The 62,231-nt window shown below is 33.9% G+C and overlaps 5 protein-coding genes and 1 long non-coding RNA gene across 7 annotated transcripts; all 6 read right to left on the bottom strand.

Annotated features, from left to right (window-relative positions):
• Positions 1-3,333: 3,333 nt before the first annotated feature.
• On the bottom strand, positions 3,334-5,230 carry LOC135848317 (proteoglycan 4-like). The gene is made up of 2 exons (XM_065368212.1): positions 4,987-5,230; positions 3,334-4,894 (listed from the first exon to the last, which is right to left on the bottom strand). The coding sequence occupies exons 1-2, from the start codon at positions 5,029-5,031 to the stop codon at positions 3,479-3,481; spliced, it is 1,461 nt and encodes a 486-aa protein (XP_065224284.1). The 5' UTR covers positions 5,032-5,230; the 3' UTR covers positions 3,334-3,478.
• A 1,602-nt stretch (positions 5,231-6,832) lies between these two features.
• On the bottom strand, positions 6,833-8,692 carry LOC135847653 (protein IWS1 homolog). Its single transcript, XM_065367286.1, has 2 exons — positions 8,540-8,692; positions 6,833-8,295 (listed from the first exon to the last, which is right to left on the bottom strand). The coding sequence occupies exons 1-2, from the start codon at positions 8,582-8,584 to the stop codon at positions 6,955-6,957; spliced, it is 1,386 nt and encodes a 461-aa protein (XP_065223358.1). The 5' UTR covers positions 8,585-8,692; the 3' UTR covers positions 6,833-6,954.
• Positions 8,693-10,381: 1,689 nt separating this feature from the next.
• On the bottom strand, positions 10,382-11,605 carry LOC135848156 (uncharacterized). The gene is made up of 2 exons (XR_010559319.1): positions 11,294-11,605; positions 10,382-10,713 (listed from the first exon to the last, which is right to left on the bottom strand). It is a non-coding gene; the product is annotated as an uncharacterized LOC135848156 (long non-coding RNA).
• Positions 11,606-11,977: 372 nt separating this feature from the next.
• On the bottom strand, positions 11,978-13,652 carry LOC135848090 (neurofilament medium polypeptide-like). The gene is made up of 2 exons (XM_065367865.1): positions 13,419-13,652; positions 11,978-12,999 (listed from the first exon to the last, which is right to left on the bottom strand). The coding sequence occupies exons 1-2, from the start codon at positions 13,464-13,466 to the stop codon at positions 12,115-12,117; spliced, it is 933 nt and encodes a 310-aa protein (XP_065223937.1). The 5' UTR covers positions 13,467-13,652; the 3' UTR covers positions 11,978-12,114.
• A 3,614-nt stretch (positions 13,653-17,266) lies between these two features.
• Positions 17,267-18,754, bottom strand: LOC135848248 (uncharacterized). Its single transcript, XM_065368085.1, has 2 exons — positions 18,407-18,754; positions 17,267-18,323 (listed from the first exon to the last, which is right to left on the bottom strand). The coding sequence occupies exons 1-2, from the start codon at positions 18,443-18,445 to the stop codon at positions 17,487-17,489; spliced, it is 876 nt and encodes a 291-aa protein (XP_065224157.1). The 5' UTR covers positions 18,446-18,754; the 3' UTR covers positions 17,267-17,486.
• A 29,640-nt stretch (positions 18,755-48,394) lies between these two features.
• LOC135847802 (formin-1-like) lies at positions 48,395-59,144 on the bottom strand. Of its 2 annotated transcripts, XM_065367520.1 has the most exons (4): positions 58,248-59,144; positions 51,587-51,760; positions 50,484-51,481; positions 48,395-48,529 (listed from the first exon to the last, which is right to left on the bottom strand). In XM_065367520.1, the coding sequence occupies exons 2-4, from the start codon at positions 51,629-51,631 to the stop codon at positions 48,499-48,501; spliced, it is 1,074 nt and encodes a 357-aa protein (XP_065223592.1). In that variant the 5' UTR covers positions 51,632-51,760; positions 58,248-59,144; the 3' UTR covers positions 48,395-48,498. The 2 variants fall into 2 exon arrangements, with proteins under 2 accessions (XP_065223592.1, XP_065223594.1); XM_065367522.1 differs by lacking the exons at positions 50,484-51,481; positions 51,587-51,760; positions 58,248-59,144 and adding exons at positions 48,873-49,872; positions 49,951-50,165.
• Between the last annotated feature and the right edge of the window lie 3,087 nt (positions 59,145-62,231).

The following is a 62,231-nucleotide window of genomic DNA, read 5'->3' as shown; positions in this document are numbered from 1 at the left end:
TTTTAAGCACAACACGTGTTGCCATTACAACTTGCGTTGTATGCAGTTGAAATGCACAATTTGCTAAGCAGCCCAAGTGGGTGCTTGGTTTAAGATGCAGCTTGCCACACGGAAGGCACTGGTTTGAACCCCATCCAAACCTACATTTTTAAAATAATTTTCAAGTCAATTTTTTCAAAGCAATTTTCATTTTAAATGTTTAATTTCTAACAATAAATTGCGAAATCAAAAAAATACAACTCATCACAAAACAACGTTGTTTTTCACTTCTTAAAATATAAATTTTCTTTTGCCCCAGCTTGGCTTGGGGCTCTTGTGTTTTCTTTTCAAAGTGTACTTTGAAAAAATTTCATTAACTTTTTTCAAAACTCGTATTTAAAACAAATAAGATACACTTTTCACCAGAAAAATGTTGTTTTTTTACTTCTCAAAATGACGTTTTGCCCTCACTTTGCTCAGGTTTGTTTCACCTCTTGTATTTTTGAACGTTTTTTCACTCGCTTCACTCAGCTGTTTTTTTATCCATTTCCTAAACTAAAAAATTCCATTTTGAAACTTAAAAAAATTCAAAAAGGAAAATAAAAATTTCTCAATAGGTATTGTCTTGTGGGGGGAGAAAGTAATTATGCGCATTTTCTCTGGTTGTCTATGGCTGTATTCGTAAAATGCACATGTCCGCGTCCAAAATGTGGGGGGCACATCTCAAAATTGAACACATTACTTTTGGTGATTCTCGATATAATTGCATTTCTTCGCATAAATGCAATTATCCACCAACATTATGTCCTCTGACTCTTTCCTAAGGAGCCTCGTGAACCGGATTAAATACACAATTTTAACGGGGAACTTGATATCGTGAAGCGCGAAGTCATAAATAAGTAGAAAACGTCATAAGTTGATAGGTAGTTCAGGTAGGAAGCCCTGATGGTAGATTTTTTCAGGGTTAAAGCGTACGAAGGAAATTATGACATCTCAATTAGCCAAATAATAATTCATGTATTGGTATCGTAACACGTAATATCACAGGTTGCTCAAATCGTATACATGAATGAGTCTTCTATAATTAAATAATAATTATAAACTTCTAATAGAAAACGTAATAAATCGAATGCGTAATTTGGTGGCAGGCTTTCAACGTTTTTAGTTGCATATTGAGCCCAAAACCGAAAAGCTCATATGCAACCTCCGAATCCCTCGGAGACGTGGTTAAGGACATTGTGTTCTATGGAGTGCAGTGTCTTCTGACGAGCTTTATAACCCCAATGCCCGAGTGCTAGTTACATTCCACGGTTCTTCATTTATGATCCTTTATGACTTATATCCCACGGTACTGTGGAGATATAAGAACGCGTAAGGCGTGACTCGGTATGTTGGTCCATAACGGATGGGATAAGTTCCATGGGTCCATAGAAAGCGTATCCGTGGCATAAATTGGTATTTTGAAGTCTTGGTCACCCAGGTATTCCACTGGGCAGCAAGAAGTCGAAAGCGTGAGGAGGAATGCGTACAACAACTGATCAGCTAGCAAGGTAGGTTGAAGGAACTAACAACTGAGGAAAAAATGCCCGTGCATGAACTTATAAAGGCAAAAGTTCAACGCAAAAGTAGCAGGGATGACGGATATTCTTATGTAGAAGTAGGGACATAACGGCGCGCGTTGCGTGGGTCTTATTGGCGGTATAAAATAGGTGGTGGTATCGCGGAAAGGGTTGATGAGTCGTAAATATTTCCATCAACTGACGTCATGAATACCATAAATCGAATGCGTATGACATCACGAATACCTTGTATTTACGAGGAAACTTTTCATTTTCTACCGCCTATATTGGAATAAGTGATCATTTCTACCGCTACAGTCTTATATGTATAGGTAGGTAATTATCAATTGGCGAACTTGTCATTTCATCTCTCATTTCATTTTAAAAATTTGTATTCTCTATTCATCATTTATTTTTATTTGACAACATTCAAATTTTTCTTTTACTGACCTCCCCCTTTCATCACCCTTGAAACCCCACTGGTTTTATTCCAGTCAGTTCAATGAAAAATGTCCAGTAATCTTTCCACTATCTGCATGCTACTACCTACAATGCTATTTTCATTCATCAGATTAGGTAATCACTTCGTCACAACATACATAGAAAAAAAATACTGATATCCTCCAAAAAAAATTCTTTAAAAAAGAATTACACCCCACCCTCTCCACGATTCCTAATGAACCTACTCAATGAACTAGAGGCAGAAATATTTCAGTAAAAAAATGTTATGATATAATGGTGGAATCCGCCCCTGATAGAAAATACCTACCACTTCACCAGATGGTATGAGAAAAACTATGAAACAGTTGATGAGCCAAAAATTTGGGGCGGACAGATCCCTCAAATAAGTTTGATAAATCTAACCTGACTCTGGAGTCTGGAAGATTTGTCAGCCCCCCCCCCCCCAAATTTTTGGCTCATTAACTGTTTCATCCTCGAGGTGTACTAGAAATCGGCTCTAATGAAAATACCTATAAATAATTTAAGCACGTTAGTCACAACTCAATTTTCACTTACTCAAATTGATTTTTACTTAGGTATGCTTTTTGGAAAAATTTCAAACTCCTAGAGAAGTCGAGAATTGCACTGGAGTTTCTAGAATGACTGGAAATGGTGAAATTCAGTTCAAGGGGATTGACATTAGTTTCAGTCAAGACAAACTTTTACCACTTTTACTAAATAAATAGATATTGGGTTAGATCGCGAAAAAAATTGAAAATTTCAATAAAATTCAGTGGGAACCTTCATTTTGAGTTGAAAATCACCCTGAAAAATGTTTAGCTCCCGATGTGCCTCCGGAGGGAACATATATTATAAGTTCTCAAAAAAAGTAAATTTTCGAGAAAAAAATCGTGTTTTTTTGCTCAAACATTTTTTTGGAAAAATTTCCAGTCCCAGAAGACGTTATTTGAGATTTTCCATTGACCTAGGCCAATGCCATCAAAATCCTTGATCACTTTTAGGGTTTTGCTGAACGGTTGAAAATTTGAAGATCGCTTATTTTTGGGTAAACTCATGTATTGAAATTTTTTTCCTCGAATAAATAAAACTTAGAAAGATGTAGGTACCTAATTTTTGAATCTGGGGAAATATTTTGGAACGCAGTGATGCCAATGTTCAAGTCTTTATTAGATAGGTACCAATTTCAAAAAATTGAAAAAATAGTCAAAAACTAACCAATTTTTTCTTTTGTACATGTATATCTAGATTGGTATTACCTATTGCCTGTTCGACTTTTATCAGGTATCACATGACTTGATCATATCATCAGTTTCAATTTGCTCGAAGCTGAGTCTAAAAAAAACCTGTAATTCAATATATTTATTCGATTTACTTTTAAACATATTAGGCAATAGGAGAATAGGTACCTATCTGAACATGGTACCTATTTTATGTAAACAAATAAGAGTTGAGTTATAAAACCTACTCGTATAAATACGTTAAACAGAAAATGATGCTTTGTTAGCTGTTTCGGTTCTATTACGTAACTGATGCAGTCTGAAAGCTTCAGGATCAACGTAAGAATTGCCACTCTGGAGGGGTTTCTGTTTGGAAGATTTTTCATCTAGACGAGGCTTGGTCATAATTTTAGGTTTCACCAACGAGGTAGTAGTTTCCACTGTTTTTGCTGGTTTTATGTCTTTTTTTATTAGTTCCACTTTAGGCCGATTTACAATAGAGGCCGGATTGGTTGGCTTAGGAGTTGGAATCTTTTGTGATGAATCTTTTATGCTGGTTGATGGTGGTGTGCTTTTTCTACCCACTGATGGTGTAGCAGATAGGGAAGCCTTTGAGTTATTTTCATTTGCTCTTGAAGTTGGTTTCTTTTCAGGTTCTGGAGACTTTGGCTGAGGTTTCGAAGTAACTTTATTCAAACCTTCGGATTTTAGTTTGGTATGCTTTGAAGTAGCAGCGAGTGGTTTCGTTGGCAAAAAAGCCTGAACATTCGGTTGTGTTTGCTTAGAGTTTGGTGATAATTTTGAGTTTTTAGTTTTGCTGATTGGTGCTGGTGCTGATGAGAGAGTTGTTGGGGTATTTTTTGCTTTACGTGAGGAATGCATTTTCTTCTTTTTCGAGGGTTCATCATCGTCAAAGGATAGAATGAAATTGAGCGGATTGGTGGGCAGAGGAGCCTGAATCAATTGTAAGAGTGGTTTCTCGATGTTTGATTTCGATTTAGAAGTGACAACTATATGGAGATTTTCATTTTTTGATGAAGGAGGTTCTTTCACAGGTTCTGATTTTTGAAGTGTGTTTTTCTTATTTTCTAATTCAGATTTTTCAGGTTTCAACTTGTAATTTTTCGAACCTTGGGATCCAATTGCATTATTGGTTGTTGGTTTTGGCTCACTGTTCATTTTCTTCGTTATCGAAATAGGATTTTCTGACCCCTTTGGTGTGGGTTTCTGGTCAGCGCTGTCTTTGCTGTTTTTCTCGGAAGAAGGCTGAGATTTGAGTGACGGTTTGCTAGCACAAATTGTGGGGGTGGGTTTTTCTGAAGTTGAACCAGGTTTATTCCCTGCTGCGTTTGCAGCTCCTTTCTTAGCTTCTGCTTTTAGCTGAACATCGATACGTTTCTGGATGAATTTTCTTATCTGCACTTTCTGAAGCTTGTGTTGTTCGTTGAATTGGTCGATTTTTTGTTGTAGCAAGTTCAACGATGCGTTCAGGAACTTGGCCATTTTTGAATCTTTCTCCAAATTTCCAATAAGGTCTAGTAAATATTCGTAAACGTAAAGCTCTTGAGAAGGAGGTAAATCAAACATGTTGTTTACAAACTCTTCAATGTCAAAAGGGGTATCAAACAAAACCCTGAGCTGTTCGTCTGATAATTCTGCGCATGAAATAGAGCCAACCTAAGAATATAAATACAAAACAGCTGTCATTTGGAAAGACATTGAATAATGTTTATGATAAAAATACTTAAGACGCAGTTTTTTTGGCTTACCCCGCAAAATGCCAATACTAATAAATATATCAGTGATGGTTCCATAATGTGCAGCTCACTTTACAACTGGTTTGCCAAGTTTTATGTTTTACAATGCCATTTACATACATAGGTTTGGATTTTTATACATATAAAATTCTTCACAATGTTACAAATTACGAAACATGAGCTGATTCGCGCGACATCGTGGCAAATTTTCTTTCAATAATGCCGGCTGAGCTTATGTCATTGTATGATTTTTCAAGGGCAATGCTCATTTCTGACAGAAAAAAGAAGTGAAACAGCAAATGAGTTATGTAATTTAACATTTAATGAGATGTAAAGGTTCACTTGTGGAAAAATTTTCAGGTGTTTGAAAGCCTAGAAGCGTTGTTATCATTGCATTGCAGATATCTACCTATGCATGTAAAAAATAAGAACTTATCAACGACGTACCTCATAAATTTACTTTATATTATCAAACTACATAATATTTGCAATTTTTGTGGAGAATTTTTTTCAACTCTGCGAATTAAATTTTCCGAAGGAATTTTCACGTGATTTCACATTTCTACATTTCAGACTGCGAAATATTGTAATGATCTCTTCTCGAGTGACCAGCCGTGTGAAAATCACTAATCAGATATCAGAATATCAAATCCAATTATAGTCGTACTTTTCTCTAAATTAAGTAACGTTGATCAAAATTGGTATTTTTTGTGAAAAATTCCCAATAAATTGGTAAGTATGAAATTGAAGGAAAAAAAAATAAAACCAGGGGAATTTATTGACTCTGATCAAACACAATCAGGCAAAGTTGTCAATTTTATCAAAATCTGATCTAATCAGTCAGGGCTGATCAGATCTTTTCAGATTTTCTCAAATTTAAGGTCTCCTGTACTGGATCTGGTCAGGTCTGAACAGATCTAATCCGATCAAAATTTTGATATGATCCAGTCAAATTAGATTGAACATTTCCAATCATTTTTTGGTAGAAATCTGCTAAAATTTTAGAGGGACCTCCGCGTTATGAAAATCTTAACATTTTTAAAAAAACATATGAAATACCTACATTTTTGAGTTTTGAATGAATTTTATCCTTTTTTTTCAAGTTGAGAATTTTATATTTTGTTGAAAATGCGTTAATCTTTTTCATTTTTTTTTTTTTCTAATTTTCATCATTAGATAAAAGGCAGTTTTATAACAGAACTTTCTTAAAATGTTGAAGATTTAAAATTACAAACCCCTGATTTAAATTTTTTGCATTAAACTGAATTTTCAGGTATTGGAAAATTGGAAATCTTCCAAAAAAAAGTATGTTTATTGCTTTGTTCAATTGCAACATACACATCAATTTCATTTCTCAACAGCAAATTATTGAATCTGATGAGGCCTGAACAGTGAACCGGTCTAATCTGATCAACACTCAGTTCTAATTGGATCTGGGAAACGTCTGATCTTGATCAAATTTGATAATGTGATCTTATCAATACGGCCTCTCATACTGGAGCTGATCAGGTCTAAAAAGATCTGATTTGTCCAATCAAAACTTTGATCTGACCCTCAATTGATCAGATCAAATTGAATCCATGAAATGTCCACATCATAACTGATCAAATTTTGATGAGGTTCAAATTTTTTTTGCAGTTTTTTTTCTTAATTAATGAAAGTATTGTTTCTAGATTTCTCTTATACAAGAATTGCTCTCAGCTTGTAAAATGAAAAGTTATCACAAGTTGATTCCGCCAAAGCAAAGAAATTTTTATTTCCTCAAGTTATAGTGGTTTTATTTTATTCATCTGCCAGCTTAGCCTCTATAAACCTAGTTCTTGAATTCAAAATAAATCATAAATATTTGCACTTGATGTAATGCGCAAAATATGTACTTAATTTATTTCATAATATTATTGATTATACTATAACTATGTATCTCTGGTACAAATTCGAATCCAAAACTACAGACTCCTAGAAAACTACTTGCTTATAAATTTATTGTTGCTGCTTGGTTTTCTTCCTTCTGCCTTTTTTAGTTTGAATGGGTTTTGATGAATCTTCCATCAAATCTTCATCTTGTTCAGCTTGTGGAGCTGGAGCTGGCTCTTCTAAAGCTGGTTCAGTCTCTGCTTCTGCAGCTGCTTTACCTTTTTTTGTCGCTGGTTTCTTTTTCTTTTTTTTGTCAGGTTTTGCAGGGGAAGCTGGAACAGATTCAACTTCTTGTGATTGAGTTTCATTTGATACAGAGCCTTCCTGTTTTACTGGTTCAACTTCTTCTGCTTTAGGTTCCTGTGCATTTTCTATTTCTGTTCCTTCAGTTGGTGGTGCTGGTGGTGCTGATGTGTCCATTTCTTCAGATACTGGAGCTGTTGTTTGTCCATCTCCTCCTTCAGATACTGGAGCTGTTGTTTGTCCATCTCCTTCTCCAGCTGCTGGTCCTGTTTTGGATTCATTTCCTACAGATTGTAGATTTTCTTCTACTTTCTGTGCATCTTCTTCTTTAGGCAATTCAGTTGCTTCTTTAGGCAGTTCATCAGCACCGTTTTCAACCGGTGTGTTTTGGTTTCCTTCATTAGGATCAGTTGTCGAAGATGGTGCTTCACTTTCTGAATCGTCTAATTTTGGACTGTCATCATTTTCTGGTTGACTGTCAATTACATCAGCTTCTTCTGAGCTCTTTTTGTCACCTGAGATCCCATCAACATCATCACCATCATCATCTGAAGAAATTAAGTCCAGCAAATCTTTCAAACCAGAATTCATACTATCATCACCCTCATCATCATCATCACTTTCACCGGCATCAAATGAGTTGTTTGAAGGGCTGAATTTGCGTGTGATTGCAGATATTTGCACATCAAACGTATGCATAGGTACACGAATGACTTTAGTGTGACGGCATGGAACACGAGTCACATAATCGAGTGGAGAAGACGAGAACATCGGGTGTAAAGGCAAAGGCACCATGTGGTATCCAGCTGGCTGCATCATGAACATCGAATTAGGAGAGAACTGCACACTGGGCATATTTGGCATGGTTGGCACAGCAGCAAATTGATCATTAGATTTCCTCCTGATGGCTTTTGGTATAGAGGTGAAAAATTTATGCGCTTTGGTATCAGCTGGTAAAAATCGCCCCAAAGCTAGGAAAGTTTTGTAAGCTTCTGTACCCAATGAACCTGGCAATGAGAGCAGGACTTCAGCAAGCTCATCTGTGGTCAAAACTGAACCTTCATTGTGATGGTGGCTGCGATGTTCGTGATGGCGCCTGGGATGCGGATCCCCAAGTGGTTGAGAGAAGTCATGTCTGTTGAATATGTGTGGTTCGGATAGTACCTGAAATCAGTTGAAAAAGACAAATGATTTTTTGAGTATAGCACCACAGGGAAAAATTATTATGGATCTGATTGGGTCTGAGCAGATTAAATTTGATTGAAACATCACTTTGACCGCATCTGATTAGATCTGGTTGAGTCAAATTGAATTAATTGGATGTGTGGATCTGATCAGGTCTGATCAGATCCAATTATATTACACTATGACTAGTCAGATGAAATGCTTGTAATTGTTAGGTACTTACTCCATATACGTTGAGCAGTACAGCGATTGCGATCAATATCTTCATTTTGATTTTTCTTGTTTTATTTCAAATCATTTACTGTACCTAGATGGTATTCGACTTTCCTTATATATATCAACTACTGCGATGTTCTAGAATGTTGAAAAACAAGTCGAATAATTTAGAATCTGCGTTTGAATGATTTTTTTTCCATTCTTTAATGAACAAGTGTGCTGTTACTCTTCATTAGGTGACATGAGAAGGTAGGCATGTGAAATACAAGCAGTAGGAATGACTAGTTTTCCCTATGTTTTCAATTGCAATGTGCGAAATGAAGGTGACTTTCTTTGCCATTGTGGATGTCATTCAGGACATGAAGCTTGAAAATTTCGAGTCTGTGGTTAATTGATTTCCTTGTTTGTTTGATTCATTACCAACACTTTATTTCACTTGATACATATAATATATCAAATGAAATTGATCATGGAAATTTTTTCCCCTCACCTTCCACAAACGTCAATTAAAAAATTGATAAATTTTTTTTGAAGAAATTGCAAGAAAAAATTTGAGAAGTATGGTGATGTTTGCCTTAAGTATCAGATCTGAACAGATCCTATCTGATGTGATCAATACTCTCATCTGATCAGATCAAATTGAATTGAGAGATTGCCAGATCTAATCTGATCTACAAATAAATTGATCTTATACAAACCGGTCTGATAAGAATTGTTGATCATTTCTGATCAAAACTCTAATTTGATGTCCAGATCTGAACTTATCTGATTACATCCTATTAAAAAGGTCTGATATAACCCAGTTGATCCGACCAGACTTTCCCTATTGAATATGATCAGATCTGAACAGATCTAATACATATGATCAAAACTGTGATTTGATTTTACACCAATTGATCGCAGAATATTTCCCCTATTGAATCTGATCAGATCTGAACAGATCTAATGTGATCAAAACTGTAATCTGATTTTACACCAATTGAATGCAGAATATGTCCAAACCTGATGTGATCTTTAGAAAATGAAAATGAATTTTTCCGATTGTGAAAAGTAAAATTTTTGACAGGAGCTTTGATTTTGATGATTGGAGGAGAACTGATGATTCTGCTAGTTGTTGTTGTTTGTTGTTTATTTTTTGCTCGTGATAAAAAATTCGAATAGAATAACATTTGCAAAAATTAATTTTCTACTTCTTGGCCAAAAAATTAATTCTCAAAAAAAATAATTATAAATTCAGTGGGAAAAATATGAAGAGAATCAAAATTCTGAAGCATGTAATTTTTTGTATGAAAATATGCTTGTTTTTTTAGATTCTTACTTATTCCAATAAAAAATTTGAAAGATCGACTTTTATTATGCATTATTTTTTTTAACTGGAAATTTGGAACGTTTGATTTCAGCGACTTTGTGCCTGCCTTTGATCTCTTTTCAACCACTTCTTATGTCCTTGCATCAATCTTGAATGAATAATTCATAATCTGGATCCGTTTTTGAAGCTCCCTTTTCCTTTGGTATACCTATATATGGCTGGATTAGTTTTCAGTTTTAAGGCGATCTTCCCACTCTTAGAGTAAATTATTGAATTGAAAAACACGTTGCAAAACTACTTGTATTCTTCAAATATATGTAGTTGGGTGAATTATTTGTAGGTACCAATTTATTATTCAAATGAAACTTGAGTTACAACAAAAAAAAAAGAGGAAAAAATGAAAAAACTAAGTTACTATAAACAATTTCATGCGAGGTTTTCATTTCTTTCTGTTTTTCTTCTTCTCTGCGTGGAAGTCCAAAATATGTCTCGATCATCTTGTATAAATCTTCATGAACAGCAGGTTTTCCATCTTCTATATTTTTCCATTCTCTGATAAAATCAAACATATCGTATTTATCATCCCATTCTAATTCATACTTTTTCATCGAGTTTTTCAATCTATTCCTTGCTTCGGTCATTATAGATTGAGCATATTTCTTGGTCTCTGGATCGGTAGATTTGTCATGAATTACATCTCGAATAAAACCAAAGTTTTTGAATTGAGTAGCTGTGTCCCAAAATCTGGATGCGTCCAAAATCATGAAATTTGGATATCGATTATTGAATAAATATTCGAATGTTTCTGGAGGTAAAGGTGTTATATCTGGATAAGTTTCAGGTTTTTGTTCAGTGGATGAAGTGTAGGAAGCCTTGAAGTACAAAACAAAAATCAAAAATGAGAGAAATAAAATCGAAATGCGCTTATAATTTGGTTAATAATTAGTGCATGAGTCAGGCAACCATTTTACTTCATTTATCATTTTTTAATTTTTTTTTTTTACTTGAAGAGTGATATTCCAAAACTCGCTTTGTCCATTTTTATCAAAGTTGGGTTTTCAGTGGTACCTGGTAGATGAAGTATTAACTCACATTCCTACATCATCAACCTACCAAAATGAGGTGTTAAACTCACCTAAATAGCCAATTCACTAAAAATTTAAAAAAAAATAATGTTCCAAAACGCGCTTTGTCCATTTTTATTGAAATTTTTTCAGCAGTATTTAGTGGATGAAATGTATACCTACACTCCTACATCATAAATCCACCCAAATAAAGTGCTAAACTCGCCTAAAAAGCCAATTTACCCGTTTAAAGGGAAACTGTTTTTCCTCTCTCCTGAAAAGTTGTGAAAATGGACAAAGCGAGTTTTGGAATATCACTCTTCACTTGTGTAAGTACTCACATCTGTAGATTTAAAATTTAGACTTTATTAGATAGGTAGGTTCTTACCAGTGACAGGATCACAATGATGACCACATTCATATTTGCAAAAATGTGAACTATTGGAATGACTTGTGGAAAAAATTATTACTAGGTATGTGTGAACTTTGAAAGTCAAGTGATATCTGAGTTTACAAGTTTGGGAGGTTTTCTTCCACACAAACCTGGTAAATGATGAAAAAGTAAATATTTTTGTCATGGTTAATTGCATAGTTTGCCATTTGAATAATTGAAGTAGATAAATCTATGTAGTAAATAATTGATGGATGACTATTTAACACAAATTCGAGTGTGGAAGACACCCTCTTATTACAACGCTTACTTTCCCTCTTCATTGATTGTATTGACTTCTACTGTTGCACGAGCAAAAAGTATAATGCAGCAGATGTATCTAGTCGATTGATTTTAATCGTATAAATGGTGTCGAATTCATGTGGGATCCACCCAATATGAGATTCATGTCTAGTAGAATGATTACCAGGCATTTTTAGCGGCTTTTGTAAAGATTGTGATGGGTTGTTTGGTAGATTAGAGTGTGAAACGTCTAATTTCTAGCACAGAAATTCATATCCATGTATTTGAGAATTTTTCTCTTTGTTTTATGAAATCTTGTACTAGCTTGTTTGAAAAAAAGGATGTTGTATTGCAAAATGATGTTTCATATATTTAAAAATTTAACAAGGTTGAGTTGAGTTATTGTACGTATGAAATAATGTTTTAATATTGAGTTGAATAAATGTACTAATAGGTACGAGGTATCTAATTTTAATTATAATTTTATTGCATGTATGTGTAGGTACTCGTATTTAGGTGTAGGCAGATAGAAAAATTTAAACTTCCTGACTCATTTTCTTTTGACTCTCAACTTCTGGTTCTGATTCTTTAGGTTCTGAGGCCTCTCCTTCTAGTTCGTTCGGTTCTGCGATAATTTCTTCTACTGATTCCTTCTGTTCTTGAACTGGTTCTTCAGGTTCTGGTTTTGAGACTACTTCTTCTACTGAATCTGGTGACTCCTGAGTTGGTTCATCATTAGAGTCTGATGATTCCAAAACTGGTTCTTCTGATTCTTGCGTTTCAGGAGCCTGGTTTTGGATTGAGTCTTGTGATTCTACTGCTGGTTCAGCAGATACTGATTCTTCTGATGTTGGTTTTTCCGAAACCGAGTCATCAGCAGGTTGTGGTCCATCGACCGAACTGCCTTCAACTTTCGGCAATTTAACAGCGATACCGACTTTCTGCACTTTCTTAGGGATTATCTTATGATACAAGTGCTCCAACTCCCACTCGACTTCCTCTTGTTCTCCTTCATCCAAAAGCCTTTCAAATTCGTCTCTGCTGAAATGTTCTAATTTTTGTAGAGCTTCCAATACATCCTGTTCCACTTCGGGTTTCATACCATTTTGAATCTGATAAGTGCCCAATAGATATTGCTCGAGGGATATTTTCTTCTCGAAACCTACTTGATCCAAGGATCTCTGTAAGGAAATTCGGGCAGCATCTACGATCTCCTGAGCGTATTCAGCTGATTCGTCTTTTTCGTTGATGTGGTGATACATTTGTTTAAAGTGATCCAATTGTCTTTCGGCGTTCCAGCTTACGGCCAATTTGATGATATCTTTGACGGGAGCTTTTTCGGAAAACATGGCGTAAAACTTGTCATCGTATTCTTTGCCATCTTGCATGAAATGTGCTGAATGAGCTTGATGGATGCAGATCTATAGGATGAGGAAAGAAATAAAAATGTAAATTTTCATTTATCGAGGGGGAGAAGATCAGATCTGATGAGGTTAGAAAATTCACCACATCTGGGAATAAACTGACCAAATCTTATATGTAGGTACATGAAAAAGGGGAAGTGGGGTAATCAGATCTGATTAGATCCAGGTACTCAGACCTCTTTGGACTAATTTGATTTAATCCGATCGAGCTTTTTTAGACCTGTTTGATCAGATCTGATTGCATCAGATGAGATCCAGAATTCCAGATATTTCTCAAATCCAATTTTATCTGACCAAATCAGATTAAAGCTATCAAATCAAAGTTTTGATCTAAGGAGACCTGATCATGATCCAATCATCTTCCCTTATGTATTTATTAATCTTTTCATCGAATAAGAAAATGGTTGTAAACTTACCACTAGTAAAGTTGCCATTGAGGCAAATAACGAAAGCGAAGTTTTCATGGTGAAGTAGGAAGGTACCTATTTGAGTTCTAATTTACTGAGCCACGAAAGTACGAAAAGTGTTTTGAAGTTGGCACCAGTCTGACGTACTTTTTAAAGTGAAAAAACTCCACGAAAAATGAATGGAAGAGGAAGATAACTCTCGTTAGGTAAATTGCTGTACTACGTGACAATGATCAGGTGCGAAAAAACCGCGTAGGTAGAAAATGTGTCGATTAGAACGAGCATTATTGCATTTTGTAGTGTCGAGTAAATGCGCGATAATTTTTCGGCTGATTTTCAAAACGAAGTTCAACTGACAAGGTGACATTTCATCAAGGTTGGTTTCAATGTCGGTACAGGTATTACAGAAAAATTTAATTGCGAGTGTTTTGAAGGGAATTTCTGAGGTTTCAAGGAGAACAGAACTTGGTAGAAAAAAAATATTTATTAATGAATGAAGGTTTATGTTGATTTTCTCTCAAATACGATCCGTTGATTTCGATTTATTAAGAGTTGGGATGTGTCCTCGAATTTTAAAAAAAATTAAAAAATAGGCAACATTCAAAAATCAAAAGTCCACAAAAATTGTACCTACTTTTACCAAGAAAAATGCAGTTTTTTTAATTTCATGAAACAAAAGCGAGTCACATAAACTTGTATAGTTGAATTTTTATGCTCAAAATTCATCAAGTCCAGAAATCCTTTAGTTTTACTTTTTTTTTTGTACTATCAAATATCTATTTCAATATTTTTTTACACTGTTTTAGATCTCATATCAGTTAGGTAGGTATTTTCAAAAGCTCCCAGCTGAAGTTCAAATTTTATAAATCTCGATTTTGAGGGTCCTGCGTTTAATATTGTTCATTTTATATAATTTTAGGTGTGATCTGAAAGTATGGAGTACCTACATTTTATTGAGAAAAAGAAATGGAAAATATTTTGGGAGTACTTTTTTTTTACCTACCAAAACTCCAAAAGTATTGAAAAAAAACTTCAATGGCATTTAAAAAAAAATCATGATCAGGGTATTCATAAAATAAAAAGTTTTTTCATTTTTTTTCCAATCTGAAAAAGAACGGGTCTCAGTGATGGTCAAGGAGGCTGAAAAAACCTCGCCAAGAATTTTAATTTTTAATCTTTGTGTTGAGATCTGTAGCTTGGAAGTTTTATTACTTTTGTTTCTTTTAAAACAGTATTCAAGATAAAAATTAATTCAAAAAAGCACCACCCATTTCTCAAAAAAAAAAAAAAAAGAAGAGGGTCAATAACTTTCAAAATTGAGATATTTGGAATCTTTTAATTCTTTTTACTTTCAGGCGTAGTTTTATAAGTTTTAATACAAATGTGATTTAGATTTTTTTTCAATTTTAAACAATACCCATACTTAAAAGTTGGTTGAAGAGTGGGGATTTTAATGGTGGTCAAATGTGGTCAAATAAACGTGCCAAAAATTTCAAATTTCTAGTCCTTGTGAAAGCAAATTTTCCAAAATATATCAGTCTTTTTTGAAAATTTTTCACAAGTGGGTCATTCCATGTAAATTCCCGGTTGGCAAAACGGCATTTTTTAGACAGTGCATCTGAATAGGGATATGACTACATATCAGTCAGAATGTATTTTCTGACTGCCAAAACGGCAATATCTAACTGTGGTTCTGAGTGTGGATCTGACTAGTCAGATCCACGCTCAGATCTCCACTCAGTCTTCTGACGAGTCACCGCCATCTTGGAATTTCAAAAAAATACTTGTTTCTGATTAGTTGATTGTAGTCAGACTGCGAATCTGACTGTCAAAACGGCAATTTCTGACCGCAGAAATGATTAGTCAGATATCACCAGAAATGTGCCAATCGGGTTCGACCTACTATTTGAGTCATGTCTTTCGATTTCGCTCAATTTTTTTTTACAATATCTACCCACCCAGTAAGTAAGAAACCCGAAATCAGTTTGGTCCCACCCCCCCTCAGGGGGCGAGTGGGGGGCTTCCATTATTTTCACATTGTCTCGAGGTACTCAACTTCAGCAGCGCATTTCTCCGAAGCTATGATACATTGATCAAAACTGATTTCACAGTTCAACGGGAATTAAATTTTGAGTTTTTTAAGCATTTTGAAATTTGCAAAAGTTGAAAGTTGAACTTTCAAATAGAAAGTTCAAATTTCAAAATGGCGCTGTAAGTGGGAGCTACCATTTAAAAATCTGAAAAAATTTCCATCGATGTACCTTCTGATGTTTTTTTGAAATATTTTATTTTCAAGATAAGATCTCTCAATTGAGGAGGAGTACCCTCACCCCCAATTTTGGGCAAAACTTTCGAAAAAAAACCTGGGGCATGTGACACATGAAATAGTATGTTTTTGGTGGCGCTCAATACGAATATGACATCAGATTTTGAATTGGACCCCATCCACGGCCCCCAGCACCTCCCCAAAGGGGGTAAAAGTCGAAAAAAATGATTTCATTCGTATGACATATGAAATAGCATGTCGTTGGTGACGCTGAATACGAGTATGGCGTCAGATTTTGAATTGGACCCCACCTACGGCACCCAGCACCTCCCCAAAGGGGTAAAAGTCAAAAAAATGGTTTCATTCGTGTGACACATGAAATAAGTATGTTTTCGATATCGCTGAACACGAATATAGCCTTAGATTTTCAAATTTCCTCACCCATGGCCCCCAGAACCTCTCCAAATAGGTAAAGGTTCAACAATTTTATATGTCACACGAATGAAATCATTTTTTTCGACTTTTACCCCTTTGGGGAGGTGCTGGGTGCCGTAGATGGGGTCCAATTCAAAATCTGACGCCATATTCGTATTCAGCGTCACCAACGACATGGTCTTCTTCATGAATGCTTGAACATTATGAAATGCCAGGGAGTGCTGCAATTTGACTGTGTAAAGCTTTTCAAAGTGGTAGATAAACCTATTTCGATATTTCTGCAGGAAAACAATCGTACTGCTAGCCTTTGTAGGATGTAACTATTTGGTGACAAATATCGAGAAAGAATATCCACGGAGTGATGAACAGATTTGATGGGTGGATTGTACATTATCTGAACTTATGTGCTGTTAAAAGCATCTGTGTTCCTTTCAATTCTTGTTTCTGTCATTTCAAGCCTACTTGATAATATTTCCCATATTATGTACTTTGCGTATTCATGCTCTGTTTTTTCGGGTTTTTATCGAGACAAGCGAATCAAATTTTCAAAAAATCGCTCTGGTCCACCATTTTCACACCTTTCATGATTTCATTTTGTGAAGGGTCTACCATCAATATGTTTATCCAAAAATGGAGCATGGGTCCAATTTTTTTATCCCAACTTTTTTGAAAATTTGACCCCCAAAAAGGGGTGGGGTGTTCTTTGGGGATATGCTTTCACTCATTCAGTACACCTAATGATACTATATCATTCAGTTCCATGATTGACCTCATTGGGGTTTTTGCTTTCTTGGTTTTCAAGGAAAATTAAATAAATCGGTACGGCTTTTATGAGACGGCTTTAAGGGGCTGGGGGGCAAACTGTGGGTTAAAGTGATGCTTGTGATGATCTAATTCAGGAAATTGAAAGCATTTTCACCCAACATCTCAGGACTAGCCTGGGTCTTTAAGGGTTAAGGCAAAGTTTGTGTTCAAATGTTTCTAATATTCTTAATCACCATACCATGATATTGAATCATTGGATCAGTTTCGTTGGTAAAAGTTCTGATTAACTTGATTGTGAAACTCAACTGGAGTCTTCGAAATTTTATTGTGAAACATGCTAAGAAAATTGCGACGAAGAAATCGCCCAAGTGTGAATTCAAGAGAAAATACATCTACTGAATATATTTATTACCTACTTGAATTAAATTTAATAGCTGCAGGAATCACAAACAATATCTAATTTAATAATTTTTGCTTCAACTTATCTGCTATGTCATAGGTAATTATTGATAGATCAAGGTAGGCACTATATAACTATTCTGTTAAAAAATACTCAATTTTTTATGATTACTGAAGTTTTGTGAAAATTGTTCCTTACAATCAGAAGATTATCAAATGCTTTGAGAAGTTGTGAGGAACTCGTCTTCCTGTTCAGCATCCACATCAGATTGTTGAATTCCATTTGGCTGGACTGCTGGAATTTCAGTTTGATCAGATACTTGATTAATATCTTGACTTATTTCTTGATTTTCAACTTGATCAGGTTTCCTATTGACTGCCTGATCAAGGTCTTGATTTCCAGCTTGTTGAATTTCATTTGGCTCGACTTTTGGAATTTCAGCTTGATCTGATACTTGATTAATATTACCTCGAGATAATTCTTCGTTTTCAACTTGATTCGGTTTTTGATTGACCGCTTGATCAACCTCTTGGTTTCCAGCTGGACTGGGCTCTTGATTACTTGCTTTATTGGCTTGTTTAGATTTAGCTGCATCCTCCGCTCTAGCTCGATTTTGCTCTTCTTCCAGTTCTTCAACGACTTTATTTCGATACGCATTTATGCCCCTTATGACAGCTTGCATGTTTTCGGAAATCTTTCTACCAGCTTCGAAATCATACAAGCCTTTGATGTAATCGCGAATGTCGACTTCGCGTTTGATTCCAATTTTATCCATCGTCACGTCCAAGAGTTCTTGAGCACCTTTGATGACTGCTTTACAGTACTTGGCGTATTTGTCATTTTTCTTAACGTGTTCTTCGAGTAATTCGAAGTGTTCGTATTGCGCTTCCACGTCCCAGGTTAGGGCCTTGTTCAAAGCTTCTTCGACGGGTCTGTCGGCTTCGATAATTTGATAAAAATCGTCGTGAACTTTTCGGTAACTTTTGGTGGTTGTGAAACGCGAGTCTTCATCTTGACTTATTTGAAGAGCTGAGGCCAGTGAGAAAATCTGACGGGATTAAAATAATTAATTAAAAATTAATGGGAAAAATGATAAGAAAGAAAATAACTCACGTTATTATAGGTACTTACCCCAAGTACAATAGTGATCACTGATATTTGGGAGGTCATTATATCGGGGAAAATACTTGGATAACGATGAGTATGAATTTCACACACTTTTGTGCCTACCTACTGTATTGATAATATTTCACGATCTTTTGTGTCGTGAGTTTTTATACGCGATGAAAATTTGCCCGAAACAATCAGCGAAAAGTGTTTCACCAAAGATGAATTTGATGTTGCTGTAGTTCGAATATTGAATGACTGATGGGATTTTATCGAGTAATTGTTGGCAAAATTGCGAACTTCTGCCACATGCAAACGATCAGCGGTGGTCTTTGTAGGTACTAATGAAAAATTTATGACTTGCTTTCTCGACCTTGCGTCGTTTTGGTAATGTTGAAAACAAGAAATCGTCGATCAACAACGAACATACCATACGGAGCGAGCTTTAAAACTTCGATTATGATGAAAAAATAACAACGTTTTATCTTCTTCGTCGCCATTTTTTTTTCTGATAATGTTGGACGATTTTGACTGTATTCTGTGGAGAACTTCACTGTGAGTTGAAATTTACTCTGACAAAATTTCAGCTCGGAAAGTACCCATGGAAGGAAGAATAAGAGTGGGAATTTTTCAATTAATTGTGATTTTATCCTTCAGTTCCTACCCAACCTGTTTTGAGAAAAATGTCCTGGTTCTGAAAGATATCTAGAATATTCTGAATTGAAAAAATAATTGAAATGCTTTCTTAAGTAGTGATAATAATCGATAATATTGAACCTCTCCCCTCTTCCATTCAAATAAAATTTGATGAATTGTCCTGCGTTTACCTTTTTATCAACTTTTAAATCCGGGAACAAAAATTTTGGACCCCCCTCTGAAAAATATTGAGGTATTTTTGAGAAAATTACTTGTTTTTTCATATATGTATTCTAAATCAAAAACTTTCAAATTCCCCACTTATTTTCCTCTCATTTTGGATTTTTTAATTTCTAAAAATTTCATCTCAAGTGATGATAAATTTGAAGAAAAAGATCTGAATATTCGAAAATTTTGAATTGAAATTACTCAAGTTGACTCGATGTTTGGAATTCCGAATTTTAAAAAAAGATTGACGAAATATCAGAAAGTCGTTTTTATGAAAGTTTTTGGATTTTTTTCATAAGTTTTTGAATGTCTATAATTTATTAAAGAGGAGAAATTTTTCCCATGTTTCTAAAAAGTTAATCTTACATTGATTAATTGATCAGTTTCCTTCGAAGTTTTTCAAATTCTGATATAATGACAGAAAGTCTAACCATATTTGACCATTTTTTGCCATTCTGGAACCTTCAGCACGATTCTGGCCAAAATTTCTTTGGCTTTTTGGTAACTTTAATTTGTTTTAATTGTTCCTTTTTCTGTTTTTATGTAACTTTAACATGTTTCAAACAGTTTTTCGTGCAATTTTTGCCAAATTTTAATGAAGTTTCATATTTTTAATACCTCATTTGTAACATTGATTTTAATCTGTTTTCTTTTTGTTTTCTTTTTGTGATCACTCAATTCCTAAATAATCTTGATCTGCTCTTTATTTGTATTAAAAATTTATCCTTTCTTCCCACCTATACCTGATCGGGTGCTACCCACATTATTACATACCTACCTAATTGGTCCCTCTCTGATCCACATTAACAAATTTCCAGCATATTTCGTAAATAAATACAAAACTCACTACAGCAGCCATTGCCATTCCAACCACTTTAACTAAAAAAAAAAATATCTCTAAAAATCAAAAATCAACACACCATGGTAGAAAAAAAAACAGGATTATCTCTCTCGTCTCGGTCATTGGAAATGCTCTTTCTCTGGCTTTCACTCTGATGAACAGATGAGCAAGTACCTACTCGTATCTAAGCTTACACCAACTCACAAACAATATCAACGGGTTTGGATTTTTTTACTTGTAAAAATGTTTACCAATGCCATTTGCCATTTTATATCTATCTGAAAAAGATTACCTATAGGTACCTAGCTCTACCTACTCAGTTCATCGTTACACGTATAATATACGTACTAGTAAAAAAATCGGGGGAAAAAGTTCACCTGTTGAATTCATTCAGCTAGTTCAATTAAAAAGACTACCTAAGGGTGGTGTAATACGTGATTTTTCTCTTGAAACGGTATTACACTACGTGAAAATATTGAACTATGTAGTCACTATTTTAGGGCATATGTTGTACCTATAAGTACATAATACTTAATTAAACAAAGCTTACATGATATGTTTTGTTTTGGATTTTTAAATTCACAGCTTTTCTTTTTTTGCACCCCTTCATCAGATTATTTTATTTAGCCTATTCGAATATACTATAGCTCGAGTATACGTCACATAACAGGCTATGTGATGCAAGTGGATAAGTATTACCTACATATACATATGTATAAATGAATTATTTTATCATAAAATCATGAATACGTATGATACAATTTTTTTTTCAATTGTCACAGAACTTATCTCAACTCTCAATTCCTCATCATTCTAGGTATTTGTTCTTTGCCATTTAGAAAATAAAATTTTCAAAATTTTGATTGAAAAAAATTATGATTACCTAAGCCTGTCAATGATCTCCCCCTCTCCTCCACCTCCTCTTCCAAAATACATACTACGTCAAGTTAGAATTACATATTTCATACTTGAATCCCACGACTGGGCGTTGATGCAGATTCTCATCTCAGATACAACAATGATACCTTCCTAGACCCTCGATGTCATCTTCATTGGGGTTGAATTTTTCATTACACGTACTCGTACATAGATGTAGGTAGAGGTACCTACATTGAACGACTAACGTTGGATTATGTATTCAACTTGGGTGAATGTGACAATATTTACGATTACGAACACGATGAATTTTGACTACCTTATTATTCAATGTGCATTGAGCACACAGATGATAGTAGATGGCTGAGGTGAGGTATGATGAGGTGCACGGTACACATGTCTTGTACACATACAACATATACTGCACTCTTATATGCGGTAAATGGGGTTGTTAATATTTTATTGACTCGTTGAAGCAGATCGTGCTTTTCTATTTTCTGCGCGTATTACCATCGTGTGTTTCCATTTACACCACACACGTATGCTCATTGTTGGATTTTTTTATCTGGGTAGATATTTGTTTTTCTGTTCGTTGCGTTTCCGGAAATTTAGAGGGCTGATTCGATGTATAATACCTGAGTATGTTGAATGTTGATGAAATGGATTGGATTTTTTTTTTTTTTTTTTTTTTGAAAATAAGTACACAGTGTTAAAAAAGTGGAAAATGTCCCAAAGTTCTTTTCTTTATGTTTTTCCTCTTAGTAAAAATTTTAACAAAAAATATAATATACTCAAAAAGCAAGAACACATCAGAAGGCCATTTTTCGAAAAACCTGTAATTGGCTTCAGCTGTTGGAGAAACCTAAATTTTATTGTAAAATAAAAATAAAAATGAAATTGAAATGAGGAAACTGTTGCTGAGAGAACAAAAATTAAATGTGAGAAAAAATGTACCTAATCAAATCAACAACGTAATTGGAAAAATTACAAAAAAAAAAAAAAAAAAAAAAAAAAAACTATCTAGGTAGGTACTCATTTTATACCAACAAAAATCAAGGACAATAAGTACCTAATGTTCATTTTGGAGTTCGGAAGTTTGAAAATCCATCATTTTCAAAACATAATTATTAGAGCTTTTCTTGAATAGAGGATTTTGACCACAAATGAAAAATGTTCACAACATTTTTCCATATTTCAATGTTTGATTTTATAAAAAAAAAATCAACTTTGGGAGGGGACGCATACAAGAGCCCTAATTTTGTTTGAAGATTACTAATCCTGACCAGAAGTTGAAAGTTTTAAAAAGAATTTTGAACCTTGATTTTTATTTTAAGACGGAAATGTTTTTGGAAAAGCAGTGAATGATTTTTATCCGACTTTCAAGAATTTGGAGGAAAAGTTCTTCAATTCACCGCATTTTAAAAATATCTAATCCATCCTTACAAATTATCACTGGACTAACTGTTTTTTTTGTAAATTATGATGGTAAAATTTTCTTTTTAAAGGTAAGTAACTGGGTTATTTATCGTGAATTACTGGTAATTTCTGGTAAATTACTGGTGAATTACATAGTTAGTTTCTGGTAAATTACTTGAGGTAAATTACAGGTAATTTTTGGTATATTACTGTTAATTTATGGTAAATTGCTGGTAATTTCTGGTAAATTTCTGGTAATTTTTGGTAAATTACTGGTATTTTCTGGTAAATTTTTGGTAAATTTCTGATAATTTTTGGTGAATTACTCGTAATTTTTGGTAAATTTTTGGTAATTTTTGGTAAATTACTGGTAATTTTAGGTAAATTTCTGGTAATTTTTGGTAAACTTATTGGTAATTTTTTGGTTAAATACTGGTATTTTTTGGTAAATCACTGGTAATTTCTGGTAAATCACTGGTAATTTCTGGTAAATTTCTGATGAATTTCTGGTAAATACTGGTAAATTTCTGGTATTTTTTGGTAAATTTCTGGTAAATTCTGGTAATTACTGGTAAATTACTGGAAACACCTGGAAAATTACATGTTACTTCTGGTAAATTACTGATAATTACGCATAAATTTAGGTAATTTCTGGTAAATTACATGAGGTGGATTACATGTAATTTTTGGTAAATTACTGGAAAATTTTTGGTAAATGACTAATATTTTTTGGTGAATTACTGGTAATTTCTAGTAAGTTTCTGGTAATTTCCAGTAAATTTCTGGTAATTTTTGGGAAATTGCCGGTATAAGTTTTGGTGAATTACTGGTAAGTTTTTGTGAATTACCCACACAACAATTGTCGACGTCGACATTTACATCGACTACGTTTTTTTCCATCATAATGATGGAAAAGCGATCAATTAATTATTTAGTAGGAATCTTCTGTCCATACAAAAGCCAGGTAAATGAAAAGTTTCGAAATTTTCTCATTATTTCTGATACCTCGACATGCCATCTCGACATGTAGATGTAAAATTCGATGCTCGAAATTTACATCTACAACTATGTCGACCAATTTTTCAAAATTAAAATTTCTGTTTTAGTGTTTAAAAGTTTAGTAAACATTCAAAGATATGATCTTGTTCAATGAGGAAAACAAATTTTTTAGGGCATTGATGAAATTATGCACTTTTCCACAGTTTGGAGTTGTAGATGATATGATGTTGATATTGTGGATGTATTTGTTGATGTCGAATTTCACATCAACATTAACATCGACATGTCGACATCAAAAATGGATTAGTTTAGTACTCTTAGATAAAGTATTGCACCATCTTTGATATAAAGAATTTCTGTTCAACTATTAGATTGTACAGACTTTTCGTCTGTACTTCCTCGGAAGTGGACTTTATGTCGATGCTGTTTTCAGCACGAGCAATAGCCACATCAGAGGAAATAATTTTTGGAAAAAAATTTTCAATTTTCAAACTTTAAATTTTATAATGTTACGACGCAGGAGGTCGACATAAATTTCGATGTTAATGTCGATCCATCCACATCCGTCACTTTTGGATGCTACATGTCGATGTGAATTTCGACCCTGTGTTGAGCCAATTGTCGACACAAATGCAGATCTACATCAGTCGACAATTACATCGACAATTAGCTTGACACAGGGTCGAAATTCACATCGACATGTGGCATCCAAAAGTGACGGATGTGGATGGGTCGACATTCACATCGAAATTAGCATGGTCATTGTTGTACGGGTACTGGTAATTTTTTCGGTAAATTACTGGCAAATATTTGTAATTTCTGGTGAATTACGGGTAGAGATGTGCACTTTTCAGAAAAGTAATTTTGGTGAAATGAAAAGTGAAAAGTTCATTGAAAAGTGTGAAAAGTTGTGAAAAGCGTGAAAAGTAAATCGTGTGAGTCTCAATTCAGAGCTCTCTGCAAGAGCTTCAAATTGACGTATTTTTTGCCTATCTAAAACACACAAAAAAACAAAATCATTTTTTCCCACGTAATTAGTCGAATAGTGGTGGTTTTGAGCCTTTCTAGAGCCTCTAACATTTTTAGGTTTTTCAGTTTTGAAAAAAATGTAGTGAAAAATATCAAAAATGGGTGCTGAATTGCGAAGAAGGAGGAGTGGAGAGAGTGAAACTTGATATTTGACTTCATCAATGAGGTCAGTAATCTCTGATGAGTAAATTGATTGGTCACTCGCTTTTTTTTTAGTGAAAACTGAAAAGTGAAGTGAAAAGTAGGAACTTTTCTTTTCAACTTTTCATTGAAAGAAAAGTACTTTTCACTTTTCAGACTGCACATCTCCAATTAAATACTGGTAATTTTTGGAAAATCACTGACAATTTCTGGTAAATTATTGTAAAAATTATTTTATTAGAAATTTTTGATTAGGTAGTTACAGAATTTTTATAATAAATTACCATTAAGTAATTTTGATTTGGGGGGGGGGATTTTTTTATGTTGCTGGCAATTTTTTTGTTGATTATTACAAGATACCATGTTGTTTTTTTTTTTTTTTTTGAATTACTGGTGATTGGTCAATTAAGTAGGTACCAGTTGAGTAATTTTTAATTTCCATGAGAAGTGGATTATTTTGAAAAATGCTGACAAGGGTGGGAATAAACAATTTTTGGATTTTAATTTTTTACTTTTTTTTCTTTTTTGAACTTCGAGGGCTTTTTTGCGCGACCTAATTTCAGATTTAAGTCAAAATACTACATATTACCTCCCTTCAGGTACACCACCGGAGCTGACATTTTTTCTGAATTTGTTAGAAATTCATCGACTTTTTTTTTCTCCAGCCCCATTCTAATGAACAATGATTACCTACTTGATTAGGAATAACATTTCAATAATGTCACATTCAAGTCCAATATTCAGAATAATATGATAATTCGAAATGTTTCCCCATATTCGAAACGAATTCATGCTTGGTAGATATAAAAGATTAGGTCATAGGTGGGTGTACGTCGCGTGTAGGATGATCTGTAAAAACGAAGAAGACCAGTGAGGTATAGGTAGCTAATGAAAGAAAAATAAACTTAAACTTCAGCTCGCGGAAATTTTGATCTCGATTACGTAAAGGCGGATGCAAAAATAAAAAAAAATGAAAAGAAATCTGTGTTCAGTCTCTGAAATTTTCCATTGAGTAGGATGTTTTCTTTCGAGACAGACAAGCGCGACCTTGTGGTATGATAATTATACCCAAATAAAAATTTTCAATATCTTGAGACAAAGGCGTTTGGTATTTATGAAAATAATAGGTATAGGTAAAATACCCACGACGGCCGCGATACTGCATCTACGATGACAAAAATAGCGCTTGTTTATGTCAGGTGGTTTAATTAAAGTAATATAGGCTAAACATGATCTCTTCTTTGCCGCTGCTGCCAGTTTATCCTACGTATATATACGTACTGTGTTCATTTGTGCAATTTATTTTGTACTTTAATTCGCCAAATAGGTATAGGTACCAAGCGGTGATCGAACACCCTACATCACCCAGCTTTCACAGAAGGCAACCCCTCCGGCCTCCCCCCAAAAGGATAACAATATCGGCCTTGGTGTACTTCACCCTCATTAATTTAAAGCCTCTGTCGACGCCAGTGTTGCTGCCACGATATCTATAACAACATCTCTACGCAGAAAGAGAAGGGTTCAATTTTCAAATACCATCTTTGATCAATTTTGATGGTCAGTATTTGATTAAAGTAAATATGTCTTTTCATCGGTAGAGATGGTTAAAAAATTGATTTCTTGATTATTTCGAATTAAACGTAAATTGGTTGACAATTTTTTTATTGGGTGACCTAACGAGGAAAAAAGTGTTGGCGAATAAAATAGCTATGTACCTAATACGTATCCGTGTAGGTGGTATGGTTACTAAACATCGTAATTACGTGAGTAAGGTATATATGTACAAGAGCTTATCCCACGGTATCATTTGCACTTTGCGGGCTAATTTATAATTTTCCTTTTGACGCTTCGTATATGGTATATCGATCTTATGGGAACACCTTCACAAGCGGAAGTTTCCGTTCACAATTAATAATATGGTAATATCGAGGTTGCCATCAGGATATATGTTCACGAAAGGGAAGAGAAGGAAAAGGAATAATATCTATTTCGCCACCATCAACAACCCAACATGGGTAGGTATTGTGTGCAAGTATAGGTATTACTTACCTACATTTTAACTTATGTATGTACCTACAAACCTACCTATAAGCAAATACACGATGAGATTCAGAAACCATACCCCATAGAGAGGGCATTGCGCTATAATTTCAGAATACCTATACCTAGCTGTATTCAAAAACATTGTAAATAAGTCTAAGTAATTGCTTAGTATATCTGGGCGTTTACGCGATGAATAAATGTACCAATCTAAATAAGTATTATCATTAGGACTAAAGAGCCAAATTTCCATGCTGTTTCTCCCCTCCAACGCGTTAACTGATATTTAATACTTAGTTGAAATTCCTTCATTTTAATTTATGCATTGTTGTCGTTTCATCGTCGCTCGTCACCTTTGCAAAATTATGCTATCAGCGACCCTTTCATTTGCAAGAGGTTTGCTTCCGGCTTTCTATTTGTCGTTTTAAAATGAGAAAACGTTCCGGAAATTTCCATCGTGGTTTATGGGTATCATATTTAGTTGATGGGAGAGATTGGAGAGTGTCAATCGAAAAGGTATCGAAATTCCGTATATTATGTTTGATATTATTTGCTCATTTCATTTTTAATTTTTCTAACGTGATTTAAAATTTCTGGAGAAAATTTTAAAATCTTTGGAGGCTTTAAAATGACTCAAAACTAGTTGTCGTTCATTTGTGAGAGTTTAATTGGAGGAATTATTCACATTGGTTCACAATTGCTTGAAAAAACAAATTTTTTCGTGAAAAATAAAAAAGATCGCCCTTAAAACAACTTCTATAAATTTTTTACAATCTTAAAAATTCACCAAAAATCCAAAAATTAATTTTAGGATCTGGAATTTTGGTTAGGAGGTTTTTTTTCTCTGAAAAAAGTCATCCACGTACCAAGGATTTTTGACTAAAAACGAAAAATTCCCAAAAAAATGGTATTCCCAGCTATAAGAGAGGTGAAATGTCCTTCTTTTCAGATTTGGAAAATTATGATGGATTACTGTTGGATAGGTAGGGTAAAGTACCAGTTATGGCTCACTTTTTTCAACCGTTCATTACACCATGAAAATGACAAAAAATACTTTTTTTTTTAAATGCAAATGAAAATTCCATCCTTCTACTACACATTTTCAGCGTTGAAAAATTTTTAAAAATTTTTGCCTAAGCGCCACGATTTTTTGAAAAATGGTCCAAAAAGCCGCAACCGGGCCCGGGGGCCCGGTTGCGGCTCTTCAATATTTTGTAAAATTGAAATATTTCACAGCTTACCTACACCTTTCCATACAACAAGACAGCTGGAAAAATTTCGAAACGTTCAACTTCACATAGAAAAACGTGTTTGAAAAAGTACCAGTTGTGGCTCACAAAATCAGTGAGCCGCAAGCGGACAGATATGGATTTTCTTGGCCGAGCCGCTAGTGGACATTTAAAAATTTTCAATTTTTTTTTGGTTTGCTTTGGTTTGTGTTTAGTTTTTTATCATTTCCCGCCAAATAGCAAACTCCAAGTCCTATTGAGTATAAAATTTTGATGCTACATTCTGAAAAAAATCAAAAATATTTAGTACCACTTGCGAATCACCCAACTTTCTGTCCGCTTGCGGCTCGGCAAATTTCGTACCATATGCGGCTCACACAAAAACTTCTGAAATTGATCGATTTTCGAATGAATTTCGTTCCTAGCACATCTAAGCTACACTTTAAGCACATACAAGCAATTTCTTATTTAAAATTACTAGCGAAATTTGCCTCCGAAAAATGTTGAAATCAACGTTTTTGTGTGAGATCGCAAATCAACAAAAGCTGCTGAAAGTTCGCAAATGAGCATGAATGATGTTTTACTAGCCTTCTACTTCGCATATAATGTATTTGTTCGATAAATTTCAAGGATTAATTGCTAAATTTTTCGAAAAAACTAACATCACCTTTTTGAAGTATCAAAAAATCACGCTTTTTCTTCAACATCAACTTTGATATTTTTTATTGGCTGTGTTATTGAACAAAACGCGATGTAATGAGTTGTAATGTGTGGTTGGAGGACTTGGGTATTAGAATATGGCAAAAAATTTAACTTTTAATCAATAGCGCTCCACACAGAGTAGTGATTCTCAACTGGTACGTTGAGCCTTAACTGGTACTTTACCCTACCTCTAAAAAAAATTTTAGAACTAAATTCCCCGCTCCCCCGTATGAAAAAAAACTAGTCATCACTACTAAGTACCACTAGTAACTGGTAGTAACCAGTGGTAACTACTCATCATTGAGTGGTGATTAGTGGTAACTACAAGAAACCAGTAGTGATGACTATTCACCACTAACAGGATGAGTTGTGATTAGTAGTTACCACTGGTTACTACTCATCAGAAGGATGCTGATCAGTAGTGATGACTTGTCAGACTAATGGTAACCACTAATCACATCTAAAAGTTTTACAGGTCAAAATTAAAAAATCAAATAATTATTAACAGGATGAAGTACGTGTGACTATTTTTATGGAAAGTGGAAATAGCAATTATTTTGCATAGAAATAATAACTCAAACACTCATTTTGGCGTTTTTGCAATACCTGGTTAGCCATATTTAATTTAAATAACTTTAAATTTTGAATAGAGAAATTATTTTCCTTTTTTGGAACATTAAAACCTTTCATTCTTGGACACAATTTCAATACTCAGCACCCCAAAAGCAATTATTCACTTTATTCTTTGAAAATTATGAATTATTTCAATTTGGGACAGTTACAAAAAATCAAAAATAAGGAAAGCTCCTTTGTTTTTTAGGTATAGATGGTGCAATATCCATTAAAATTTCATCTAGAAGTACGAACATACTAAAAACTTGATTATATATCCATAGTTTGTATTTTGTAAAATCATCATACTTGGAATTTTCTAAGTCCAGAGTGCTGAAAAGTGCTGAAAAGTGCATATAAATCCTTAAAACACCTAATCTTTCAACTTCCCCAGTAGCCCAGTAGGTTAGATAGGTGACTACAAAGCGAGCGGTCCCAGGTTCGAGTCCCACCCCAGGTGTAAATTTTTTTGGTTTTCAAAATTTTTGGGGGTTGAATTCTTTGACCTAGAAGGGTCTACTATAAGAAACAATGACTGTACTGCCGTAAAATATATGTTTTAATTGATTTTCAGTTCAAAATATGTACATCCTGCAGCAACTACAACTACCACTACCACTGGTTATTAGTGTAGTGGTAGTGGTAGTGGTAGTGGTGTCGAAAATACCACTGGTACTTTTTACCAGTGGTGATGACTGGTTTTTTTTCATACGGGGCCACCTCATCTCTTTAGCTTGTACACCCAAAAAAGTCATTTTTAAGCAACACAAGCTGAAGGAGTGGGGTGGGGATGGAATTTTGGCTTGAAAATCACCAACTTCAATTTTCAATTTCTTAAAATGTGTAAATCTTCTTTTTTGGAAGACTTTGGCTCAAAAATCACAAACTTCAATTTCTGATTTCTTAAATTATTTTTTTTTAGAGGGGGAGGCTCCCTACTGGAGGTTGAGATTATTTTGGATGTCAAGGGCAGTTTTTTTTTCTAGAAAAGAGGATCGTAGAAGAGCTCAGATGTAGACGTAAACGTTTTTGGCCAAATTGTATTTTTTTTTTTTTTTTTTTTCATTTGAGGAAAGATAAAAAGAGTTTCCAACTCAATTTTTACTTGAACTCGGTGATAAATTTAAAAATAGGTGAATATTTTCTCATGAAATTCAACAACTCCAAAAGATGAGATCACAAAAAAAAACGAAACTTCAAAATAAGATACCTACACCTAATTTTTCTGACTCAGTCAAGGGAATGGAGGGGAGAGGGGTGGTAGGGGGAGAAAGTAATTATGCCCATTTTCTCTCTTTGTCTATGGTTGTACTCGTAGTGTGAAGTCATAAAATAGTAGAAAACGTCATAAGTCGTTCAGGTAGGAAGCCCTGATAATAGATCTTCTCATGGTTAAAGTGTATGAAGGAAATTATGACATCAATTAGCCAAATAATAAATTCATGTATTGATAGCGTAAACACGTAATATCACAGGTTGCTCAAATCGTATACATGAATGAGACTTCTATAATTAAATGATAATTATAAACTTCTAGTAGAAAACGTAATAAATCGAATGCGTAATTTGGTGGTAGGCTTTCAACGTTTTTAGTTGCATATTGAGCCCAAAACCGAAAAGCTCATATACAACCCCATATTGGGGTCTTGTTTAAGGACATCACATTCTCTGGAGTGCCGTGTCTACTGACGAGCTTTCAACCCTGCATTTTCTACCGCCTATAGTGGAAAAGGTGATCATTTCTACCGCTGCAGGGTAACTGACAGACAATTTATATGATTTGAAAACACCGGAAAAATTCTAATATTTTTTTCTTTGCTTCTTTCAAAAATTCTGATTATTCAGTTCAGCTCACGGAGAAACCTTTACACCAATCCAGTTCTTAATAAAAAATTGAAAAATGTTACCTACGTAAGTATACCTACCTACTTATCTTCGTTTGGTTCTTGTTTTTTTAGTGTTTCATTCAAATTAACACGAAATTTTCCGTTCATTTTTTACTCGTGAAACTTTGAAAGCGTGTGAGAAAAATAATAAGAAATAGGTACTTACCTATTCGCGTTCGAGTTTTATAAAAAAAAAAATCCAATCCCCGACAGATGAAAAATTTAATTTAGGTACCTGTATTTATTTACCTACCATACTTTTATGATGTAGTTTTTCCAATTCTCGTAATAATCCTCTGGAAATCATTGTCACGTGTGTTTGTATAGATTACACGTCTCATATGAAGATTTGGGTGCGGGAAGGGGATGAAAATTAAATCGTCGAGTCGCGAAGGGAAAAAAATAAAAAAGAAGTGAATGAACGTGTGATCCTCCTCTGTTCTTTACGATCCTCCATAATATTGAACTGAAATAAATTTCAAGGGTAAAAATGGTTATTATATTTGATATTCTCGCCAGAATTTTTAAATGAGAAAAAATTTCCACGTGAAGAAAGAGACAGAGAGTGAAGCAAAATACGGATTGTGTGTTTTTTGTTGAGAAAAAAATGCTGTCACTTCAAAAAAAATAACTGATGGATTCGACATCTCATATGGCTCAAACATGAAATAAAATTCACTCCACGAATAAACTGATTACGTTTCTCGACTCGCAAATACGAGTACTAGTTCCGCTACATTAAATGGATAAAGACCATCAAACGGATATTTGATATACCTGTCATATGGCGATCAAGTCGATTTTTTAAAACACATTTAATAACCAAGAGTCGAGCATTTAAAAATGAAAATCACCCCTTCAATTCTCTGGTCAAATCAGCTACCAAGCACTGAACCATTACAATGACTGGTTATGCGACGCGTGACAATAATAACAAAGTTAAGATGCGTTTTAAAATATAATAAAAATTCGATGTCGTTAATTTTATAATTTTTTTAAATGTGAAAAATAGTATCAAATTACTCGACCATCAGAAAGAAGTAGGGTATCAAATAATAGGTATCATATGATGGGTTTTTAGCAAGTGTCTAAATAAATAGCCTAGGCTGTAGTTAAATGATCGTTCATTTTTTCTAGATTTTTTTTTTTGCGGGAGAGGTGTCAGTGACGTTGAATGCAGATGAGAATTTTAATACATTTGAAGTGGCTTTTATTTTAAAAGCTTTTCTCGTTGTTATTTGAAATCTTTAACGCAGACAGGTTCTGTATGAAAAACTCATTATGATAGTACCTATTGGCTGAATAATCTAGAAGAAAGTCCCATGGGTCATTTTGACTTCTTTTTTCTGGTCTGGTTTCATCAATTGAAGCATTTCTTATCGGTTTGAATTTTTATTAAAGCTGGCTCAGTAAGATGATATTGTGTATAGAATTTTAATATGTTCGTGTGTGATTAAAATGTTCATTGTTTACATGCTGAGCACATTAAATTGTAGGCTATAAAAAATCATTTGAATCCAAGTATCAAGCGTTTCTTCATTGTTGTTGATCATTTTTGTATTGTATTTTCATTGTCGTAAAATTTTGGATACATGTTTTTTCTGAAATCAGACAAATTTCAAGATAGCATGAAATGTCAAAAACGTGTGTATTGGTAGGCTTAATTACTTCACAGATACTCACGCTCATAGAAGGCAATGATAACTTATGTTAGTTTCAAAGAAATGACGTGTTTTCATTTTTAGCAATCCTAGATCTGTCCATCCAAATTATATGAGAAAAAAAAAAAAATCGCACAAATTTATTAGTTTTTAGGTAAATGAGAAGTGGGAGGGGGGAGAGACTCCCAAAGCTGATTTTGATTTTTTGCGAATTTTTTAACATTTGAAAAGTCCAAAAAAAGGAGCCTCCAGAAATTTTTCAATTTTTTTTAGATACAGAATCTTAGAAAATGATGAACAAAAAAATCACAAAACGTAAACACGAAAACAATTACACAAAATTTATGAAAAAATAGATCAGAAGTACATATAAGAGTGATTAAAGTCGGAAAAAGTGATCAAACACAATAGGTAAGAATTCAACAAATAGACTATAGCATCTAATATTTTAACATTTAAAAAATTTTCTACTGTTGAAAAATTTGATAAATAGGTACGAAAAATTTTTAAAATGGTGAAAAACTGCTGGAAAGAGCAAATTAATCAAATACATAGGTACTTTAATACGCATCTAATGAATACCCTTGAAAGTTGCTAAAAATGACCAAAATATTCTTGCAAAAGCAAATTGCAGAATTTTTTTTTTGAAAAAATGTACCTAAGAGTTTCTAAAAATTCACTGAAAATGAAAAAAAAAGATGATACTAAAAAAAGGTTGAATAGGTAGGTACCTACATAATTGTAAGATATTACAACAGTTCAATTTTTTTTAATGTTCAAAAACTACAAAAAATAGCTGAAAAACTTTGGCAAATGACAAAAAAAGCGACAAATAATTATGAAAATTTAGCAATAATATAGTAAAAAACAGGCAGAATAATATTGTAAAGATTGGGATTGGAAAGACTGGCAGTGGTCAGAATTATAGCTAATTACTTCGTCTTGCGGCTCATATGAAAAATCCAAGAAATATTCCTTAGGGAAGGAATATTTGCTAAGAACCTGGCTAGCTCTGGGAACAGTCTCTTAGTCTTTCTTTTACCAACGCACATTATAAATTTAGAGTATCAGTAGTTACTAGGGTGAGTCAGCTTTACATGGGAAAATTTTTTTTTCCACTTTTTCGAAGTCTTACCCCCTAAAAACGTTCATTTATGTCTAAAAAGACATCATATAAAATTTCAGAAAAAAAAAAATAATATTTACTGGTGGCGCAGATGATTTGAATGTTGAGAAGTTAGGAGCGCGTCGAGCGAAAACTTCCCACGGTTGCGCGCCGGGGAATGTAGCGTTGCGTTCCCTCGCTGGATTGAAGCAGTCTTACAAAACGTTACCCCCTCTACGATGCATGCTAAGTAAGTCTAGTCCTTGGTGGGGTTCTTAAGATGTTATTAATGGAGATTCAATAACAATTTTTCAATTACAAAGCTGATCTAAGGTGAAAATATGAAAAATTTGAAAAGTAAAAAAAAAAGGTATGAATTTGAGGCTGTAATATTCTATTCTACTCAGCAACTGTAGGAAAAAATGTGTGTAATGTAGATATAGGATGAATTTACATTGAAAGATGACTGTTTTATAAGATTCAGCACTTTCAGTTTATGTTTTATAACTATTATTCATTTTAAAGCTGTTAATTAGTGAAAATGGAATGTTTTGATTTCTGAATTCCACAATTTGGATTCAAATGAATTCTAAAGCCGAAAAATCATAATCAATACTTTGTTGTGGTTGATTTAAAAATCCAAGAAAGATTGGAATCACTTTATGAGTTGTAGTGGGGATGCCACTCTCATTATAGTTGCGCCGAATGAACCCCGTCAAGCTTCGTTGCGTTTCCCGCGGCGCCGTCGTGGGAAGTATTGTGCTTGCGCGCGCTCGTATCTCTCAACATTCAACACGTTTGCGCCACCACTAAATATTAATATTTTTCAACAAAAATTTAAGGGGTTCCATTTGAACCAAAAATGAACATTTTAAGCGGGTAAGACTTCAACATTTCAAAAAAAATGCAACCTGACTCACCCTAGTAGTTACCAAATAAATACTCGAAAGAACATGTAATGACTCCTGTATTGTTTCATAAATCACATTACATGTAAAAATACTACATTTAGGGATGCATTATTCTTATAATTAAAGAAAGGAGAATGCAGTGGAACAAATCACTGCATCTCTAAAGAAGATAAGATGCTCAACAATTATACAAGTATCAATTATTGATTAAAGTAAAATTACGTAACGAGTTTGGATATGACGAAATCGCGTCATCTCGCTGTCTGTTAATTAATTACGATAAGGTTATAATTAATCTAGTTGGAGGAACGCACTCCTAATTTAAAAGGCTTTTTCCATTACCTTAACTGTTCGCGTTAGTCATCTCTTCGGTGGCTCACCAATACTAGGCCGAGTGATGACTATGAATAAAATCTCTGAATACACATTGATACAAGATTACTCTCTCATGTCCAGAAAATGAGAGGTAATCCAAGATACCAAAATAACGGTCGATCCCTTTGATACGAACCACGAATTTACATTAATATTACACATTTTAACCAAACAAGCGGGTAATAGGAACAAGGGTGGACATAGTCCACAGGTGACATAAAGTCGGTCGTTGACGAGAAGATCTACCATGGCCGCGGATAAGAACTCAAGTGAGAATCGACCAGGATTCACATAGAGACACGCCCTATGCGAACCTGGGAAATATAGGTAAAAATCACCTCGTAACCTTCAAATCTCAACACGTTAAAAAAGAAGTTTTCGCGGTAAACAAGTAATATTTTAATATCTATGATACCTAGTTATTTTAAGAATAACTAGGATATGTGGTAAGTACAATAGGCACTACTATACGTAGTGGAGGCATTCCTGCTCATCACAATATTAAATTTTAGAAATCTTTATTCGATGGACAATTTACAATATTTTGGTAATACCTGTAACTTTCAGAAATGACGAAGAAACTCCCTGAAAATAAGTAAGTAATCAAAAATGGAGTACCTATTGAATGTGAAAGTTGCTGAAAATGAAGAAAAAGTTCATAAAGGATTGCCAATGCTTTATACTAGATCAAAAAAATTCAAAAAAAAAAAAAAAAATACATCGAACTGAAATAAAAATCGTTAGAAAGCAAATTTTTCCAAAAAAAAGCAACAATTGGTGAAAATAATACACAGGTAAAGGTGACTTCGAGATCTCCAAAAATATAGAAAAAGGTGATGAAATATTGTCAAAATCATTCCAAAGCAAAACGTTGGTGAAATGTACCTTCAGAAAGAACCTTAGATTCTTAGGAAATTCGATGAAACAGCAACAAGGTTCAAATCAATGGACAATTGTTTCATGAAAACAACATCAATGGGTAGGTAAGGTGTATTCCATACTTGAGTATTCTAATTAGTGATTTTCACAAAATAATGATTGGCAAAATATTGATGATACAAGGTAGATGAGTGACTCTTCCTTATTCCATTTTTCCTATTGTTGAAACGTTGATGCAAAATGCAACCTATAGAAATTAAACGCTGAAGTAAAAAATACAACTAAATTCGAGTATAAAACCATCCATTTTATTTCTTTATACGAGTAAGCACAGTATGAAGGAAGAACACACTTGTTATACTTAATTTTGTTATCTAGATTATAAAATTGAAATGTCGCCAGAAGGCAAACATCTAGAAAATAACTCGCAATTTTTTTCCTGTACTTTTTTCAACATAAGTACAATACGTATAAAAATATCAAACGATCTCTTCCCGAAGGATCCGCCAAAAATATTGCGTAGTACAAAAATAAAACAAAAAAACAAACGACGAAGGAAAAAAAAGGAGCAAGAAAAATACCGCAATAGAAGAAAATTCGTAACCTATACAAAAAAAAGTCTTAGGTACCACTTGAAAAATACCATATGTGTGATTATTAAAAAAGATATCTACATGATACATGCGACTATGTATGTTTAAATGTGTGTAATGTACACAAAAAAAAAACACACAGCATCATATCGCGAAGGGGTAAATTTTGCTGTATAATACGTACAATAAAAAGAAGACAATATAAATACGATTGCCTTGCGCTGTGTGCAACTCTTTTTATATACTAACGGTCTATTATAGCGATATGGGAAAATGGGTTCGGGGTTATATCGTATGAAGTGGTGTACATAATGTACCAGTACGTCTGTTTCTCTTCCTCCAGTTAGATCGTATATAAGTACTGCAGAATACACGTATGAAAAGAAGAAACACACAGTCATACCGAAACCCGTATATTTTTACGAAAATTTACCTCATCGTCATCTTTTTTATTCGCTCTTTGCTTCGAGGAAATTACCGTCTTTGAATACAGAATATTATAGGACGTGAGTATTTTGAGGTGGAAGAAAAAAAGTCACAATATGCATCGCATCTTATATTATGTATAGTACAGTACTACATACTCGTATATATTACGCATGGTAGATTTACTCGTTTCGTATCAAACCAAATGTACGAATGATATACCGAGTTTGCGGTAAAATGCGTATGATTCTATGATTTTTATGATGCGATGAAATAAACTCGACTATATGTATGGAAATTGTCAAACAAACGTCATTTTAGCGTGAAAAAATACTTAGGTAGGTATCATATTGTATGTAATAAAAGAGACAGAACTTCGTGCAGGAGAAGGTACGAGGGATAGAATTCTGAATTGCCTAGCTATTAAATGAGCAAGCCTTTTCTTTTCTTCGTTTTAATCTTCAATTGTTAGGAATATTATGAGGCGGAGATAGGATATGAAAATTGAATTATCAAAGTGTGGAAATTATACCTATAAAAAGTTGATGAATTTCGGGACGGTTCAATGTTCGAAAAATGTACCTAGAAATACCTATGATTCTTTTGATAAATAGTGTGTAAGGGAAATTGGACACGGTGTATGAATTAAGTAGGTACCGAAATAAGGTGTGATAGAATTTGCGAAACATTGCCAGTGCAAATGAATAGAGAGAAAGAAATGAGAAAAAAGGTAGATTTTTATAAAGTGATGATAAAGAATGAGGAAAAAAATCGGAAAAGTTCTTCTTCGATGAAAGGGATTTGTTAATAAGTACGTTTTTGGCTGAAATTGTAAAAATGAAATATACTGACCAATTTATAAAAACTTGCTGTACTCAAAAATGCAAATGCGTACTGGGCCCCCTGGCTGTGGGCCCCCAAGGTAAATGATGGGCCCTTCATTTGAACCTTCAACTTGATGAAAAAAATTGGGAATACGTAAAAAAAAATTCACAATGACAAAAAAATAAACAACAGAGACAAGACAGGAAACATGATATAAATTACATTAAGAGTAGAGAGTGGGCAGTGACGTCGTGATAGGGGGTGAGTCGCCCCCCCCCAAAGTCAAAAATCCAGTCGTCCCAGTCGTCCTATATTCGCCTCAGTCGTCCAAGATGACTCTTGTATGACGTCAGAAATTGTCGGAAAAATCTTTACTTTGTCTACAAAATCATCCATCTATTTTCAAAATTCTCATTTTTTTCAAAAACTTTTGCCCTCGTTTCTCAAATTATTCATAATTGTGCTTGGAAAGTATTTTTGTTCAGACTTTAAAAAATGTCAGTGGTGGAAATTCTGACTTTTCACTTCAAAATTACTGCTGTTTAACTTCTTGAAACTATAAATTTTGAAAAGCTTTTGCCCTCGCTTAAAATATCAAGAAACCATTGATAAAATTCAGAACCGAATTCTTACATTAAAATTGACGTTGTTCTACTTTTCAAATCACAAATTTTACAAAACTTTTGCCCTCGCATCGCTCGGGCCATTCCTTTTAAGAATGTTACGAGGGAATATGAAAATTAAACAGAAAAATGTCTGAAACACTTATAATACTTACTCAAAGTGTACGAAAAATGAATTCTTTCATCGAAACTTGATGTTGTTCTACGTTTTAAATTGTAAATTTTCGAAAACTTTTACCCTCGCTTCGCTCGGGCCATTCAAAATACTTCTTTTAAAAATATTAAGAAAATTAAAATTAATCAGAAAAAATCCAGAAATACTTAGGCCTACTCATAATATTCAAAGCGTATGAAGAATGCCAATTTTTCATTTTTTTCCGAACAGAACCACTAGATTTTCAAAAATTTGATTATTGCAGCAAAATTACAATTTTTGTCGCCCCCCCCCTACAGAAACTCTTCAACCCTTCGCGACGTCACTGAGAGTAGGGGGGCTTATTTTGAAGTGTTTTGCGTACTGGGCCCACCCCCCCTAAAATCCACCACTGCAGTTGAGAATTTTGAAATTGAGAACTTTGTCATTAATTGAGTAAGCATAACCAGTATGAACGTTAGAAATTTTTTGAACCATCTGTGAAGCATAAGTTACATTCTGTATAGTTTGATAACAGTTATGACTTGATTAATAATGGGGAGTGATCATGTTTTGGATAGTTTCATAAATGAGTACCTTAGAGTCAAACCCAGAATTCTCCAAATTTTTCAAAAATGAGGTTATGATCGTTTTGGGTACAGTTAGTAGGTACGCATCGATTGTCATTCTCCGTTTTTACCTATCTGACACAATGACGCAGTCAGGGGGGTCCAAAGTACCGGGTCAGAGTCAAATTCCGAAAAATGTCCAAAATTTTCAAAAATGAGATTATGGTCGTTTTGGGTACAGTAAGTAGGTACGCATAAATTGCCATTCAACATTTTACCCCATTCGATACCATGATGATTAGGGGGTCTAAAGTACCTGGTTCGAGTCAAACTTTGAAAAAAATACTTCAAAAAAAATTTTTTTTCATTCTAGTCGACTATAAACAACCTTGAGATACTTTCAACAGACTTGAATCTAGAATTATCCCTCATTTTATCATGCATTTTCGTGTATTTTCGATATTTTTTACAGACTTGGAGTCAAAACCAGAATTCTCCAAAATGGTATCGTGAATTACTGCTATGGAAAGACTTGAAAACAATTTTTTTTTTTTTGTGAATTCGATTGTTACCCGAAGCACTATATATAGGCGAGATCAGAAACCTGCTACTACTGATTCCCACCTTTCAATAGTTTTTTGCGTTTTTCTCAAAATGGTGAAAAGTGGAGAATTCTGGGTTTGACTCTAAAGTACTCAAATAGAGTTCCATCTGTGTGAGACCAAGAGGGATAAGATATTGGTTTATGGATAAGGTTTTCTAAGTCAATTTGTAGGTTGTTCATTTCTTTGATAGATTCTGGGATTAGACCTAAGATATGGAAGAAATGCTATATTCAGTTTTTTCAAAATTGACTTCATTTTTAGAATTGTGAACTTTGTTTTTCTTCCTCGTTTTCTCATGCTCAACTTTAGTATCTACCTTTTCATTTCGAGGTTTTTCAACGCTCAATGTTTGTTTTTTGGTTTTTTTTTGTTGTTAGTTTTCGTTTCGATTTAGATATTTTCTTTTTCAATTTTTTATTTTCGGTTTCATTTGTGCAATTTTTCTTGCTTTTGGTTTTCATATCCATTTCAGTTTTTTTTTTTTTTTTACTTTTTGAATTTCAATTCAGTTTTTTTCTCAATTCATTTCGTTTCTAATTTTTTTGTTCTTCAATTTATTTTTTTATTCAATGCGCATTCTTATTTATTAATTGTATTCTCAATCAAATAATAGGTATAAAAACTGTAAATATAATGATTCTGGATTTTTTTGTGTGGAGGACAGAATTTGTCGAATAATTTTTTTTGGGAGGGGGGGTAATTCTCAAAAAAAGTTTAAAAATTGTGTAATGGGTGGTTTACTTGAATACTATTGACAATTGAACTTTTTTTTCAGTGGTATTGTGTAGATACCAACTCATGGGTCACGTGCATATAGTTTAACGTCCCCCAACCCCCCTCCAATATGGGTCAAATCCCCCCAAACCCTGAAAACTCCATCGTCGTGGCCTGTAATGACTTAAATTTTTCAACTTCATCTTAAGAAATGAATTACACTATCAGTTTTTCTGAAAAAAAAAAAATAGTACATATTAATATATGAGAGTAAATGACAGAACTGATATAAATTTTTGGAATGATACTTAATACCCTGAAACCGAGGTCATAAAGTGATGTAATCAGTTTTTTGTCCATCGCCGTGGCCAATTTTTGTTTATTTTTTCCTGGCTCTCCTATTCAACTTTTTTTGCGATGAAAAGGCTACACTGTATTGTTTCAGTGATAGCAGTGCTGTGTCCATTTCACAACCATCAAGGAAATACAGTCACCCCTTCTCCGAATACCATTTTTCAAATCCATCGCCGTGGCTTATCATTCTCACGTTTAAAAGAGACATTTTTTTTTCTTGAAAAAAAGAAAATATTCAAATGGTAAGTAATTTGATGACCACAACTTTGAAAATTGAAAAATTATTGATTCTATTACCAGTAAAACAAATTTTAGTTCTTTTTTTCAATTACGTCGTGGATAGTACAGTTTGGTATTTCGTCGTGGCTATCGTGATTTTTTGTCCACGGCGAAGGAAAATACCTACCCTATTGTGTTCTAATACTCCCATTAAAAGGTACCTGGTACCTACTTGATGACCTTTTTGTGAGCTAAAGCTACCAATAACTGCTCCAATTATACCTATTCCTACCCAAAAGTAGTGAACAGCCTTTTTTTCCAACATGTGACACCGATTTTTTGAAGCCCCTGCCCCGCCCCCTTTGAGGATGACTTGGGCCTGAAGTCATTTTAGGGGTCCTGGGTATGCCTAATTGCCTACAATCAAGTCCCTTTTGAAAAAAAAAATCAAAAAAAGGTTTTCATTTTTGAAAAATTTTAGTACTGAAATTTAAACTTTTTTTGAGAATTACCTGGGGGTGAAAGTCTCGCCCCCAATCTATCTTGTCTCTTACGGCGTAAAAACAGCTAATTACATGTTATTTTTAAAGAAAAATTTCGTCCTCATCGCATCACTTGGGGCAGCAGTGAACCTAATTAATTAAGTAGAATAAAGTATTTTGTGTTGCTTATTCAAGTCTTCCATTTTCTTTCCCAAAAAATGTTGAATTTTCAAAATATACAATTAGGGGGGGGGGGTGATTGAAAATAGGGGGAAACTCGACAAATATCTAGGGGGGTCACAGCACCCCTATTAGGAGTGGAAGGGGGTGGTAATTGAAATTTGACGCAGTCAAGACGACAACACAGTTTTATTTTTCCAACTACATATCCTATTATTCAGAATTACTTCCCGGCATACCCTTAAATTTGGTGTTATAAGGAATTTACTCAAGCGATATTACATACTTATTAGATTTGCATTGAAAACCAAAAACTCGATTATCTTAAAATGAAGAGTGATATTCCAAAACTCGCTTTGTCCATTTTTATCAAAGTTGGGTTTTCAGTGGTACCTGGTAGATGAAGTATTAACTCACATTCCTACATCATCAACCTACCAAAATGAGGTATTAAACTCACCTAAATAGCCAATTCACTAAAAATTTTTAAAAAAATAATGTTTCAAAACGCGCTTTGTCCATTTTTATTGAAATTTTTTTCAGCAGTATTTAGTGGATGAAATGTATACCTACACTCCTACATCATAAATCCACCCAAATAAAGTGCTAAACTCGCCTAAAAAGCCAATTCACCCGTTTAAAGAGAAACTGTTTTTCCTCTCTCCTGAAAAGTTGTGAAAATGGACAAAGCGAGTTTTGGAATATCACTCTTCAAATAAATTCCGAGCATACGTAATTACGAAACAAAATTCTGATAATTCACTCCGTCATATAGCAACTTAATCATCTCATGCATGATGTATACATATTAGTAGGTATTAGCTAATCCTCGTAATCATTCATCTCACAGATAAGTGCCTATTACGACGACGATGTGCACATGTTTCGATGAAATAATTTACCACCAAACCTAAAAATCAACTTATATATCCAACTTACTTATAATACTTTTGGCGCGATTAAAATTCGAGTTATAGACGAGAAGATTTCACGCGAAAATGCGTAATTTAATCTGCTACCTACGCTCCCTCGAACACCTTGAACCCGCCTCATTACTCGCGTTTGTTCAGCAGCGATTCTGACATTGAACTGTAAAAGCTCGTTTCTCCGTAATCGTCGTTAAATTTTCAGCCGTCTCTTTGAAGTTATCAAAGTATGAGAAATTCGATTTGCGAGCGAAATTCAAGCATCGAAAACTATTTTTCTGTATAGGACGTTTCGAAAACAACCTGCTCTAATTACGTATAGCCTATGCTACGATGATGAGATAAATAATTATGGGATGTCACTTTGATGAATAAATTTCAATATGGTGGAGAATATTGTCAGGGGATGGGGTTTCAATTTTGGGATTTTTAAATGTTGAGAAGCTGAAGTTCTGACTCAACTCAAAATTTAGATTTTTCAAGTTCCATAATATGTTGAATGAGAGCTCGTTGCTGATGGATAGCCAATTATGTGTGGATGTGTGGCCTGAAACTGCGAATATTAAAATTCAAATAATTAACACTTGACATTATTGTCATCGTGTGGTATATTGAACGAGGTATTGCGGACGGTCTCTTTTATTTACACACAAAAAGAGGAAGCCTTCTCGTTGAATCGTACTTTATAATATTTTCGAGTACTGCATCGAGAGTGAGAGAGAACACCAGCAGCAGCAGCATTGGCTTCGGTACTGTGGCCTTTGTTGTGTGTAATTTTACACATACAACACTTATCATCCTATACAACAACACCTTTTTAACAATATCTATAAAATGTCGCCGAGGCGAGAGGCACACTCGTTGAATTTTTTTTTTTTTTCAAGAAGTACCATATCTAATGATTTGTCAATAGGCCTGCGTATCTGTTAACAATTGTACATATTCGAAAGCCACCAACTGAGCAGCGTCTTTTAGCGGGTAAATATTTCACATCAATTTCATACTTGTCAACTCGACTCGCCCTAACCGTGCGCTAAACTAGTTGGCCGCCGACAAAGGTTCCCAAAATGGTACCTTTTTGGCAGGGCTCGTGGACCATTCAGTTGTCTAGGTAGAGCACTCACTGGGTATTCGCATTTTCCGCTACACAGTCGCTCGTACATGTGCCCTCTTCTCATAATAAGGCGCAGCTTTAAGTTCATGCACCATGGCTAATTGTAACAAGGCACTTTTATGTTTTCGTATCTCTTTCTGTGTGTGTGTGTGTTGTCAGCATCAGCTAAATGTATTACGAGATACCTACCTTTTTTCCCCGGACAATTTTTATTGTCTGTGTTGTTATCGCTATACAGCAGCAGCAACAGAAGCACCGCGATTACAAATAGTATTAAACTATTGGCCTCTTTACTTTTCACGCTTCGTTATCGTCGCCAGTTTTGCTAAATGCAAATACCGTTAAGCAATTTGTCTCTTTTACGAATGTATTTAAAAAATTTTTTGTACGAGTTTTGCCTTTTTTTTTTTTCATCGTTTACCCCTCGATGGAGCTCGATATGCTTTTGTAATGCGCTATTAAAAGCTACCAGCGATGGTCGAACTTGATGAAATAAGGTTTTTTTGTATTTTTTCCGAGGTAATTATAATTATATTGTTAGGGTGTTTTTTTTTGGTATGTCCGTTTGAGGTTTTTGTACTTCACATATCAGTCATTCATTCGTCGTGGAATGACTTTCTTTGACGGGGGAATAAATTAGATAATTTTTTTACCGAACCTGTTGTAACAAAAATCCACATAATGCTTCATTAGGACTTGGGAGATATACCTATACTCATAGATGAAAGAGAAATCAGCATACTGCTTCATTAGAACTTGAGAGTCACCAAAAGTACAACGAGAGAAAAAATTAACTTTTGAAGCCGATTCGTATTCTGCAACAAATGTAACAATGGATCATCAGGGATGGTTTGAGCAGAAAGTGGAGGGGGAACTCCAAAAATGGTTTTCAGATCTAGAGTCCTCGGCATCTGGAAGCTTCACGAGGCTGATTAATAAGTCTGGGATTCAGCTTTCCGAGGGCTCAGTGGTCATTTGAAGAGGATAGTAACACCCCCCCTGCAAATGATTTATTTGGCTACTGATTTCTGGAAATTGGAGGCATTTTTCCAATATTCAAAACTTCTGTTTTGAATTTTCATTGAGTTGGACGTTTTTTTGTGTGTGTTTTGATATGATTTTATTTTAACATGACTTTATAGCCCAGTTCATCGTAATTTTTGCAAAATTTTACTAAAATTATGGACATAAAATTTTGCTGACCTGTGACGGTTTTTTCTTTAATAATGCTGTGTTCTCAAAAATGGCAATATGAGGCGCAATTTGAACATCGTTTTTGTGCTCAACGAACTGCTTGAATCACGAGAATCTCTCGAAGTGTCCACCCCCTCGCCCTCCCCCGATTTGAAGGGGACCGTGATTTTTGGAAAGAGCATAGTCTAAAACTCCTTTAATCAAAATTTTAGCTGCCCAAATTCATTTTTCGATTCTTAGCGAACGTTCGAATCAAAATTGATCATCTTTCAGTACCTAATTTTTGCCTTTTCAAAAAAAAGTACGTACGACGTACGTGATCAGTAAAAATGATCCGAATAAGTTTTGAAACTAATATCAACTCCCCCCCATCGAAATTTTACTGTTTCCATCCATTCTGGAGCCTCCAGCGCAATTTTCAATTTCTCCAGAATTTTGAATTTGCTCCAGAGGGCGTGAATATCAACTTGGGCAGCTAAAAATCGAGTTGAGCCTTATACTCGACCTGTCTAAAGAGTTTATCTATATTTGATCCAATTCTAGGCAGGACACCTCTAGAGTGTTTTTTAAACCAGCTTTTTAAAGAGAAATTACCTGGAGTCCAAAAAATCAAAAGTTTCCTGCTAGGAAGGAAATTTTCAAAATTTGCACGATTCGCCGCATCGAGTCCAGAACCAACCTCTGGAGTCTGAATTTCGCCGTTTCAAGTTATTTTTAAGCCTCCGGCGCAATTCCCAAAATTCTGGAGAAATTGAAAATCGCGCTGGAGGCTCGAGAATGGCTGAAAATAGTGAAATTTGACGGGGGGGATATTATTTTAAAGATTAATTTTTGATCATTTTTATTGATCAAGTAGGTATATACTTTCTTAAGTAAAACATAAATCACTGAAAATGACCAATTTTGAACCTTCAAACGTTCGCAAAAAATCAAAAAATAAATTTGGGCAGCTGAAATTTTGAGTATGAGAAATTTTAGACCGTGCTCCTTTCGAAAATTGTGGTCCCCTCCAAGTCGGAATCGGAAACCTCGAGAGGCTCTCTTGTTAATCAAAAAGTATAAAATAATTGTTTGTTTTATATACTTAACCATTTTTTTTTCACAAATTTGATCAAAATAATGGATAATTAAGTAGCAACAGAAGGGAATGCTGTGATGAAAATCTGACACTGGAAGTGAGTTTGAAATGCCCCCCTGCTATTCAAAATTTTAACTCCATTCACGAACAGATAAATTCTTCCACCTCCCCACATTTTTCGCGAGTTTCTCAAATTTCAAAAACTCGAGTAAAAAGTGTTTTTTGACTGATTCGAGGTCACCGAGTAGGCGAGTACGGATCCGGTGCCCATTTGGAGCTGTGGTCATGCCTCCATCAAAAAACTGATACTTGGGTAATTCTTTAAAAAATTATTCCCTTAAAAAAATTAAAAAACAGCGCTGTGACGTGTAATTTAGGCAACATTTTCGGGCTCAGCAATTTTCAAACTACTGAGAAAACTTTATAAAAAAAGAAATGTTTAAAAACAATTTTTAGACCTAAATCTTCGAGCTAAAAATGGGCTTTATCTATGTACCTACAAAGGAGTACATGTGATGAAATGAAAATCTTAAAATTCCTTACCAAAAAATAACAGAAAAGAAAATTTAGTGAAATTAAGGCAGAAATTGCACGAAAACGTGTCAAAAACACGTTAAAATCATACAAAAAAAATGAAAAAAAGCCTCTAAAACCAATGAAAATGGTCAAAAATTAATGAGATTTCAGAAAAATATTTGACAAAAATTACTTTAAAAAACATTGAAAACTCGTTCAAATGATATTCTTAGTTTATGAAAAAAAAAAATGATAAAAATTGATGAAAATCGCCAAAAAGCGATAAAATTGAGGAATTTTGAAAAAATTGCATAAAAAAGTGTTGAAAAATTGTTAAAATGACACAAGAGCGTGAAAAAAGCATGAATATCAATTAATTTGGTCGAAAAGTAATGAAAAATCTGTAAAAATTGATGAAAGCTTACGAAAAAAATTTTAAGACATGAAAAAGTGACATAAAAATGCAAAAAGAAAACTCAAATGAAATTGCAAAAAAATAATAAAAATGTAAAATTTCGATGGCTTGGTTTAAAAAACACGTAGGTAAGTCCAGGTTTTTCGAAAATGCTTTTTTTGTGGTTTCTTTAGTAAAAAAAAACGAGGAATCTGAATATAAAAACCTCGTAAGTCGAAAATGCACCCTAGCGCTGTAATCGGCGATAATCTAAGATTGAAAAACGCGTAAGTCCGACATACGAGGTTTCTATAATAAATGAAAAATACGTAAGTCCGACTTACGAGGTTTCTATTATAAAAACCACGTAACTACAAGAATTTCATCAATTTTAAATTTGAAAACCTCGTAAGTCCTCATTAAAAACCACGTAAGTCCTTTGTAAGTATGATGAAAACCTCCTATCTTGTCTTTAGAAACCTCGTATGTCCTTTCAAAGAGCTTAATTAACTACTTATAATTGATCAACCTATAAAATATCATCAGACCATACCATTAAGACCCCTAAAATATAATAATGCAATCTAAAACGGCAAATAACAACATCTGAATGATTTAAACGTTTTTTTGCTCTCCTGAAAAATTTACTGTTTTGGACTTACGTGTTATTTAAACCAAGCCATCGATTTGTAAAAATTGCATGATAAAGTACTAAAAACTTGTTGAAAAATGATATGAAAACACACAAAAAGCTATGAAATCATCAAAAATATTTTCAAAAAAAGGTCAAATGAAATTTCAATAAAAAAGAAAATATTGAAATGTGAAAAAATGAATTTGTAATTTTTATTGATGTTAATGATATGTTTTTGTATTTTGAATAAGTATACCAATACCTATCACATTGTAATTTTCACAAGTTTTGCAGAATTTCCAGTATTCTCACAATTCTTTACAAAAAAAAAGTATAAAAACTTGCAAAACTTACCGAAAATTTTTGAAAATATGCAATGAAGTTTGACAAAAGTTTGAAAAGAGTATCAAAATTAATGAAAAGTCATCAAAACGTGATGGAAATTCGTTGAATTTTGGCAAAAATTGAATAAAAAACGTGTGAAAATAACATAAAAATAAACAACAAAAAAACCAGAAAAATCAATGATTTATTATTACAGAAGAGTGGTGGATTTCAGTTTCATATTTTCAATTGGTTACAACAATGACTTTTGAGCAAGTTTCCGGACTCTGCTCCACTTTGACCAAAATTTCTAAAAATTCATCACTTTTCAGCTTTTGGTGATTTTTTAAATTTCTTTGGCTAATTTTCTATGAAAAAATCAAATTTTGATCAAACTGAGAAAGAATTTGGTTTTCATTCGTATTTTATCAGCTTAAAAAATCAATTTAGGTGGGTGGTTAAAAGTCATTCTGGAACTTTCGTTGAATGTTTGAATTTTCCATTTAAAAAATTGCGAATATGGGAGGTTGATCAAATAAAAAATTCTTGAAAAATCGGACAAAAGCCTTTATTAAATTTATCGTACAAAACACCCTTATTGATTAGGTAGGTACTCTAATGAAGTTTGAAAATTATGAGAATCTGATTCAATGCTGCTTATTATTTGTGACCAGATACCTGTAAAATGAGCAAAAAAAAAATAATTAGAAAATGTGAATGGTTCAGCCGAATTTCCTCGCAAAAGTTTCAAAGTTGGGAACAAAAATGTGTACGAGTATTTTATTGAAAACACGATGGGAAAATTTCGATTTGTGAGTCAATTAAATTCAATGATGGCTAAAGTTTTGAACAAAAATTTTTTACTTTAATAGCAGTGAGGAAAATTCACGAAATCGCCCTTTCTTCTACACCACCCTCTTTATGTGTATGACCAACAATTTTAAAAGATTAGGTACCCCAATACTTCGTCATTCTTCTATAGGAAATCCGGCCAAAACATGCTCCATAATGATAAACTTACAATAATAAAATATCGTTTAAAAGATGCACTTCTATTAAAATTTTCAAGCGAAAGGATTAATAAAACTGCCCCAATCTCTGAGTTTCGACAGCCACGAAGAACTCAAATCATCATGATCATAATGATCATTGTGATCTTCTTCAACTTCGTGCTGTGATTCATTTGGATCTGCCGAATGCTCTATCCAACCAGCTGAACTGACATATCCACCATCATATGTTGATGAGCCGTGCTCTATCGGTTTACTTGGCTCGCTCATGATCATGGGAGTCGGTTTTGGTTCAGTCATCGATGTCAACCATTCGACAAACTTGGAATCATCCAGATCGTCGTCCGAGTCATCGTGTCCATGCACTTCTCCAGGAACGCTAACGGGACTCTTGATATGATCAGGATTTTGTGCTATTCCAAGATCACTTTGGATAGGTTGATTTTCAGGAGCACTTTGGATAGGTTCATTTTGAGGCGCTGGCTGTAATATTTCAGTTGAACTGTTAAGAGCATCTACAGAACTTGAAGGAGGTTGTTGGACATCTCCTTCTGTCAACAATGGAATTTTCTGTTGTCGTCTTCGACCTAATGCGTTCTCTCTGTCTATTTGTGTCCATTCAGCCAACGATTTCATCTCCGGTGAGGAGGTTTCGGGGCGAATTTGAGCCGATGGAGGGATAGTTTGGAGACTTTGGTTGACATTTAATGATTCAGATGGTTCGGAATGAGTTGGAGGCTGCGAAGGATGATTTGGATCCGTTAGTTCAGGAACTCCCGGATAAAGAGAAGGTATTGGCGAAGGTGTTTCAGTCTTTTCAGCCGGATTATTTTGAGGGGCTTGGCTTAAATCCATGTTGAGCAGTCCATTCAACATTTCTTGTAGACTTTGGTCATCTTCAGCTAAACCTGTTTCAGATACAAGTTTCTTCAAGTCATTCAAGAAGTCTTCGGATACACCTGGGTCGTTGGTAAGAGATCCGAAATCGAATCCTGGGAAGCAAATAGCTTGCTAAAACAATCACATGGGCTTAATTTTGGGTGGTACTAAGATAAATTCAACGTGTAAATGATTGATCTGATTTCTTACCTCGATCAAGATTGCGAAAGATGTCCAAATAAAGATATTCATCGTGTAAAGCGAAACTTGCGTTGTACGTTTAGGCCTATACTTCGATAAATTGTACTTATGACTCGAAAACAGAACGGAATATCGCTTCGAAGCTCGACCACCAGTTTTTAATTAAAACAAATGGGCTGGTGCCAGTTGACGAAAATTCATCATAATTGTTTCGAAATTTATTACACGCGTAGAACACGCTGTTGCGTAAATTCCACTCGTAAATTTCCCATACGTCTTTCAAGGTTGTAAATTTTGCGTTCATTAGAGAGACATATATTTTTGAGGAAAAATGTGTTTCTCTTGTACATAATGACACACGCCAGCTTTCGATTTTCGAAACCTATCCTATTTTGTTAATTCGAAATGCCTACTCGTTTGAAATTCTCATAACCTTAGGGAAGGAGATACCATCAGCCCATAAAGAACCCTTATTAGAAGTGCATCTTTTCGATTTTTACCCTATAATTCAATTTTCTAGTAAAATATTCCAGAATACTTACGCTATGAATTTATCGATGGGAAAATAGTAGAGGAATTTTTCAAGTACGTTCTGTACAACCGAACCTTCAGGTGGTATGGGACCTTGATGATTAATAGAGTTCACATGATCCATATGTCTGTCTCTGGAGTGTCCATCTTTATCATGATGATGCTCTTTACCCTCATGATCCCGAATAATATGATCAGGATGAATAAGATTACCTTCAGAAGTCAATAAAGTTGGTCCACTATGTCCGAGGTGATCTTTACTGGGATCATGAGGAGGATGCCCCATATGTACAATATGTTGGCCTTCTTTCGACCCATGGTGCTCACCATGAACGTCTTTATTGACACCATCGCCACCGGTCAAAAAACTATATAATCTCCCAAGACTAGGCAGTGGGCTGGGGAACAAGGTAGATATAGGATTTTGCAAATCCTTCACTAGTGATTTTCGTAATTCACCTTGTCTGTGTTCATCATGAGGATTCTCTCGAAGATCCGAGATTGCTTTATCAGTGTGTTTAAAATTCTGCTTCATGTTGTGTTTTCCAATAGAACCCATATCGTTAAGTACTTTCTTAAAACTTTGCTCTACTTTTGACCAGTGATCTTCGTGATGGTCTCGTCTGTGTCCGTCTTTTTCAGCAGCAGCATCTTGAGCCTTTTGTATCGCGTAGTCGCGTAAATGTTTCCAAAACTCTGTGGAAGATTTTTGTAATTTTTCTATTGGTTCGCCGTAGCTAGTGGTACGTTTTAGTATGCCCAGTAGAGAGTTATCGATTATAGGACCAGGAGGTGGTGATGAAGGAGTTGGTACGTGGTGTAAATTCGGATCTGGGATGTGGCCTGGTACAGGAGCGGCGTAATTTGGTGGAATTATTTGGCCTGTTTGTGGTGGTGGTGGTGTTGGTGGAGGAGGAGGAGGAAGAGGAGGAGAGTGATTTGTATGTCCATCTCCGTGAACTTGACCGATTGGTGTTCCATCTGAATGTTCGCTTGGCGAGATGATGGACTAGAAAAATGTACAAAATTATCATTTTACATATTTTTCGTGAGAATACTCGATCGTATGTCTAACTCATTAGTGATTACGACTTTACGAGCTGATTTTTCTTACCCCGATCAAATTGCAGAATAGAACTAGCGTTAGAACTCGGAACATTTTTGGTTCACACGAAGTAAAAAATATCAAAAATGTTGGTGGTATTTTGGAAGTAAGAATGAGATAGTGTTTTTTTTCCAAATGGCTGGTTGGAGTTGGGTGATAAAGTTTGATGCAACGTTGTTCGACCTATAACAAGTTGAAATGAAGGAATGAAATATCGGCATTATTATTTCAATGGATGATGAACATCTTCAAGCTATACTTTTCAGTATCGACAACAAGGTATATGTGAGGGCGCGTACGGAAAGGGACCTAACGACCAAAAAAAAAAAAAGTTCTCTGAAATTGTTGTAGGAACTCTGTAAAGGGTTCCTACAACAATTTCAGAGAACTTTTTTTTTTTTTTTTTTGGTCGTTAGGTCCCTTTCCGTACGCGCCCTCACATATTGCAAAATCATAGGAGCGAGAAAGTGTTTGTCATTATGGTACCTCTGTAATGCAAATGGAATAATGGGAAAAAATTACGTTTCAAATTACATACAAAGTTCTTTAAGAGTGCAAAAATATACCAAAAATCAAAATTTTGATAGGAATAGAAATTATTAAACTGATAATTATAGGTAGGTAATTGCTTATGCTTACCTCACGATATTACATATTTGCAATCTACATGAAAAAAGATTCACTTTTTTTTACTTTTGAATGAATTTTTGGGAAAAACTTTTTCCCGAAAAAGTTATTGAAAATTAGACTTGGTAGGTAGGTACACGTAAATTATCATGTCATTTTTGGCATCCATTTAGTGATTGGTACATATTTGGTATGTTGCTGGTTGCTGGCAATTCACAGTAAATTACTGGCATGTAATTTTCGGTAAATTACTATCTAGTAATTTTTGATCAATTACTGGTCAATTTTGGTAAATTAATGGTAAGTTTTGGTAAATTAATATGACCATTTTTGTCCAATTTTAGGTAGGTGATTTCTTGATAATTGAGTACAGGTAATTTCTAGTAAATTACAAGTAACTTTTGGTAAATTACAGGTAATTTCTGGTAATTTCCAGGTAATTTCCAGTGAATTACAGGTAACTTCTGGTAAATTACAGGTAATTTTTGGTAAATTACTTATAAATTATAGTAGATTTTAGGTAGTATATGGGAATTTACAGATAATTACTGGAAATTTACAGCTAACTTCTGGCGAAATACAGGTAATTTCTGGTAAACCACAGGTAATTTCTGGTAAGTAACAGGTAACTTCTGGTAAATCAAAGGTAATTTTTGGCAAATTTCATGTAATTTCTGGTAAATTTCAAGTAATCTCTGGTAAATTACAGGTAATTTATGGTGAATACTGAATTTTATGCAACTTCTGGTAAATTTTATGTAATTTTTGATAAACTTTATGCAATTTCTGGTAATTTTTGGTAAATTACAGGTAATGTTAACTAATTTACAGGTAATTTTTAGTAAATTACTTATAATTTACTGTTTACAGTGGATTTTGGGTAATACCTGTTAACTTACAGGTAAATTCTGTTGAATTACAAGGAATTTTAGGTTACATCATACATGTAATTTTTGGTAAACTACAGGTAATTTATGGTAAATTACAGGTAGTTTTCTAGTAAATTACAGGTAATTGGTGGTAAATTACAGGTAATTTCTGGTAAATTACAGGTAATTTCTGGTAAATTACAGGTAATTTCTGGTAAATTACAGGTAATTTCTGGTAAATTACAGGTAATTTCTGGTAAATTACAGGTAATTTCTGGTAAATTACAGGTAATTTCTGGTAAATTACAGGTAATTTCTGGTAAATAGCAGGTGATTTCTGGTAAATTACAGGTAATTTTTGGTAAATTACGGGTAATTTTTGGTAAATTACGGGTAATTTTTGGTATATTACAGGTAATTTCTGGTCAATTATAGCCTACAGGTATATTCTGGTAAATTACAGGTAATTTTATTTTCTGGTAAATTACAGGTAATCTTTGGTAAATTACAGGTTGCTTTTAGTAAATTTTATTCAATTTCTGGTAAGTTTTGTTTAATTTCTGGTAAATTACTGGTATTTTCAAGTAATTTACAGGGAATTTTTGGTAAATTGATGGTCAATTAAGTCAATTTTGGTAAGCTGTCGGTAATTATTGGTAAGGTATTGGTAACTTTTGGTAAAATGCAGGAAATGTTTGGCCAGTTATTGGTGATTTCTAGTTCGTACGTATATTATACTGATGATTCGACTATTCATAGAAAAATTTGCCATTTTGCTGTAAGACAGGTAGTTTTTGGTAAATTTTTACATACTATATCTACCAGCACTTTTTAGTGCATAACCAGTAATTTCCGACAAACTACTTGTAATTTTTGGTAAAAATCTGTTGAATTATTATTTCTGGGAAAGTGTTACTTATTCAGCCATTTTTGGTAAATTACTAATACTTAATTCTTGTAATTTTTGGAAAATTACTAAAAATTTTGTAAATTTTGGAAAATTAATGGTATTAAGTAATTAGTTGATTTTTGATTTTTTAAGAAAACAAGAAAAAGGAATACTATGGTAATTTTTGGTAATTTTGCATTAATTTGGTAACTACAATAAATTGCAGGTAGGTACCTAACATTAAATTATTGGAAAATCAATATGCTGCTTAGTGCTTGGTTTGTACATTCGGACTTGTCCAGTAGAGGAGTAATGCAGGGTAAAGTCACCAGTAGTTGACATGATCCAGTAGTTGACACCTACGTCACAAAAATCGCCATTTTGGTGTCCCAGTGTGATCATTGAAAACACTGATTGCACTAAAAATTAATTCAAACCTCGCTTATTATTGACCGTGAGTTAGGTGATGATTATCAGTCATACTTTTTGCGTTTTATCAACTTTTATTTTCACCATGAAAATTTTGCAAAGTGTTTTACAATTATTTTCTACATCAAACAATTTTGAACATTTTGAGATGGTTATTATACCATTTGAAAGCTAATGAGATACACTTTCTTTCTAACTACTTTTGATTGATTCATAATCACATTTTCATGCTCGATAAGCCGGGTGTGAATTACTGGGGGTTTTTGGGCACTTTTTGAAATGATCGTAAAAATCTCAAAAATGCACTTACGAATGTGAAACACAAATCAAAATGTAAGGAAAACTGTGTTCTTTTAGATGTACATACTTACCAAAGTTTTCAAAAAAATATCAACTTGAGCTGTAGATTGTTTTTTATCAAAAAGTATCAAAAATCTGTTCAACCACTGGCGACTTTACCCTACCGTATTTAAAAATGTTGTAGCAAATGTAATTAAGATGCCTACATGACTTTAAAAAATTCTTAAACAAAATGAAAAAAAAAGCTTCAAACTTTTTGAAAATTTTGCACACCTAATTCTAGTAGGTACATATAAAGTTACCTAGACCTAAGCATGAATCTTCAAAAAAAAAATTGCGGTCAATGTGGGGTAGGTAGAGTTACTTATATGACTTCATAATAATTCAAAATAAAAAATCCTAATGGAAATGGAATCTGGAATAGATAATAATTGAACTGTTTTTCTTAAAATTGGTGTTTTCTACTGAAATTTTTCATTTTCTCGCGGATTTTTGAAAACAAATAACTACTCTCCTTTATAAATTATTAAGCCCTCGCTTTCTCAAATTAAAAAAAAAAAAAAAAAAAACGTGAACTCATCTTTAGCAGAACTGGTTTTGAATTTAGGTAAAACCCTGTTTTTCAGACATGCAACTTTCATTTTTGTCACTCAATGAATAAAAATTGCCAAAATTTGAATTGAATGCAGGCAAAAAGTACAATCAATTTTTAGATTCATTATTCCTAAATTGCTCAACGTTCTGCCCCAATTTGTATCAGATGAAACCAGCGAATATTATGTAATCTCCATATTAATGTACCTGCGTATTTGTTCTATGTAGAGAGAAGGTAATTTTCAGAAATTTTGGTAAGATTCAACGATTTTTTAAACATTTTTTTAAAGATTTGTAAATTTTTAGTACTTTTTTCTATTGAACCATCACAATCACGATGTAGGGATGTTAAGAAAAATGGAATTTTCTGTGATTCAATAGATACATGAAATAATTTTGAAACGCTGATAAAGACTAATAAATATACTTAGGTTCAAAAAAATCTTAAATTTCAGGATCTCAACTTTTAAATTGATACAAGTTGTTAAATGCAATAAAAAACTGCAATTGATGAAGAAAATTAAAAGCATCACATTCGCAACAGAATAGAGTTTTTTTTTTTTTTTTTTAAAGCAATGAGCAAACAATCATGCAATTTTAACTAGTCGAGGAGTCAAGTAGACTTCGAAATTCCTCATCACAATGGAGAAACGATTTCATTAACAAAGTCCACAATTAACAATTAAGATTCAATCTTCAACGTGTATTAAGTAAGCAGATGACGTGCAATAATATCTATACAGTCGTCGTCGAATTAATCAAGTGCTACCTGATCTCACCAGTACTATTCTCTATCACTGTCTATAGCTAAGTATATCGTATATCCTTTCTTCTCTCCCCTCGACCTTTTGTAGCATAAAATGTAACAAACATCGCTTTAGAGTACCTACAAACTTTAATTACGTTCAGTCGATTGAAAATTTCACTCGAATTACATCTAGTAGGTAGATGAATATTCCTCCATCTTATCTCGAAAGACAGTGACGACGAGGAGAGAGGAATGATACACCAACACGAGTTACAGTTAATAGTGAAACATTGTAGCAAAAGGGTTAGGTGGTAATAAATAAATAGGTTTATGTAATGAGCAATACGACTTGTAAATTCGTAGGGGAAGAAATGAGAAAGTGTAATTTTAAGACTATATCAAGAGATTTATGAAAAAAAGGAAATTTTATTTCGCCAAAATGATGGAATTAACGGAGTTTGGTACTATCTTTCATCTTAGGTGCCCTTTTTACAAAATATGTAGATATAAGTATTCGACACGTTTAATAAGCAAATAATTGAGGGGTAGAGAGTCAAAGTGGGAACTGTCCAATGAGCACTTTTTTTCAGGAACCGCAAAAAACTGTGGTGAAGGCGCGTGTTGACTAAATGAGTCGAATATGCCCTTAGGTTGTTCACTGATACCAGCTCTATCGGGCCACCAAAAATTTCCACCTCCCCGCCCCCCTATCAAAACTTACGAGCATTTTAAGTTTGGAGAATTCCGGTTTTCATTCGACTTTTTTTTTTAATGGCTATTTATGGCTATTTGTGGTAGATTTCAAAGACCGACACAGTGCGCATTGTATTTTTCAGACGATTCTACATTAGGGGGCAACTTTTTTCTCAATAAAAATTCATACTGGTAGATTTTGAAAAATTTTTTTAAAGAAAAAATGAAAAATTTTATAATACCAAAATTTATAGAAAAATGATCAATTATAACGCAATAAACATTGAAATCACTTCTATGGTAATCCATGCGCACTGTTTACATCGTCAGCCACTTTGAGTGCAAAGGTCGAGTGAAACCGGAATTATCCATGCGGATAATTCCACATCTGACTCCACCTACCAACTTTGGAGGCCGCTAACTGTGTCAGTTAAATAGGTAGGTAAATTCTGTTTACACCATTCGATGCGCCTACTTAAACCGTAACCGAAACCATCAAAATCTCATTTTTCATTTTCATGGCGGAATTCCCACTTTGACTCTGCACCCCTCAATTTTCTTCGCTATAAAAGCTCCCAAAAAAGCGTGGGGTTTTCACTTTTTCACGAAAATTCTCTAGTATTACGATTACTGGTCATGTGTCATTGTTTTTAAAATGTGTATCGTTTTTTTTTACCTTTTTGAAAATTTAAATTTTCCAAATTTGATTTGACTCGCGTCTCAGTCAAACTACAACGTTTCGATTCGAGCTTATCGCTTTTCATTTCACAGTGAAAATATTTTCTGCATGAGGTGGTACCTACATAACATACCAATATGGCATAATTAGCAGCCTTTTACGAACCAAAAACATTCCAAAATGCTTCGATAGTTTTTCCAATCGGTGTACGAAAATAGGTACGTAAAACGCATAGTTTATAGGTAAACCACACAATCAAACGGCTGAGGCGAAACGATGCGACGTATTCATAATTAATTCGTTATACCTTTTCTACCATATACACGATGGATACTTTTGCGTTGTATTGTACCCAGTAGTACTTTATATTCTAGTCGAGTTACCTCGTGTCTTCCTCTGCTGCTTTTGTTTTCGTAAACTCGTAGAATAGATATGCGAAAATTAAACTCGGCGGTTAACTAAACAAGTGTTTACTTTTAACCGAGTATATAAACTAATTACACTCGAAATCGCTCCATTTTATTTATCTCTCTCCTACATGTCCAGGTCCACTCCCGTCCAGCTCAGATCACCACAAAGATATCCTATCAAAGACCTTATTACAGGTACTCGCGTGTATGAGGTATAAGGGTAAGTAGGTATTTTCAATTTCATTCCTTATTCTCGCCCCTCATATTATACAGTTTACTCGTCATCTCGTCGAGAATTCGCTAATGAGGCATTTTCGAAAGGATGAAACGTAGGTACCTTTTACAGGAATATTTCTGACATTTTGACCTGTTTCTTCGAGGAAAGATTTTATTATTTTTTTTATTTTTAAGTATGATGAGTGAAATACGTACCTGCGCGATAGTAATGAAAAAATTGATTATTCGATTCGATTTTTATGATGCGAATAATAAAAATTAAACACGTAGGTACAGAACTTGAAAGAAACATTTACTAATTTATTTGACACGTAGAAAACACAAAAATGAAAAATTACGTTTTACAGCTTATGTTGCATATACTTAATAAATGTTCATATACTCGTATTTCTCGGGAAAATTTTCTGCTCGCAAAATCGTATATTTTTTTTTCATCAAAAGCACACTTGTTCATTACGAAGTTGGTACATGTGTGTGACTCGTTGCAATTTTTCGAATATCATGGCGTTTAGAACTTAAAAGATTGGCAAAAAAAACTCTATTACAAAACGTCGTGATTATTCAAATGATTCTCAAAAGGTGCGAGTGGAAAAAGATTAGATCTGATTGGATCAAATCAGGAAAATTAGCATACGAGTATCTGATCACATCTGAGTTTATCCAAACTGATGATATCATGCTCGTATCTATGCAGAGTAAAAAGATGAAATATGATTAAATCCAATCAGATCTGTTTGGGCTTATTAGATTAAATCTATAATTAGGTTTGTGTACAACTGCTCAAATAAGTATATTTGATCAGGTCTGATTAGATCCGATTAGATCGAGGCATTCATTTGATTCAATTTGATTGGATGGCCAAACGGACGTTTAGATCCGATCAGAATTGATCACTTGATCAGATCTAATCATTCTCCCATGGGCTTAGAGCTTGGGACTTGTTTTTGTAACCATTCTTTCGAAACCATGAGGCGTTTTTTAAAATTTACACGTACCTACTAAAATAAAAATTTACCATCACCCCCCGCCGCTCCTCTCTTTTTTTCTGGCCCGGACTCGAATTCCACGTCAAATCTCTAGAAATTATTGAAAACTGTGACTCTGAATCAATTTCTCCCGATGCAAATGGATTTTCAATTTTATCAACGTTGTTGGTAGAATTTTCTGCAGTTTTAGGACCAGCAGTTAATTTCCAGATGTGTGGTACTAGATTTTCCAATTCTATTGTCGATGATGCGATCGCTTTGTTCGCCATTTCGAAAACTTGATTCGTCACAGAAGGATCCGAGGACTGAACTTGTTGAAAATTGGATGTTATTGGAGTGCCATCTACGAAAATCTACGCAGAATAAATAATAGGTATAGGTACTACATTATAAACCTTGGTGTGAATTTTTCGCGATAAAATATCTAATCTGTACTAGGTATATTTGAGGATTAGGTATACGAAAATATCTATACCTATCTAGACTTACCAAAACAGAAGAAAATGTGCAAACAAAAATTAAATTCATTTTATGCGACATGATTACCGAGATACTTCGATGTGAACTTGTGAACTCAACTATAGATATATCAACGCTTATATAGTGGAATTCCAAAACGTGCGAACCATATTACAAAACGTACATGGTACCTACATACGAAGAAATTTAAATTTTAAAAATACAATTTCAACTGCCTAATGAAATTACCGCTCTAAAAAATATTACTCGCAATATTGCCGTGTACAAATTGAACGTCACATTAAATTTTTTCCTTTTGTAATTGATATTAAGCCCGCTGCGTTTGAAGTTCTAGCGATGAATGGAGACTGTTGAAAATTATTGTTTTATTTATTCGCTATTTTTAAAACTACTGCGCATCTACTCGTATGACGATTTGTTCTATAACAATGAAATTATACATTACAAGGGACATTTAGGCTTTTGGATGAGTTTTAAATAGATTCTTAATGTACTTCTATTACAAAAATAACTGGATCAATAAACCATTGTTTTATCGAATCTTCTAAAAATAAATTCTAATTTTTAGTCCAAATTATACGTAGGTATCTGCTTACTTTTTTCAGATTACTCGATCGTTTTCGTTTTAAATTTTTTTTCTCGAAAAATGGGATGAAATTTCAGAGGCGTGGTAAGCAGGGAAAGAGGGCCGGGATAGGTGTAGGGAGTATCTCACCCCCTACACCCCCTCCCCAAAGACAGCGAAATTAAGTAGAAAAGATGAGAATTTTGGGGAAAAAATTGTGTATCTGTATACGAGTAAGCAAGGAAAATCAAAAAAACAGGGAGTTTTTACTGCTTGAATAATCAATTTTCAAAAATTTTCGTGCTCGCTTCGCTCGGGCTCGGGCCAAATCATTTTCCTTCTCTTATGTCCGGCCATAAAATCCCCCCCCCCCAACAAAATGGTCTCTCCAGTGCATATTTCGGTCAAAAATGCCAGAAAGTCTCAACTTCTACTAAAATATCAAAAAATATTATATTTTTCGCCGAAACAATAATTTTAAATTTTTGCCAAGATCAGTTGTTTTTGAAAATATTAGAATAATATTAAGTATGTCCTGAAAAAATGAAGAATTGAGAATTTTTGAGAGCTTTAGCCCTCACTTTTTTAAATATTATAATTTCGTGAAAATTAAAAATTCAATAGCTGAAAACCGATTTTTTATTGTATTTATCATAAAAATTTCCGGAATGATTTTGTTTAACGTTTCGAATTATTTTCCTTTCCTTTTCTGTGACCAAAATTGGAGGGTTGAAAAACTGACTTCCCACAGCCCACTTCGAAAGTAATGTTGTTTTACTTTCAAAAAATTATTAATTTTCAAAAGCTTTTGTACAAAAATCCTAACTTTTGTCGAAATTGTCAAAAAATACAATTTCTTCTGACAACCCTGTTATTGACCAAGATTTTTAAAAAGTCTCAGGTTTATTTTTTGAAAAAATTATTTTAAAATTCCAACTTTTTTCAAAATTTCCTTTAAAAAAAGTCCTGTTTTTAGCCAACATTTTCAATCAATTTTTTCCATTTATAATACAAAATGTGCTAGGCTCAGAAAATTCCTAACTGCAGTTTTTTTTTTTTTATGAAATCAGTGATAGGTAGGTAACTACTCATAAAGCAACCCTCCTATTTAAACGGGATCGTGATTTTTGGAACGAGCAAGGTGCATAATATTAAAATGTTTTGCATCAGTTATTTTACTTTTCGAATTAGCTTCTGCTCTTGCTTTACTCGGGCAGATTTAAATTCTATTGTGCAATTTTTCAAAAAATTTCAAGCATGAAAAATCAATTTCAGAGAAAAATAACTGAATCAATTCCTGCAATTGACAGGGACGAAAATGAAGATTTTGTTTGTAAGATGGGAGGAGTGCTGAATAAAAAACGTTTTTCCAAAATTCGTATTTTTTTGGTGGAAAACAATGTTTTTTATGTAACGACTTTGATTTTCTTTTTCTTTGAATGATGTTTTTTTTTAGAAATTCCAACTTTGAAAAACAAATCAAACAGAGGCCTGAACAAACTGAGGGCAAAAGCTTTCGAAAATGCGTGGGTGAAAGAGCTTTGTTTTTTTTTACGCAAGGAGATTTTAAATTTTTTTGGTTTCAGAATTTTAGAATTGGTACATGATGAAGAAAGCAGACCCAAACCAAGTGAGGGCGAAAGATTTCGAAAATGTTCTGTTCTCTTTTTGAATTTGATTTTCAAAGGTCAAAACGCCAACAAAATTACAAAAAATAACACGAAAAAAATTTCAACTTTTCGATTTTGGATTTAGTAGAACAATTTAAATATTTTGTTAAGTAGGCTACATATGTATATGTTGTGTACCAAGTCCGAAATTGTACAATTCGGGGTTGGTACAGCCAATTTTGTACCATCTCCGAAGTGTCCGGACCAAGTGTGAATATTACTTTTTCATCGGACTTGGTTTGTACCATGCCCGGAGGGTCCGGACAAAGTGTTCGACTTGGTACAATTGTGTTGTGCAAAGTCCGAAATATAGTTTTATACCGAATGAATTCGAATTTTACATCCCTTTATACCACAAATATTGAACCAAATAAAAGGAAATTTTAAGATGACTCTAAAATACACCACCAGCAAAATTTTCAGGTGCTGAAATTCATTTGTTGATTTTTGGGGAATTTTTAAAGATTCAAATATTGCT

This window comes from Planococcus citri, chromosome 5, assembly GCF_950023065.1.
Source record: "Planococcus citri chromosome 5, ihPlaCitr1.1, whole genome shotgun sequence".
Lineage (NCBI taxonomy): Eukaryota > Metazoa > Arthropoda > Insecta > Hemiptera > Pseudococcidae > Planococcus > Planococcus citri.
Note: the sequence above shows the minus strand (reverse complement) of the source record. Positions and strands in the feature narration are given on the sequence as shown.

What these genes read in the sequence shown, in the direction of transcription:
- LOC135848317 (XM_065368212.1), bottom strand. Translation starts at nt 5,031, where the DNA reads ATGGAACCATCACTGATATATTTATTAGTATTGGCATTTTGCGGG. An exon ending in TAGTATTGGCATTTTGCGGG is followed by an intron (nt 4,895 to 4,986) that starts GTAAGCCAAAAA and finishes TTATATTCTTAG; the next exon opens with GTTGGCTCTATTTCATGCGC.
- LOC135847653 (XM_065367286.1), bottom strand. Translation starts at nt 8,584, where the DNA reads ATGAAGATATTGATCGCAATCGCTGTACTGCTCAACGTATATGGA. An exon ending in TACTGCTCAACGTATATGGA is followed by an intron (nt 8,296 to 8,539) that starts GTAAGTACCTAA and finishes AACTGATTTCAG; the next exon opens with GTACTATCCGAACCACACAT.
- LOC135848090 (XM_065367865.1), bottom strand. Translation starts at nt 13,466, where the DNA reads ATGAAAACTTCGCTTTCGTTATTTGCCTCAATGGCAACTTTACTAGTG. An exon ending in CAATGGCAACTTTACTAGTG is followed by an intron (nt 13,000 to 13,418) that starts GTAAGTTTACAA and finishes CTCATCCTATAG; the next exon opens with ATCTGCATCCATCAAGCTCA.
- LOC135848248 (XM_065368085.1), bottom strand. Translation starts at nt 18,445, where the DNA reads ATGACCTCCCAAATATCAGTGATCACTATTGTACTTGGG. An exon ending in TGATCACTATTGTACTTGGG is followed by an intron (nt 18,324 to 18,406) that starts GTAAGTACCTAT and finishes TAATCCCGTCAG; the next exon opens with ATTTTCTCACTGGCCTCAGC.
- LOC135847802 (XM_065367520.1), bottom strand. Translation starts at nt 51,631, where the DNA reads ATGTTCCGAGTTCTAACGCTAGTTCTATTCTGCAATTTGATCGGG. An exon ending in TATTCTGCAATTTGATCGGG is followed by an intron (nt 51,482 to 51,586) that starts GTAAGAAAAATC and finishes ACATTTTTCTAG; the next exon opens with TCCATCATCTCGCCAAGCGA. An exon ending in CCCATCGATAAATTCATAGC is followed by an intron (nt 48,530 to 50,483) that starts GTAAGTATTCTG and finishes CTCATTTTACAG; the next exon opens with GTATCTGGTCACAAATAATA.